Source organism: Primulina tabacum, chromosome 4, assembly GCF_025594145.1.
Source record: "Primulina tabacum isolate GXHZ01 chromosome 4, ASM2559414v2, whole genome shotgun sequence".
NCBI classification, from domain to species: domain Eukaryota; kingdom Viridiplantae; phylum Streptophyta; class Magnoliopsida; order Lamiales; family Gesneriaceae; genus Primulina; species Primulina tabacum.
Genome location: NC_134553.1, coordinates 8,849,190 through 8,918,240, shown reverse-complemented (window position 1 = coordinate 8,918,240; position 69,051 = coordinate 8,849,190). Strand labels below are relative to the sequence as shown.

The 69,051-nt window shown below is 33.5% G+C and overlaps 3 protein-coding genes, 1 long non-coding RNA gene and 1 pseudogene across 6 annotated transcripts in view; 3 read left to right on the top strand and 2 right to left on the bottom strand.

The window, feature by feature from the left end:
- LOC142543020 (3-ketoacyl-CoA synthase 10-like) overlaps window positions 1-912 on the bottom strand; it is a 1,743-nt pseudogene extending 831 nt beyond the window's left edge.
- Window positions 913-24,578: 23,666 nt separating this feature from the next.
- On the top strand, window positions 24,579-36,101 carry LOC142543019 (3beta-hydroxysteroid-dehydrogenase/decarboxylase-like). The gene is given in 14 exon segments (XM_075649978.1): window positions 24,579-24,944; window positions 26,210-26,299; window positions 26,424-26,557; window positions 26,835-27,005; window positions 27,262-27,340; window positions 27,343-27,386; window positions 27,544-27,623; window positions 28,143-28,341; window positions 28,851-28,956; window positions 29,494-29,668; window positions 34,645-34,801; window positions 35,081-35,147; window positions 35,360-35,395; window positions 35,398-36,101. Coding segments are annotated over 14 exon segments (1,701 nt in total). The 5' UTR covers window positions 24,579-24,688; the 3' UTR covers window positions 35,505-36,101.
- Window positions 36,102-47,640: 11,539 nt separating this feature from the next.
- LOC142543017 (uncharacterized) lies at window positions 47,641-52,316 on the top strand. 3 transcript variants are annotated; one of them, XM_075649977.1, is made up of 11 exons: window positions 47,647-48,494; window positions 48,769-48,861; window positions 49,065-49,166; window positions 49,407-49,505; window positions 49,623-49,648; window positions 49,780-49,908; window positions 50,074-50,196; window positions 50,504-50,632; window positions 51,071-51,288; window positions 51,565-51,718; window positions 51,829-52,315. In XM_075649977.1, exons 1-11 carry the CDS (start codon window positions 48,263-48,265, stop codon window positions 52,024-52,026), a joined length of 1,503 nt encoding a protein of 500 aa, XP_075506092.1. In that variant the 5' UTR covers window positions 47,647-48,262; the 3' UTR covers window positions 52,027-52,315. The 3 variants fall into 3 exon arrangements, with proteins under 3 accessions (XP_075506091.1, XP_075506092.1, XP_075506090.1); XM_075649976.1 differs by having other exon boundaries at window positions 47,641-48,494; window positions 49,407-49,648; window positions 51,565-51,721; window positions 51,832-52,316; XM_075649975.1 differs by having other exon boundaries at window positions 47,648-48,494; window positions 49,407-49,648; window positions 51,829-52,314.
- A 674-nt stretch (window positions 52,317-52,990) lies between these two features.
- Window positions 52,991-53,369, top strand: LOC142541528 (uncharacterized). The gene is made up of 2 exons (XR_012819368.1): window positions 52,991-53,183; window positions 53,332-53,369. It is a non-coding gene; the product is annotated as an uncharacterized LOC142541528 (long non-coding RNA).
- A 14,555-nt stretch (window positions 53,370-67,924) lies between these two features.
- Window positions 67,925-69,051, bottom strand: part of LOC142543016 (endoribonuclease Dicer homolog 3a) — a 24,701-nt gene continuing 23,574 nt past the window's right edge. The window contains 3 exon segments of the mRNA XM_075649974.1: window positions 67,925-68,240; window positions 68,330-68,441; window positions 68,682-68,892. Of these exon segments, the coding sequence (XP_075506089.1) occupies window positions 68,048-68,240; window positions 68,330-68,441; window positions 68,682-68,892 (516 nt within the window). The 3' untranslated portion in view covers window positions 67,925-68,047.

Sequence of the window (69,051 nt, the reverse complement as noted above, 5' to 3'; positions counted from 1 at the left end):
CGATGGTTTATAGGAATTCCAAGAATGAAATTTTAGATAATCTGCTGGCTTAGATATATATATATGGAACCGTATAAACAATTTTAATCATCCATATGTATATAATTATTCCATCAAACAATCTTAAATTTACTTTGTAACTCAATTTGTATTTTGCCATGATATATTAAACCAATTAGATTATCATAAGAAAACACAATTTTAATAAAATTCAGGCGTACAAGTATACAACAGTGAACAAATATAGAATTTTTCACAAGAATATCATACCCACAGCTGCGATCGTCAGAGCCCTTGTGCGTTCTCACAATATGCTCAAGCCTGTACTTTGAACGGCTGTAATCACGGAGGCGATTGGACAGCATCACGGCGGAGCAGCCCATCCGAAAATAACAGTTCGAAACAAGCATGGACCTCTCTTTCCCAGGATACCAATTATACCCTACCATCTCCGTGTTCACCACCGCCGCGTAACTGCGAGGGTTTGCTTGTAGCATATTTCGCTCCAAATCAAGGCCGATGATTCCCGCGCTGCACCCCATCCCCCCTAAATTGAAGTTCAAAATGTTTCCCGAAATCTGGTAGTGGTTGATTATCATGGCGGAAAGAGACGGCGTCGGATGGAAGAGGCCGCAGTTCACCACGAGGATTCCTACATCCTTGGGCCGGACGCGAGTTTCTCGAAGAGTTCGTCGAGCGCGCCGAAGATTACGGTTGATGCTTCTGCACGGCCTTCTTTCATGGTGGCAGCGGTATCCGACCAACCGATTGATTTGGGCACGTAGGAATCATCGCCGATGCCGGAGGATTCGCTTCTGGAATTCGATGCTTGCTTCGTCGAACTTGCCGGATTTTCGAGCCAGCTCGATGAATTTTTCTTTGGAAACCTGCCATTTTTCATCTTCCAAACTAAAAATTTCTAATAATTTAACCTTTTTATGTCATTTTGAAACATTGACATCTCGATCTTTTTATGTTGAATTACAACTGCGCAAGACTATAATTCGATCTATTCATGAATTTATTATAATAATAGATTTTTCGTATTAATAATTTAAAATATACATTTTAAAAAATATTAAATTTGAATTGGGCATAAATAAAAGAAAATTATTTTAAATCAAGATATATATTAAATTGCCTCCTTAATCCTAAGCCACTTAACCTATTCAATTCCACCCAAAAATATAAAAAGCACAAGTTGAAACAAGATGTAATAAAAATAGACATATTATTTTACTTGTTTAAAATTATTTGATGATATCAATCTCTAATATATTTGATTATTTTTTGAGCTCGAACTATTTAATTTGATATAAGATAAATTATATTTTTGGTTATATATATTTGTTAATTTGTTTTTAATTTTGATAATTTATGTTGTTAAATTTCGATTTTAATCGATTTTTTTGGGAAATTTTAGTATTTTTTGACGTGACATTGATACGGATTTGACGTTTTTTTTTTTTAATGTCAGAGCAACACTCTTAAAGTGAAAAAACAATGTTTGCTAAAAATTGAAAGATACATAATTAAAATTAAAATTTGATAATATAGATGATTAAAATTTTAAAAAACTTAACATATGACTTGTAACGATCAGTTTTTCGTTGGCCTTAAGGATTTGACTAGAGCAACAGAGGTGAGAAAATGTTCAAAATAAGAGGTGTAAATATTGAAAATTAATGTATGATGATGTATGTAATGATGTATTTATTTTTGGATTATTTCCAAAAAAATTCTATAAATAGTTCTCTCAATTTGTGAAGAAAAACACAATTGAGTGGAGAAAAGTTTATAAAGTATATAGTTTAATATATTTTGTGAGTTTGAGATTTTTACTTTTTACCGTAAATTTTTACTTTTAACACGTTATCAGCACGATACTAGAAGGTTCGGTCTCTATATTTTCCAAGCTCCAAATCACGAGAAAAAGATAACAATATTCAAAAGTAATAATATTTATTTTACTGTTTATTTATTTTTATTGTGTATATATTTAATATATAATATCATGTTATTATATAAAAGGAGTCTATGACACTTCATTATAATAATGCGACGTGATTATATTATTACACTGCTTATTTATTTTTATTGTGTTACTGTTTATTTATTGTATATATATATATTAGAATAATATGATGTTATTATATAAAAGAAGTCCATGATACCTCATTGTAATAATGTGATTTGATATATTTTTATTGTGCTATATATTAATTATATTGTATATATATATATATATATATATATATATATATATATATATTTGTATAATATCATAGTATTATATAAAAAGAGTCTCTGACACCTCATTATAATAATGTGATGTAAATTATTCAAACATGATTAACATTATATACGTCATATTATTACCATAAAATTTACATATACATACATTTATTTTTTTTAAGATTTTGTAACTGTCAAAACGATCATAAACGACTAGTTTTTACCATATAAATATGATTTTACAAACACATTTAATCACTCCAAATATACTCTTCCTCCCTAAAAATTTTCTTCATCAAAATTTTTGAAGAAGAAGATGATGGTTCTTTCAATGTTATTTTGTATAATTATTTTGGTTATTATACTCACTAGTATTATATTTATCGGAGAATATCTGCATCGCGTTTTTTTTTTATTTTTAAGAATGCTTGTACTTATAATTTATCAGTTACTTTGTATTGTCATATTAATAGATTTAGAACTTAACTAATAAAATGCATTGTTATTTTTATAGTACCACCACGTCAAATTTGGCAAAGCTCGAATCTGTTGCGCTCGACATTACGGGAAAAAACTATATGCCATGGACTCTCGATGTAGAAATGCATCTTGAGTCATTAGGTTTAAATGAGACCATTAAAGAAAATGGTATCTCATCATCACAAGGAAAAACAAAAGCTATCATATTTTTGCGTCGACATCTTGATGAATGATTAAAATGTAAATATCTCATTGAAAAAGATCTCCTAACTTTATGGAAAAGATTAAAGGAAAGATTTGAACATGTAAAAAAATTTATACTTCCAACCGCCTGTGATGAATGAAATACGTTAATATTCCAAAATTTTAAGAAAGTCAGTGATTACAATTCGACGATGTATCGAATAATCTCGCAATTAAAATTTTGTAGACATCAGGTTACGAAATCGAAAATGCTTGAAAAATATTTTCCACTTTTCACGCATCAAATATAACTCTACAACAACAATATAGAGTGCGTGGATTTGCGAAATATTGTGAACTTATCGCATGTCTTCTTTTGGCGGAAAAGAACAACGAGCTGCTAATGAAAAATCATCAATCCCGACCCACTATATCAACAAAATTTTCAAAAGTAAATGTTGTAAGTAAAAATGAATTTAAACCTAGAAACCAAAATCAAATTCAAAAACAAGGTTTTGGTCGAGGTCGAAATCAAGGTCGTGGACGTGGACGTGGAAGTAGTTGTGGTCGTGGTCGCGGCCGTGGTTTTGTAAACAATCGAGATAGTTACTTCTATAACTCATCTCAAAAGGACGTCATGAACCACCCACTAAAAAGGCATCATGAGAACATGAGTGTTAATGAAAATACTCAAAACGATCTGAAAGTTACTGTTTTAGATATGGCACTCCAGGACATTGATATAGTATTTGTCGAGCCCCCGAGCACCTTTGTAAACTCTATAAAAAATCGATAAAGGAGAAAGAAAACGAGACTAACTTCAGTGAATATAGTGACCGTTTGAGTGATTCAACTCATATTGATGCTGCATATTTTCTGAATGATTTCTCTGAAAATGATTAATATATTGGTGGAATAAAAATGTAAAATATTTTATTTTTCATGTGTTCATATGCTAATGGTTTATTGTATAATTACGATATGTGTTTTCTTACATATATATTGTCAGTAATTATTTTCATTGCATATTTTTTTTGAAGTTCAAATATGTAAAATGCTATGACCAAAGCTAAACAAAGAAATAATCACATGGAAGTTTACATACCTGATAGTGGTACAACGCACATTATTCTCCGAGATAAAAAATATTTCTTGAAACTAAAACCAACAAAAACAATGGTGAACACAATATCAGGTCCTGTAGATTTGATAAAAGGTTATGGTAAAACACATTTTTTGTTACCTAATGGTACCAAATTTATGATAAATGATGCTTTGTATTCACCACAATCGATAATAAATTTGTTGAGTTTTAATGACATATATTCTCATGGGTATGATACTAAGACAATAAATGAAAGAAATGAGAAATATATGTGTCTTACTAAATATAAAAGTCAGGAATAAGTTATGTAGTTGAAAAACTACCAATGCTCCCTACTGGATTGCATTATAGACATATAAGTCCAACTGAATCAAACACTGGTAGTTGATAGTTCTTCAATATTAATCAATTGGCATGATCGATTAGGACATTCTAGTTCAACAATGATGCGAAGAATTATAAAAAATACACATGGTCATCTGTTGAAAGACCAGAAGATCGTTCAAAATAATAAGTTTCAATGCAAAGCATGTTCTCTTGAAAAACTTATTATAAGATCATCGCCAGCTAAAATCCAAATTGAATCACCCATATTTCTTTAACGTATTCAGGGTGAAATTTGTGGGCCAATTCATCCACCATGTGGACAATTTAGATATTTTATGGTATTGATCGATGTCTCTAGCAGATGGTCACATGTATGTTTATTATCAACTCGGAATGTGGCATTCGCAAGATTACTTGCTCAAATAATAAAATTGCGGAATCAATTTCCTGATCATACAATCAAGAAAATTAGACTTGATAATGCTGATGAATTTACTTCTCAGACTTTCAAAGATTATTATATGTCAATGAGAATCACTGTTGAGCATCATGTTGCTCATGTACATATACAAAATGGATTAGCTGAATCATTTATTAAACGTCTACAACTGATTGCTAGACCAATGATTATGAAAACAAAACTCTCTGTTTCTATGTGGGGACATGCAATTTTACATGCTACTGCATTAATTCGCATCAGACCAAGTGCATATCATAAATACTCCCCATTGCAGCTTGCCTTTGATAAAAAATCAGATATTTCTCATCTGAGAATTTTTGGATGTATGGTATATGTGCCTATTGCACTGCCTCAACGAACAAAAATGGGACCTCAAAAAAATATCAGAATTTATATCGATTATGATAGCCCATCAATCATTCGATATCTTGAACTTCATACTGGCAACGTGTTTACAGTACGTTTTTCTGATTGTCATTTTAATGAAAAATCTTCCCAATATTAGGGGGAGAAAAGAAACATATCGAAAAGAAAATTACATGGTATACATCATCATTGTTACATCTGAATCCAAGAACTAAACAATGTGAAAAAGATGTACAGAAAATTGTGCAATTGAAATAATAGAAAATCAAATACCAGATGCATTTGCAGACACAAGATGAGTAACTAAATTATATATACATGCTGTAATTGCCGCTACTCAAATTGAAATTCCAAATAAACAAATTGAAGACACTCATGATGTCATAAAACGATTGAAGTGTGGAAGACCAATCGGTTCCAAGGATAAAAATCCTCGAAAAAGAAAAAGCATAGAGAAACACGATGATCACAAAATAGAGAGTGATATTCCAACAGAAATACATGATGATGAAAATGTTCTGTTAGAACCACAAACTGATGAGAATCGTGAAATCTCTATCAATTATATTAATACTGGAAAAATATGGAACCAAAAAGATATAAAAGAAATTGATGAGATATTTTTTAATAATGTGGCATTTGACGTCATAAATGACAATGAAGATAATGAATCAAAATCTTTTGGTGAATGTAAAAATCAACAGGACTGGATAAAATGGAAAGACTTCATATAGGTTGAATTCGATTAGCTAAATAAACGTAACGTTTTTGGACCTATAGTCCTTACACCTGAAGGTGTAAAACCTGTTGGGTACAAATGAATTTTTATTTGAAAGCGAAATGAGAAAAATGAAATAGTAAGATATAAAGCTCGACTTGTTGCACAAAGTTTTTCTCAAAAGCCTGGATTTGAATATAAAGAAACGTATTCTTCTGTTATGGATGCAATTACATTTAAGTATTTGATTAATTTGGTGGTATCTAAAAATTTAGAAATGCGTCTTGCGTTACATCATGCATCTTAAATCCTTCAAGGATTTTCATATATATATATAACGCCCCGAAAATTTAAAATTCACGCGAACCACATGCATGCGATTATTAAATTCCTTTGTATTTTATTTAAAATTTTTAATTGCATGGATTAATTATGTGGTGCATATTTGCATGTTTAAAATATATTTTTCTGCATGGTTGCATTAAAATGTATTTTTAAAGGTTATTCGAGTTGCGATCGAAGAACGGAGACCGAGGGTTGAAAAAAAACGTAAAATGGTTTTATTAAATAATTATTTTAATTATTTAAAATATGGTTGATGGTTTTTCATTATTTTTGGAAAATAAGGGATTTTGAGGTGATTTATACGCCGGGACGTAAATTTTATCGGTGTTGGTTTTTCAACTAAAATGCGAGCTTTTTGACAACCCGGCTAATAAATTCACAAATATATTTAAACAAAAATCTTGATAATATTTTATTAAATCCTAATTAAGACTAATGGTCTTAATTTAGAGGCTTAATAGGCCTAAAAGCCTTGTTGGTATTTAATTAGTATTTAAAGTGTTAATCTCCAAAACCCTACACCATACCTCACGCCTCCAACTTTAAAATTCAGAATAAACTCTCCCCAAAAACCCTCAACCAAACGGCTCACACACACACACTTTGGAAGAAATTCGAAGGGTGCAAGGTAGAACAAGCCAAAGGTTTCACTCCGTTCTTTGACGTCAACGTTTTTTCGTGCGTATATAACGCAAAGGCACGCCATACATCTCCTTTTCTCATCCATCATGTCATAATATAGTTTTAAAAGTGGTGTGTATGAAAACATGAAGTTCATATTGCTGTTTTCGTTTTTATATGCATGATTTATACACCATCGATTTTATGCCATGATTCACGTTTTTGTTTATACTAAGGGGCTGCCATGATGTTAAGACTGGACAAAGTGATGTCCTTACACGTTAAAAGAAGTCCCAGACACACATCGAACACCACACATCAAGGAACAAGAAGTTGGTTTTAATATTGCTGTCATGGGGTTTGAGGGTTCGGGTTTGTACTCCACGGCGGGCTTGGGGTTGGCTTCTGTCCAGGGGCTAGCCAGGGTCGTGGGGGAGTCAAGGGGAGAGTCCTAGCCATGCTAGGACTCGAGCTAAGGGGCTTGGGAGGAGTCTTTGACCGCAAGGACTCTTACCCGAGAAACTGTCAAGAGTTGCGCAGGGTTCGCGCAGCTTGCTGGGAGGGAAGGGCTCGGTCCAAGGCTCGGAGGCTAGGCTAGGGCGAGTCCTAAGGGTCTTAGGGAAGTGCACAATGTGTTTGTTCAGGGGATTGGCTCGTTGGTTAGGTCCTAGACACAAGAAACTAGAGTCCTTGCTGTTGGTAACTCTCGGCCAGCATAGGGGTGATTGGGGGGTTCACGTTTTTGGGTTTTGGGGTGGTTTCTAAGTGAACTTAGGGTCCAGTAGGGTACTCTAGTGTGATGGTAAGGTTTTGGATCCACATGGTTCGGGGGTGACTCGAGAAAATCGAAAGATGGCTCTGGGGTCGAAGTTTATGTGTCATAATAGGGTTTCTAAACTAGAATAAAGTGAAAAACGGCTCACGGGGGTCGAGTCGTGGTTCATAGGGGCTAAAATAATATAAAAACACTAAATTTTGAATTCAGGAATTTTATATTAAAGTTAGGGATTTTTCGGGATTAAAACACCGTCAAAACAATTAGTTAAAGATAAATAAAAAAGTTTAATATTTAAGCTAAATAAAATTATGGGAAGATTAATTAAGGCTTAAATAATTATTTGGGACATGTTAGAGTCAAGAAATCAAGAAAAAAAGTCAAAAACGTAAAATGTCAAGTCCAGGGGTAAAACGGTCATTGTACACCTAGAAATTAGTAAACGTAATGGCAGTGCTCTAAATGCTATTTTTATGATATTATGGTTATTTTTAAATGTTTATGAAATGTTCATAATTAAATTATGATTTTTAAATGTCCATGGATTTTTATGATTTAAAGTTGACATTTAAAATACATAATGCATGCTTGGTTTCAAAACAAAATTATATGTTATGCATGATTTTTAAAGTGATGAGAATGTTAAACGTTGAAGGAAATGAAGTAATTGTGGCTATTGAGATAACGGTATGAGGTAACGGTAAGAATAGAATATCGTGAGGGGAAAAGGCCCCAGAGGGAGCCCATTTATGGGAAAAGGCCCCAGAGAGAACCCCGAAGATCGTATTTCTATTCGAAAGAGGAAAGGCCAGGGCTCAGTTGACCGATGAGAGTGTTGTTGGTGTCCCCCGCGGCCCAGTGCTGCGGTTTCATGTAGATGGATCTATCGACTTTTTGAGGTTTGAGGAAAGTCACAATTAACGATCTGAATTCAACAAAGGAAAAAGAAAAAGAAAAGGAAAAATGTTTATGATCATGAAAAATGTTTTATGCTATGTTATGTTGAGGAAAAAGAAAGGAAAATGTTAATGTTTATGTTATGCATGTCATGAAAATGTTTATGCTTAAAGTTGATGCATCATTATGAAAATGTTTCTATTTAAAGTTCATGCATCATAAAAAGGTTTACGAAAAAGTTCATGTTTGAAGTTTATGCATCTTCCTGAAAACGATATTTTAAGTACAAATATTTTTCACTGTTGCTTGTGGTTTTATACGTATTACTCGTTATCAAGATTATGATGTGTTGAGTCTTTAGACTCACTAGGTTTGATGGATGCAGGTGAGTTGAGGGATGTCTTGATGGTTGACCTGACTGGGCTGAAGGTGCACACAACCCGAGGACTAGCGCTTCTACTTTTTCCGCATTTACGATTTATCATTCATGATTTACGTTAAAGATTGTAAGGCTATTTATTTATGTTTTGAGAGGTTTTTGAGAGATTATAGTATGGGCTGTATTTCTCAATTATAAAGTTGGTTGTTTTATTTTAAAATGAGGTCCAAAATATTTAATGTAATTTTTGGTGGTTCGGCCGATGCTAGGGAGGTTAAAAAAAATAATTTCTAGTACTTTTAAGCCATAAAAAGGGCAGACGTTTCAGTTGGTATCAGAGCAAAGGTCCTGTAAAGGGTTGTGCCACCATTAGCGCAGGAAAGATCAGTCGTCAAGCCTCAATTTGTAAGTTTTACATGCTTTATATGATTTATATATTGTTACCTGCATGACTACATGAATTATATGTTCACGTCACATGTTTGATAGTTCTATGAGGATATATGATTTATATGCTTTAGAATTTTATACGTGATATGATATGAAATAAGAAATTATTTGATTTCAACGCATGTTGGTTTTGTGGTGGAATTGGACTATGTTGAATTTTGGGTTTTAGTATTGACGTTCTACTTTTTCGGTCATAAGTTAATCATGAATATTATGAATGCTTTTGAGACTCGTAGGTTTTCTAAGAAAATATTTATGATTGTGGTTACTAGTGAATTAATTTTTGGGAATTAGACATAAGGAATAATGATTCGAGGACTGCGAATAACTTTGGGAGTATAAAAATGTATAAATTGGGATTTTAAGCTTTGATGAAAGGTAAGATTGGTTATAGGAATTGATTTTTGGGTAAATAAGTTTAAATTTTCGAAATTTATGTTATGGGAAACCTATAGAAGGAAATAAGAATGCCAAAAACTTATGGGTTAATCGTAGGATTTCTGAAATTAAGGACCAATTAGGATAATTTTTTAAGAAATTAAGAATTTATTTTGCAATTGTTAAGGAATTTGGGGACTAGTTTAACAATAAGCGAGAATTGAATGGGTTAAATGATAAGAATTTTCGATGATTTAGACTTTTAAGAATATTTGGAATCTTGGGATATTTTGGTTATAATGCGATAAGGAATGTTAATCAAGGATTTTTAAGGATGAATCAATACTAAGCTTGAAAAATCTAAGCGTTAGCGGATGCGTTTGGGATTTTAAGGTTGAAATATGATAAGTTGACGAACATTTTGGGTATTTAATGTGGAAATTAATATACGATAAATATGGTCATCCATCTTTTAATATTGAGAATTGTAAGAAAAATTGAAATTCGAGGTTATAATAGTAAAAGCACCTAGGTTATTTGGGTCTTTTTAAGTTGCGATTTGAAAATAAGGATTTAGAAGGAAAATTTTAATTGGGATCAAGGAGACGTAAGGACATTCTAGAACTTAAGTTTTATCAGAGTAGCGCAGCAGAAGCGAGGATTTTTGGGATACTAGAACTAAGTCTAAACTTTGGGTTATTTAAGGATAAGCGAATTTCAAGGACGAAATTCAATTTAGGGAGGGGGGGGGATTGTAACGCCCCGAAAATTTAAAAGTCAACGCGAACCACATTCACTGCGATTATTAAATTCCTTTGTATTTTATTTAAATGTTTTAATTGCATGGATTAATTATGTGGTGCATATTTGCATGTTTAAAATATACTTTTTTGCATTGTTGCATTAAAATGTATTTTTAAAGGTTATTCAAGTTGCGATCGAAGAACGGAGATCGAGGGCTGTTAAAAAAACGTAAAATGTTTTTATTAAATAATTATTTTTAATTATTTAAAATATGGTCGATAGTTTTTCATATTTTTGGAAAATAAGGGGTTTTGAGGTGATTTATAGCCGGTACGTAAATTTTATCGGTGTTGGTTTTTCAACTAAAATGCGAGCTTTTTGACAACCCGGCTAATAAATTCACAAATGTATATTAAACAAATATCTTGATAATATTTTATTAAATCCTAATTAAGACTAATGGAATTAATTTAGAGGCTTAATAGGCCTAAAAGCCTTGTTGGTATTTAATTAGTATTTAAAGTGTTAATCACCAAAACCTTACACCATACCTCACGCCTCCAACTTTAAAATCCAGAATAAACTCTCCCCAAAAACCCTCAACCACACGGCTCACACACACACACTTTGGAAGAAATTCGAAGGGTGCAAGGTAGCACAAGCCAAAGGTTTCACTCCGTTCTTCGACGTCAACGTTTTTTCGTGCGTATATAACGCAAAGGCACGCCATACATCTCCTTTTCTCATCCATCATGTCATAATATAGTTTTAAAAGTGGTGTGTATGAAAACATGAAGTTCATATTGCTGTTTTCGTTTTTATATGCATGATTTATACACCATCGATTTTATGCCATGATTCACGTTTTTGTTTATACTAAGGGGCTGCCATGATGTTAAGACTGGACAAAGTGATGTCCTTACACGTTAAAAGAAGTCCCAGACACACATCGAACACCACACATCAAGGAACAAGAAGTTGGTTTTAATATTGCTGTCATGGGGTTTGAGGGTTCGGGTTTGTACTCCACGGCGGGCTTGGGGTTGTCTTCTGTCCAGGGGCTAGCCAGGGTCGTGAGGGAGTCAAGGGGAGAGTCCTAGCCATGCTAGTACTCGAGCTAAGGGGCTTGGGAGGAGTCTTTGACCGCAAGGAATCTTACCCGAGAAACTGTCAAGAGTTGCGCAGGGTTCGCGCCTTGCTGGGATGGAAGGGCTGGGTCCAAGGCTCAGGGGCTTGGCTAGGGCGAGTCCTAAGGGTCTTAGGGAAGTGCACAATGTGTTGGTTTAGGGGTTGGGCTCGTTGGTTAGGTCCTAGACACAAGAAACTAGAGTCCTTGCTGTTGGTAACTCTCGGCCAGCATAGGGGTGATTGGGAGGTTCACATTTTTGGGTTTTGGAGTGGTTTCTAAGTGAACTTAGGGTCCAGTATGGTACTCTAGTGTGTTGGTCGGGTTTTGGATCCACATGGTTCGGGGGTGACTCGAGAAAATCGAAAGATGGCTTGGGGTCGAAGTTTATGTGTCATAATAGGGTTTCTAAACTAGAATAAATTGAAAAACGGCTCACGTGGGTCGAGTTGTGGTTCATAGGGGCTAAAATAATATAAAAAGACTAAATTTTGAATTCAGGAATTTTATATTAAAATTAGGGATTTTTCGGGATTAAAACACCGTCAAAATAATTAGTTAAAGATAAATGAAAAAAGTTTAATATTTAAGCTAAATAAAATTATGGGAAGATTAATTTAGGCTTAAATAATTATTTGGGACATGTTAGAGTCAAGAAATTAAGAAAAAAGTCAAAAACGTAAAATGTCAAGTCCAGGGGTAAAACGGTCATTGTACACCTCGAAATTAGTAAACGTCATGGCAGTGCTCTAAATGCTATATTTATGATATTATGGTTATTTTTAAATGTTTATGAACTGTTAATAATTAAATTATGATTTTTAAATCTCCATGGATTTTTATGATTTAAGATTGACATTTAAAATACATCATGCATGCGTGGTTTCAAGACAAAATTATATGTTGTGCATGATTTTTAAAGTGATGAGAATGTTAAACGTTGAAGGAAATGAAGTAATTGTGGCTATTGAGATAACGGTATGAGGTAACGGTATGTGGTAACGGTAAGAATAGAATATCGTGAGGGAAAAAGGCCCCAGAGGGAGCCCATTTATGGGAAAAGGCCCCAGAGAGAACCCCGACGATCGTATTTCTATTCTAAAGAGGAAAGGCCAGGGCTCAGTTGACCGATGAGAGTGTTGCTGGTGTCCCCTGCCGCCCAGTACTGCGATTTCATGTAGATGGATCCAACGACTTTTTGAGGTTTGAGGAAAGTCACAATTAACGATCTGAATTCAACAAATGAAAAGGAAAAGGAAAAATGCTTATGATCATGAAAAAAGTTTTATGCTATGTCATGTTGAGAAAAAAGAAAGGAAAATGTTAATGTTTATGTTATGCATGTCATGAAAATGTTTATGCTTAAAGTTGATGCATCATTATGAAAATGTTTCTATTTAAAGTTCATGCATCATAAAAAGGTTTACGAAAAAGTTCATGTTTGAAGTTTATGCATCTTCGTGAAAACGATATTTTAAGTACAAGTATTTTTCACTGTTGCTTGTGGTTTTATACGTATTACTCGTTATCAAGATTATGGTGTGTTGAGTCTTTAGACTCACTAGCTGTGATGGATGCAGGTGAGTTGAGGGATGTCTTGATGGTTGACCTGACTGGGCTGAAGGTGCACACAACCCGAAGACTAGCGCTTCTACTTTTTTTGCATTTACGATTTATGAGAAGATAATGGCCACGGACATGGCGGCTACTCGACGTCAAATTTTCTTTGGAATTTCTGAGGCAATTTTTGCATGCGCGCATTCCGTAAATGATTCACAGTAGATTATGATATAGTTTGGTATACATGATAGGATAAATATGTGATATATAATATAAGGATAAGTTAAGGATAATAAGATATATGATATTATATTTAATGTTTGGTATGATTTTAATAAGAATGATTAAATTTATATATTAGAATTTAATGACAAAATTAACCTTATCATAATAAATTTTATAATTTCAATGTTATTGCTTGAGTTCATATTTTTTATCTGTTCATGCGCTGATAGTGCTTGCATGATTTATTTATTTTTACCTAATTTTAGATATTATATAATATGATAATTGAGTCATTGATTTTGTGAGTCAAGTCAAATATCAATATTTAAGGTTAATCGAGTGATACTAATAATTTATATATATATATATATATATATATATATATATATTATATAATTATTGCAGAGATGCATGCATGCAAGATAGATGGTGAAACTAGAAGTTTGGGATTTTATATTTAATTACTTCAATAAATGATAAAATATTTTATGACAATGTTGGTAGGGTTTCAATATTTAGTTTGTTTATGTTGTATTAAAGATTGATAAGAAAGATGACACACATGGTGCTTATCATAGTTGAGAGATCATAAATCTCGAAAATTGAAGTATAATATGGATGGTCGCGTAATCAGAAATTTTTAATCTGGTGGAAACTTATTTTCGAACTTGAGCCACATAAGACATAACAAGCATGAAATTATTGATATCATTAGCTAAAGTTGATTAAGCGACTGCTAAAGGTCATTTTTGTTACTATATATAAATTCTTGTAGTCGTGTAAAGCGTAAACTCCCTTTTTCACTCAGGTTTCCACCCCGATTTGTTCTTGCAGAATAATGTTTCAGCTCTCTACACTAAAATTTCCTCCCTGGCCTGACCACCCACTTTATCACGTTAAAAACCATCTCCAAAATAACCTACAAGTTTGCCAAATGCAAGCGTGAAGCAAAAAATTAAACTTGAATCCATTTTTTTCTAAGTTCCAAATACCATTTGAAAGGAATATATCATTCCTTAATTATTCTACTATATTGATAATATCAATTTAGAGTTATGAGATTTGATTTAATTTATCTCTAGATGTTATGAGATTTGTTTTAATTTGGTATTTATCTCTAGATATGTTATCCATGATTAAAATAGTTTCATTCTTAATGAAACTTTTGTTTCCATATATTGTAGGACTTTTTTATGGAATGAATACATTCTGCTGCATGTTGTGAACATACACGCAAATTTATTGTTTTTTCCATTTATGTTAAATAAACCCCTACACCATTCATTAAAGATTTTTATTTTTATGTTTTCATTTTCATACAACAACAAAACATGTAGTGCACAATTTTTATTTTATTTTTTTTTATTTCAAACCAAATCAAGTAATCAACATGCTTAATAAATAAATAAATTAATCAAATATATGATAAAACCTCATATCAGAGGCATAGTAATGTGATCAATTCTTCAAACTTTCGATATTAAATTTGAATCCCACAATTTTCCTAATTAATATTACCATTTTTTAAATCTTTGAATCAATTGTTAAAAGAAGACAAGTGGTGTGTGTATTATTTTGATGAACATATTAATGCAAAGTATATTTTTGAATCGTATTTAATTATAAAGCATAAATAATTTACTAACTCAATTAATCTGAAACATGTTGATTTAAACCATTTTACAGAATAAATTATATATTATACGGGTACAATCGGCAAATATGCTAAAAATATTAATTGTGGGATGAAATTAAAATTCAGAACTTTGGTTCGAATGAAATAAATCTTAGCTTATCCTCTCTCTCTCTCTCTCTCTCTCTCTATATATATATATATATATATATATATATATATATATATTAAAAATAAAGAAATAGGTCGGGAAAAGTAGATTTAAAAAAATAAAGATGATGACGAAAACTCGTTTTCAATTTTTGCTTGGGAATTTAGTCAGTCTAACCTAGTAGTTGAAAAGCGCATTTTCGTCGTGCGTACTTTGGATAGTTTCCCTTAAAACAATGTGCGAGTAAAGGTGGGTAACGTTTTTGTTGTTGTTCAGATTTGCCATTTAACAAAGTCGTTGGTTATAACATACCCTAGCTAGTTTAGGAATATAATCAAATTAGGTTTTGTTCTATCTACATCGACGCGTTCAGGTCAAACCGACCATCCATATACTCATATAATTTTAACTTGCTGGTAATAAATTTTTATAATTTGAAGTAAATAAACAGAATTGTTAGGATCGAAGATAACATTTTAAAGCGGTGAATTAACTGTTATGCAAAGTATGTCAACTAATGCTAAATTTAAGCTGAATTAACAGCTCGAAACAATATTTCAGTCAGACTGAATAATTTGAGTTATTGTAAATGTGTTCTAAGTGCGGAAGATGTTCAGATTACTTAGTGTGTATGATATTAAAGAGGTAACGGCTCGATTTACTATAAATCACTTATCAACACAAATAATAGACTTAGCAGATCAAATAAATAGTAATAAATAAAGATGCAATAAGTTTTTTTTATGGAAGTTCGAAGGCCAAGCTTCTGCGTCTCTCCTTCTTCTATTTTCAGAAAAATTCTAATAGAAGATTTGATCAGTACAACAACATGTACAATCTCAATTCAGCTCGGTTCCACAATTCTAATAATATGAAACTCATAGCACTCTTTTCTTCAACTTAATCTGGTCTAATACAGGCTTCTGACAGTTACGATTGATTCTCACAACACAATAATATTTGTGTGTAAAAGGTAAGTGATAATACAAAGTGCACAATTTTGATCCTTAATTTATCTGATGGGGAATTGAGCGTGTGCAAAAACAGCTTAAGGATGAATCTTTTGAGGGATGTTGTGCGATTTGAATGCTTTATGAAGATTGACAAAGCAATATTAATTTTTTCGAGAGATCTTTAGTCTTGACGAATTATTTATTTATAGGCGTTGGTCCCCGACGATAATAAATATATCTGGTACTCATAGATGTACTAGGTAGCCGATATTTATTTGGATATAGCCACATGTCATTGTTGATTTGTCATATATAGTCGGCCTTTTTCAAATTATTTGGACACCAGCTGAAAGAGTAATCAACATATTCTGAAAACTTTATAAACTCATAGATAACAAAGAATGTTCACAAACTGGTCTTCAAATTGATCTATTCTGTTCGAACAGCTTAGTTCAAATCGTGCTGATAAATAAACTCTATCATATTGAAATTGTTTAATATGTCATTTCAGTTTAACAATATGCATTAATATGAACATGAGTTAGTTTAGTTTGTGACCACCAAAACTTATATATAAATTTTTGCTTTAACAAGTGCAATATATAATTTGACTAGTCACGTTTGTATCTTATCTTATAAGTATTTTAATCACATTAAGTAATTTATGCACTCATATGTGATATGCTATTATATTAGTTAAGATCATCACCATTTAGAATTACACTGTTCGATCATATGTAATATTAATTCCATGCAAATATAGCGTCAAAGTAAAAGTGAGTAAATATTAATTTTATAGCCAATGATCGGTTGGCCGCAAAGGTGAGGCACCAAGACTCATGAGGTCTTGAGTTCACATTTATGTGGGTAGCATAGGTAGTTTGGCTAGAAAATCCTTTACCCTCTTTGTATCAAAAGAAAAGTGAGCAAGTATTATCGAAATATGGATAATATTTCGAATATGGATAATATGTAATGCTGAAAAATGCTGGTATGAGTTCGAAAAATACTGATGTGAATGTTATTGTATCCGACTTCAGTATTCACACCAGCATTACAATGAAATAGGATCAAAAGTTTAAAAAAAATAGCAATTTAAATAACCAAGAATTAGAAGATCAAAACTAAAACTATGTCAACTCATTAGACCTCTTTGACAAATTTTCTCTATGCGTCGTATGGATGGGTTGTAACTGAGTTGGATATTAAAAAAAATGGAAAAATTATATTTTTTATCATGTATGTTTGCTTATTTTCATTTGCGTTAATCTATTGTATCACATTTCAGTCTTAGTCCGCTATATATTTGTTTTTTATTTTAAATTTTAGTTTTTTTTCGACATGACGCTACTGTGACGTTGACATGTATAGTGTCACATCAACACTCACGATGAAAAAGACTAAATTGTCAAAAATCGAAATATATATGACTAAAACTAAAATTTGATAAATAAATTACCAAAATGGAAAAGAGAAACATACAAGACCAAAAATGCAGCTTTCCTGAAAAAAATTAAACATTTCACATATTTTCAATTCAAATGTTGAAATGTTTGTTGTTGTGTGTGTGTGTGTATATATATATATATATATATATTTAAATAGAGGATATATATGCTTTGTTTTTAAATTTAAAAAAAATCCCACTTTTAAAAACAAAATAAACATTTTTTTCACTTGCTTTCAAAAACCCGTTTATATATATATTTTTAAACAGAGGATATATATGCTTTGTTTTTAAATTTTTAAAAAATCCCACTTTAAAAAAAATAAACATTTTTTTTCACTTGCTTTCAAAAACTCGTTTATACATCTTTCAATAAAACACTGCTTTATATATTACTCAATAAAAAAAGTTATAAACACTACTTTAGATTTAACGTTTCACCTCTGCCAAGATGATCATATATATTATCATAATATGATATCTTTTATATAATTTTCAACTATCCACGTAGTATTACAAAATCAATTACCAAATAAGTTTACACGATTTGACTAACTGTAAATGTTATGTATTTTGTTTTTTCTAAGAACAATGCCAAATATTAATGTATACATGTGCGTGCATAATAAATTCTACGTTTATCTACAGTTATTTTTTGGGTCAATCTCTTATATGATAAATGAGTGAGTGCTGGGACTCTTGTTTTAGACCGATATCCATTAAGATTCTAAAATTCGCTAGGTATCAGGCGAACGTCACATTAGGATATAGAGCTTTAGTGGAGAGTAGGTGTTGCTAGACAGATTAAACGATATCAATGTAATAAGATGAAGTTTAATATATTAAGGTAAGTCAGAAATTTATTTTTTGGTTAGAGTACTTTGGTTTATGACCTATAAAAAATTGATTTTCATTTTTTTAATTGAGCTTCTAATTTAATAAAATCACAAAAAATAACAAAAATCCCAAAGAAGTAATTTTCGACCGCCTAAAACTGCTCAGGCCGGCCGACTAGTACTTTTTCGTTGCGGCGGCTGTGCCTTGGCCATTTTTAGAACAATGTATCAATGTAAGCATTGTTTAATGGAATTCATGGACGTAAACTGAAAATAAAAAAATAGAAAACTGTGAATTTTAATATACGTCCATCAATTTACTAAAAGTTGATAGATGAAAAAGAAAAGAAAAGAAAAAACCTAAAACTTATAAAATTAAAAGAATTAGAATTTATTATTTGACAACTACAATGAACGTGTTTGCACCATCTCCCGCAAAAGGCACTAAATAGAATCACTTATTATACTATAAACCATAATATTTTAGCATTTGAAATCTCGAGTGTATAAAAATATTCTAAAATCATCAACTAACCAAAAATCCTACATCGACTTTTTAAATGATCAAGCTAACATAAAATTAAAGCATAAAAATCTATAATAAAATCATTGACAATAATCTTTTAAATCTTTTAACTATCAAGCTAGTGCGGAAACATAAAGGTCCTTGGGAGTGTACTGTAGCATTCGATTCACTCAATCGTCAGCGCCTCCCATAATATCATCAAATCATGCATCATACAAACTTATTGAGTTTAATAACTCAGCACGTTCTAAACATGAGTAGCAAATAATACATATATAATCACAAGCATTTAAAAATCATACTTTTATTTAAAATAGCTTTTGAGCATAAATAAACCATTTAAAATCATTTTCATCATATATCTTAAAATCGTAAAGTTTTCAATCTTTTATCATTTTGGGTGAAGTTTGATCTTCGAAAGTGACTAGCCTTTATCATTTGGTCAACTAATAATTCTTCAGCTCCACATGGTCCATGGGGGTGGACACTAGGCTACACCGTGAAAATACGATCGTTGGGCTCCCTCGGGGACCTTCTCCTATAGACGGGCTCCCTCTAGGGTCTTTTCCCAAAATGGGCTCCATCTAGGGCCTTCTCCCGTAAATGGGCTCTCTTTGGGGTTTTTTCCCTAACGACATCTCCACAAAATCATATATCATTTGTCACAATCAATTCACATCCCTCAAAATATTTTTTCTTTTATTTTAAAATCATAAAATATCATAACTTTCCAAAAATAACATTTTAAATAGTAAAAATTGCACAGCTTTACCGTAAACCATAAAATATCATATTTCCAACAAAATCATCATTTTAAATCATAAAATATTATTTAACACGCATTATGATCCTTCGGGACGCTGTCAAGCTTTTACGTATTTTCCAAGTGTAAAATGACTGTTTGCCCCTAGATGTAAAAATTCTCGATTTTATCTTTTTCTTACTTTTAATGACATGGGCTTATCACAAATAATTATTTATGCTTAAATATAATTTTCCATAATTTTATTCAACTTAATTTCAAGGCTTTTCAATTAATTCTTTAATTAACAATTCGTGAGGCGTGTAAATCCTGAATAAATTCGAAACTTAATATTTTCTTCCCAAATTTTAAACATAGACTTTTTATTATCCTAAACTACCCTTGTGAGCAATGAACCATACCCGTGGACCCATGGTTCCAATTTTTACTCATTAAATCTCGTTTTTTACCCTTACTTGAACAACCTGAGCCATCTCTCAATTTACTCGAGCCACGCCCGAGCCACCTCAAGCCAAACCCGAGCCAACCCACCTAGGCACCCTTCTGACCAACCATTACCCTTAGAACCTAAACCTAGCTCGCGCACAGGTCCAACAACCGAGCACCAGAATTCTGGGCGTGAGCTTGCTGTTCACTAAGTCTCTTAGCCAAGTAGGACTCTTCCAGCCGAGCCACCACCGAGCCCACCTTACCCTAACCCACCCTGGACCAAGTCCAAACCCAACCAAGCCCAGCCCGGACCCCTGACCAGCGCCGCGAGCCACCTGAAGCCAAGACAGCAGCCGCACGCTCACCATTGTTTTCTCAGTTTTCCACGAGCCACGTCGAGCCACCCTGCACCAACCCATGGCCCACCCCTTGACAGACCTACCCTGAGCCACCCAGTCCCAGCAGCGAGCCCCCTTGGCTGCTGCTGCACTGCACCACAAACTATCGGGCGACTTATCTGATCTGAAACTTTTTTAATATACTTATTGTCCTTCTAAGTGTTAAAATATTTGAAGATAGTTCGGATTTGATGATCTTCTCTGATCTGACTTTGTCTGTGAGAGTTTGATCTGTATTCTTTCTTCTGATTTTCTATGCAGACTTTGATTTGTATTTTTTTATCATCAGGTCTTGATGCTTCACGAGCTTTTGTTTTTTGAATGAGTGATATGATTTGATTATGCAATCTATTATCAGAGAATCACTCTTGTTTTAGTACATTGTCGAGTTCACTGATTCAGATATACTTTTTTGATCTACTAGGGTAGTGAGACATTGATCTTGTTCTCTAATATGATTTCTTGAATTGAATTGATGAATTGCTATGATATTCTTGTATATGCTTAGTGCTCTTGTTATATTACTTGAACTATGATTTGCTCTTGTAAATGTTGCCCTTCATTGACCGATTGTTTCTTTGATTACTTGATATCTGATATGCTCTTGTACATATTGCTCTTGATTGAGTGATTGCTTCTTTGATCACTCGATCTCTAGTATGCCCTTGTATTGCTTTAGTTTGACTGATTGCTTCTTTCATCACTCGATCTCTGGCATGCTATTTATACATACTGCTATTGTGTTCTTGCTCTGGATGTTATTTGACTGTTTCTAATTAAATATGTTATCTCAAAATGTCTTGAGTATTGTCAACTTAAAAACCGATCTTATATAACAATCTTACACTATTAAATGAAAATATATATGGAATGCAATTAACCAAATTCGGAGTGTTAAATAACAAATCCCATGTATCTATTTAATTTTTAATAATTGTTGGAATAATCATAACTTGGCTCCTCTTCCTTGGCCCTCACTCAACTTTTCTACAGTTAGAGGTAATCACGCGCAATATGTATTGTTTTTTCATTAAATTTGCTCCTCTTCCTTGGCCCTCACTCAACTTTTCTACAGTTAGAGGTAATCACGGCGCAGTATGTATTGTTTTTTCATTAAATTTGTACAGTTCGTTTTCCAATATTTTTGTCAGTTGAAGTTTTTTTATTAAAATTTAATGTATTGTTTTGGTCGATTTCATATGGTTATGCATTTTTCATTAAAAAAATAAACATGTGGAAACCAAGAAGTAATGAATTTAATTCAAACATAAAATTATTTATATTAATAAAATGTTAAAATTTTAATGTAAATTCTATGTAGTTCAGCGGATAGAATCATTGTTTTTGTGTTTTAGGTAATATGTTCAATTCTCATTGAGATCAGTTTTTTTATTCTTTTATTTTTCGATTTACTTTTAAATTTATATATCAAAATTACAGTGCAGTCTCTCGCTATTTCTTATAATTATATTTTGATCCTCATTTTATTATTCTTTTATTTTTCAATTTATTTTTTAATTTATATATCAAAATTACAGTGTAGTCCCTCGCTATTTCTTATAATTATATTTTGATCCTCATTTAAATATAAATCAAATGAATTATAAAAAATATTATACAAGCACGCAACGCGTGCGTCGGTGCACTAGTTATATATTAAATATATGAGTAGGTCTCTTATGAGACGGTCTCACGAATATTTATCTGTGAGACGGGTTCACCCTACCGATATTCATAATAAAAGTAATACTCTTAGCATAAAAAGTAATACTTTTTCATGAATGACTCAACTAAGATATCCGTATCACAAAATACGACATGTGAGATTGTCTCACAAAAGTTTTTGCCTAAATATATATACATTTAAAGCTTACGAACGTTTCGAGCTTTCGAATGTTCATTGTCAAATCTTACTATCCGAACAATAGTTAGAATAGCTATTGAATAGGTTCGAAGATTTCGAGTCGAACTTGAACTTTCATTCGAATCGAACTCGAGCACAAAAATTAAAAACTTTCGAGATTTGAATCGAGCTCGAACTCGAATACTCGAGCCTTAAATTTTTATTAATTTTGGACTCTATTCGATTCGTTTACACACCCTACGCTGAACTGAAGCAGTGCGGCTCTTGCCCGCTCTAATTCTACATATAGCATGCCGTTCTCGCTATAAATGTCTCTTCCTCTGTCGCCTCATTTTATGTGTTTCTTTGCTTACTCATTCAACCGTTCGACTTGCCAATTTATACATATGTCAACGGTGAAATCCAAAAATTTTTGCTGGTTTTTTACATTTAAATTTTGGGTAGAGGACCCGACACTCTTTGACATTTTTGAATACCCGAGATAGTGAGAGAGTTCTTTTTTATTTTTTGTTTTTTATTATTAAACATGCTAGCTATTTTTCAGATACCAGAATTCTGTCTGATGCCCATATAAATTTATACAAGTCATATGAAACACTAAGTGGGGTGTATTCAACAGTAGAGATTTAATGACTTTTAATGACTTTTTTTAAATGATAGATCTCCGTGGATTTGGTAGATTTTTATTGACTCTTGTAGAATCTCACAGATTTGTAGTCAGAAATCCATGGACTTTTGTAGACTTTTTGCAAGATTTTGATAGACTTTTTGTAAGATTTTGATAGATAACTGTTAGTATTTTGCCCATACACTGTTGGAATATGAGTGTCATCAATAGCCCCAAAAGAAGCAAATAACAAATAAGTCTTCGACACAAAATAAAATCAATGAATAGTGATATGGATCAAACTCCTACAAAAACTTTTATAAGAAGCTACAAGCATATACATTTTTTAACATATTTTGTTAAATTATCTCCAATTTGTTCATCTCAGTACAATATATGATGACTCACTGTTGATAATTTCTTAACTTCAACAGAATGAAATATAGAAATTGAAACATATTTTTTTTTTTTAAGAAACTGATAGACCGAAGCCTTCATGTACATTACTGATGAATTCTATATATATTGGACATTAAAAAGTTACTAAATTTGAATAAACTATAATTATTTAAGTATAATAATATTTTCCAATTCAATTGATTATATTATAAGGTTATCAATAAATTAGATTCATACCCTGCATAACTTCTTCAAATTTTTTCTCATTTTTTTGTTAATAAAAACAATAAAATTTAATATTACAAAATGGTGAGACATGAGATAATAAATAATAATGAGATAGTAGTAACAATGAATGCCCCGTCCTGTTTTCTGTGATATTTTTAGAGCTGGATTTTTTAGCTTGTCCTTGCGGAATTTTTTTATCTTGTTATTGTTTTCTTATGTTATAATTTATAAGTGTAGTGATAATCTCGAGGACAATTTGAATGAGGAATAGAGATATATGAGTGAGAAAGATATTTTATTTGATTAAAAGTCTACCAAAATCTCTAAGGTGAGTAGAAGACAATTTTTGAGTTTTTATAGTTGTACCTAGAGTCTTAAGGTTTGTACATAAAGAATTATATTAGAATCATTGTAAATCTATGGAAATATTGGATACCTATAGATTTTTATAGATTTTTAAAAAGTCAAATTTGAATACCACTATACTTTTTAAGACTCTATAAAAATCTAATTTGGATACCACAAAATTTTTATAGAGTTTATAAAAGTCTATGTTCAATACCTCTAAACTTTTAAACTCTACAAAAGTCAATAAAAGTAATTAAATTTTCAAGATTGAATATACCCCGTTAAGATTTTTTTATCATCTCAATATTCAAAATCCTGTCGAATTAATAAAACTGTTTCCAATTTTCAAATTTTATTTTAGGTAATTTATTGCACTCTATCTAATGAGTAAGGACATAGACAAAAACTTGTGTGAGACATATCTTTTATTTGGGTTATCCATGAAAAAGAATTATTTTTTAAGTATTACTTTTTATCTTCTCATAGATAAAGATTCGTGAAACCGTCTCACAAAATACCTAAACTATGGACATATATAATACAGTCTCAAATATTTATTTTCGACTGGATATGCATTTAAATTAATTAAGTTACATTTTAATATTTTTATAATGATTTTTATAATGATATGAATTAATAAACTGATAAGAATAGATCACCCACTGTCACTACAAGATCCAGGTTGAAGCTTTGTTAATCAGATTACTGCATTTATTGATTGATAGGGACTCAATGGGGATAGAGTTCAACCCAATGGGTGATGGGGAGGAGAGGTGGTGCGTGGTGACCGGCGGTAGAGGCTTTGCGGCGAGGCATCTGGTGGTGATGCTCATCAAATACGACATGTTTTCGGTGCGTATTGCTGATTTGGGGCCCACCATCATGCTGGATTCTGACGAGGAGAGTGGTGTTCTTGGAGAAGCTTTGAAGTCTGGCCGCGCCGTGTACGTGTCCGCAGATCTCCGTGATAAATCGCAAGTGCTCAAAGGTGCTCTTTCCAACATTATATTTTTGAAATTGATGGTTAATTTGTATGAAAAAAATGAAGTTACCTATTCTTGCATTCAATGGATGTATGCTGTCGAAGCAAGTTGTTAAGCGTGTAAACAGATCAAATGAGGAGTTACATCGTTCAAGCTCGGTTTTATTTATTTTATTTTTTTTCAATTTAATCATACTTCAGTAATGTTCAGAATTCATTATCTGGTTTGATTATATAAAATAACCGATATGGAAGGAGCTTTAGTTAAGCTCTGTTTTAAGGTAAATGATGTCTAAGTTTGATTTGATGAGTTAAGTCATTTTAGCTCAAGTTAGCTTTGTTCGATTGATGAACCGAAATTGATTGATGGACCGAAATTCGAACTCCGAGCTTCGTTTTTTTGGACAAATGCTTACTTGTTTAGGGTATCTGTTTGCAAAGGAATATCATCTTTTGCTTGTGAGTCTACTATGTTCGTTAGCATTTTGAAGATCGTTACACAAAATTGGTGTGGCTTATCTGACAGTGTTGTGGTTATGAATCAAAATGTTTTTAGAGAGAGTCTGGGATTGTTCATTAGACAGTTAAAAATAAGAATGAGAAATAACTTAGTAAGAGTGTGTAATTATGCAGTCCAATCTGATTTCTGCTGCATCTATTTATTGCACATTCGAGCATCTAGCCTCTGAAATGTGTCATTAGCAAACTCAAAAATTTTATAACTAATGTTGAGCTTTATGTCTTTTTAAAATTTTCTTGGTAGCAATAATGGATTTTCGGCTCCAAAGCATTATAAATTTTGTACTTAGAAGCGAATCCGTAAAAATATTTTTAAATTTGAAGTGCAAAAAAGTGTCATTTTAAAGGTTTTGTAGGTGCCTTTTACTTCTTTCATCTCAAGATTTCTTAGGGATATCAAATGATTGAAAAAGATAATTCTGAAATGTCTTTGTTTATGATAAACATTATTTTGTGTTTATTGATGAATAATTTAATGTACGAAATGATGTGTGTTTGGAGAAAAAATATGAAAAGAAAGAAGTTAAAAAACTAGCCTAAAGACAAAAAATAATGGGATATTTTTCACAAAAAGAAGAGAGCTGAATTTTCAACCCTGCACTGATGTATTGAAATGCTGATATCTGGGTTACTTAAAAATTTAAACTTCACGTTTCAGAATATACTTTTACTTGTCTTGTTTTTGTTTATTGAACTTCAGTACAGATTTCTGTAAGTGTTTGACCTTTTCTTAATTTTTATTGCCATTGCAGCTTGCCAAGGATCTGAGGTTGTCTTTCACATGGCTGCTCCCGATTCCTCTATCAATAACCATCAACTCCATCACTCTGTCAACGTACAAGGTTAGTTTTTATGTTTCCTTGATCTTAGAAAGATGCATGTACTTCTTTCTGAAATATATCATCCTTATTCTTTCTCACCAACCAATTTACCCCCGGTTTATACTAATAGATCGATGATATGTAGGAACCAATAACATTATTGATGCATGTATCGAGCTGAAAGTAAAACGGCTTGTTTATACAAGCTCACCAAGTGTTGTCTTTGATGGAGTCAACGGAATTATAAATGGAAATGAATCAATACCCTATCCTGCTAAGGTATTGAATGGAGAATATTGATATTTTTGTTGGTTCAATGCTGCATAGTGATTATCTGATGCAGTAAGAAGTAAGAACATTGTTACTATTTTTTTTTGTTTTTCATTCTGTACTGGTTATCACTTGTCATTTCAATGCTAAGAACCTTGATGTTTAATATCTTGACCTATTAGTGTGAATGCTCAATCCTGAAACGCCACCCATGCTTTTCATAAATCTTTTCTTTCAGCTATTCTTTAAAATCTAAATCACTAGAATTCATATGGTCATTTTTTAGCACAATGACTCGTACTCCAGCACCAAAGCCGAAGGAGAGGCCCTAGTTATCAAGTCAAATGGATCGAATGGACTTCTAACATGCTGCATCAGACCTAGCAGCATTTTTGGCCCTGGTGATAAATTGCTTGTTCCATCTTTAGTTGATGCTGCAAGGGCTGGGAAATCGAAGGTAATTGGGGAAATATCTAGTGTTATCCATCTGGAAACCATTAATTCATCAAGTTGTTATTTAAGAAAGAGTAACATTAACCTTTTATTTCAACACGTGTTGTGTGTTTGATTGGCATACATAATTTTGTAATTGATCCATGAAGCTATCAGTTCCTCCTTTTTTATTTGTTTTCATGTTGATATGAATTACATGCTGCCTTGTATACTGAATGATTCAAGCATTTTTATCTGATGTTCTGTAATGGAATGGCCAGTTTATCATTGGAGATGGGAACAATATGTATGATTTTACTTATGTTGAGAATGTGGCACATGCTCATATATGTGCTGAACGAGCTTGGCATCTGAACAGCCAGTATCAGAAAAAGCTGCTGGACAGGTACATTTTTTGTAGAAAGGTATCCTTGATTGTTCTATCACGCAAATTTGTTCTATTTTGATAGGTTGATTTTTCCCTTTAATACGAAGTTGACGTATTAAGCCTCATTTATCGACGAGGATGCATTGAGATGTTTCAATGGAAATCATTCTTGCAGGCATATTTCATTACCAATATGGAACCGATTAAATTTTGGGAGTTTATGTCTCTTCTTCTTGAAGGTCTTGGTTATGAGAGGTATTCTTTTGTTCTAAAGCTCGTGCGTCCATTTTTTTAGGACAATTCCCCAGCTCCCACCGTTCATTGGTGCCTAGCAATGAGTGCAGAATACAAATTTTTTTATGGCCGGTATATTTGCTCATGTGACCAGAAGAAAAGTTGAAATGGCTGTTTTGGCTTGATATCAGACCTTAGGGTGGAGGTTTAAAGTTTTATTTGTTTATGTTGACATGATTGGAAGTTTTTTTACGTTGTTGTCCTGTGTTGCCTCTTTTCTTGACTTGTGAATGATGTATTTAATGATCTCTTGTACCTTTCATATATGACTGCTTAGAAAAATGCTATGATAGTATGAAATCTAATAGCTTCCCCTTCTGCATGGCTAAGAGCTCTTTTTTTTTTGGAACAAGGCTAAGAGCTCTTTTAAGACTCCTACTTTGTTTTTTATGCTATATTTCTGTTAGGGATTGCTTTTTGTTTCATATATATAATTAACAATTTAAGTTATCTCTATTTCTGATCTTGTGTAGTATGCAGGCCAAAAATTAAGATTCCAGCTGCTGTTATGATGCCAATTGCAAACTTGGTAGAGTTGATTTATAAACTTCTAGCCCCCTATGGAATGAAGGTACCCCAGTTGACACCTTCAAGAATTAGACTTCTGTCTCGGAGCAGAACTTTTGATTGTTCTATGGCAAATGATCGTATTGGCTACATTCCCATTGTCACACTCCAGGTACAAGCATTCCTATAAAGAGTAAACTCTCTCTCGTTCTCATCATTGGGAAATACAATTGTTTAAGTTGGTTGCAAGCTGGAGCTCTACCATCTCATGATTTTGTTTTCTATCTGATACAATTAGGTTCTATTGAGTTTATAGGGCTTGATGATGCTGTGTGCATATGTATGCAGTAATATACCAATGTCATTAATCCCGTGGAACAATAATAACTTTTCTAGTCCTATTAAGTAACTTCATTCAATTGCTCAATGTTGATAAGTATCAACATTTTCAAGGCATTCATAAGATTAACTAGGCAAATACACTAGTTCGTGAACAAATGAATATGTTTAAAAATTAAAGTGAGACTGAACTCCTTTTTTTGTGACAAATTTTTTTACCTCTTTATCAACTGAATAATTCTGATTTTACCGGTGCGGTACTCGTGGTGTGTGGTCTCATCTATGTAGCAATATTTCACGCACATATTTGCATTTTGATTTGTTGGATGCTGTTATATACAGGAGGGCCTGAGAAGGACTATCGAATCATACCCACACTTGAGGGCTGATGCTCAAACTATAAGGATTGGGCCATCTAAAGCTGAATTGCTGCTCGGCTGTGGAAAAGGTACTGATGTTTTGCTTTCTGTGGGGAGATTTTTTTTATGCTTTATTTGGATTTAGATTTGCATGCAAGTGAGATTCAACTTATATGATGAAAAACTTGTCTATCAATCTCATTACTGAAACACAGGTTGTGTGTGCACTGATATGCATCTTCAAACTAGGATATCTGGAATCATGTTTTAGGTTGAATATGTTTTAAAAATGGAATAGTTAATTAGTTAATGTAAAGCCGTAGTAATTTTGGGGGATAGTGGCAAAAATCGTCACTGGGTAAGTGCTCTGAAACATGGGCAGGGATGCAGCTCATAAAAAATACAAAAACAAAATGTATTGGTCTTTTCACAGAATATCACTTTTTTTATTATTGATTTATTGGATGCTTCTTTATTGTTAGTAATCACACCCTTTTTGCAGCTTGATTTCAATCTTTGTTCCTCATGGAACTCAAAAGCTGCGATGCAAATAACAGTCTAGCTATATTATTTTACTTGGAGTTTGTAATCCATTTCACTATCTCTAATCGATAATGATGATGCAGTGGCTGATGTATTACTGTGGAGGAATGGAAAGGAAACATTTACTGTATTGTTGATCTTGGCTGCTTTTTACTTCAATTTCGTAGCAACTGGCTACACCGCCATTACTGCAGTTTCCAAGCTTCTGTTAGCAGCATCAGTTTTCTTTTTCATCCACAGCAAGCTACCCAAGAAAATGTACTCGTGCTTACCTTCTCTTTTTCCATATATATATATATATATATATAGAAACAACCGTTTATTGAATGAAGAATCTGAACTCACTGTACAAAGTGAACTAACTTGACTTATTTATACTATCTAGTTTAGAACTAAAAATGCTATATGAGAAAACACGTTTTTAACTCATTTAGGAGGAAGCCTTTCAATGCTCCCCCTCAAGCATGGAATATATCAAGTATTCCAAGCTTGCATAACAGATATCGGTGTTGACTCTTGCTCAACGCTTTTGTGAACAAGTCCGCTGGTTGTTGGTTCGTAGAAATGTGCGACGTCTCGATTAGCTTGTCTCGAATCTTCTCTCGAATAAGATGACAATCAATTTCTATATGCTTCGTTCTTTCGTGATATAACGGATTAGCTGCAATATGTAACGCTGCCACATTGTCACAGAATAACATCACTGGCAGCTTCAACTTCATTCCCATGTCCCTTAAAATCTCAACAACCCACACTACTTTACAAGTTGTGTTTGCCATTGCCTTGTACTCGGCCTCTGCCGAGGACCTTGAAACCGTGGATTGTTTCTTGGTTTTCCAAGATATTAGAGAGTCACCCAACTTTATACAATAACCGGTTACCGACCTTCTACTCATAGGACATGTGCCCCAATCAGAATCACAAAATGCTGTCAATGTGAGTGAACTTTGTGAAGAAAGCAAGATCCCTTGTCCTGGTGCAGCCTTCAAGTACCTCAAAACTCTTAGGGCAGCCTCCATGTGAGATGTTTTGGGACTATGCATGAATTGACTTAGTAACTGCACTGCAAAACATATGTCTGGGCGTGTGACTGTAAGATATATCAGCCTCCCAATTAACCTACGGTATAAACACGAGTTATCGAGCAGAGGGTCGAGTGAACTCTTTTGTCCAATGCTGTCATCATATTCTTTTGTAGTCAGCTTCAAATTTTGCTCCCTAGGTGTGTCAAAAATCTTAGCATTAGCAAGCCCTGCTTCCGAAATGAGTTCCAAAGTATATTTTCTTTGATTCAGACAAATTCCATCCTTCGACCGAGCAACTTCAATCCCCAGAAAATACTTCAAGGTTCCCAAGTCTTTTATCTTTATTTTCGAATGCAAGTACTCTTTTAGGTTCAAGATTGAAGGCTCATGATTCCCGGTGATAACTATGTCATCAACATATACCAACAAAATGGTTATAAAACTATGTTCCTGTTTCACAAACAAGGAATGATCGTGTTGTGATTGTTTAAAACCAGCGAACCTTATGTGTTGAGCAAACTTCATATTCCATTGTCTCGAAGCTTGCTTGAGGCCATACAAAGACTTTGTGAGCCGGCATACTGTCTCCCCCTCACTTCGAAGGCTAAGGCTATTAGTCTCTCCCCCCGCAGACTTCGAAGACCTTCAGGCAAGACCATATAAATCTCCTCGTCGAGATCCCCTTGAAGAAAGGTATTTGTAATGTTCATTTGATAAAGAGACCAGTTACAAATAGCAGCAATACTGAGCAAACAACGGACAGTGGTAATCTTAGCAACCGGAGAAGGTATCATGGTAATCAATCCCATGAAGTTGTGTATATCCCTTCGCAACAAGGCGTGCTTTAAACCAGTCAACACGGCCATCAACATGATATTTGATTTTATAAACCCATTTGTTGCCAATGGGAAGCTTGCCAGGAGGCAGCGAGACAAGATCCTATGTATGGTTGGTATCCAAAGCCGCTAATTCTTGGGCCATAGCCTCTCGCCAACGGGAGTCAAGCATGGCCTCTTGGTAGGTGTGAGGTTCCTTGACTGAGGAGAAGTGGGACAGAAAGGTACGATAGGAAGGAGAAATATTAGAGTAACTAACAGAATTTAAGATGGAATGGGGAGAAAGAAGCTTGTTTTGTGAGGAAGAGCAAACAAAATCACGAGTCCAAATGGGAGGACGAGATTCACGGGATGATCTTCGAGGGGCAACTTGGGAACTGGTGCGTTCAGGGATGAGGGAAGAGGGAGAAGATGAATCTCCATCAAAAGGAAAAATTGGCAAAGAAGCAAAAACAGGTGGAGTAGCTGAGGTATGAGAAAAAAGAAATAAAGATTCATGGAACCGAACATCCTGAGAAATAAAGAGTTTATGTGTGTCAAGGTCTTGAACTCGATAGCCTTTTTGAGTGGATGAATAGCCAAGAAAAACACATGCATTGGCTCGAGGAGCAAACTTGTCACCACGAGGCAACACCGAGGCATAACATAAACAACCGAACACCCGCAAATGGGAATAGGATGGGGTGCGATGAAATAAGACCTCATAAGGGGATTGATTGGCAAGAAGAGGGGTAGGGATACGGTTGATAAGGTACACTGCTGTGAGAACACAATCACCCCAATATTTGTGTGGGAGTGAAGCCTGAAATTTCAAGGCACGAGCCACTTCCAGAATATGCCTGTGTTTACGTTCCACAAGGCCATTCTGCTGTGGAGTTTATGGACATGAAGATTGGTGAATAATACCCAACGAATGGAGAAAGGGCAGTGCACTCAGCCTGGAAAAATTCAGTGGCATTGTCAGTGCGAATGAATTTGACAGTGGCAGAGAACTAATTTTGGATGAGAAGCAAAAAAACTTTGAAGGTAGGAAGCACATCAAGTTTTGAGTGTAAGAGGTATACCCAAGTGGCTCTTGAAAAATCGTCCACTATGGTAAGAAAGTAACGTTCTCCATTGTATGTTGGTGTGTTATATGGCCCCCATACATCCAAGTGAAGTAATTGGAAAATATGGCTGGACTCAAATGATATTTTTGAAGAAAATGGCAGTCGAGTGTGCTTAGATTTGGGACAAACATCACAATGAGGCATATTAAAATCATGAGTTAAAAAAGGAAGCATTTTCATTCGAGATATTGAAATGTGGCCAAGCCGTTGGTGCCAAATAGTTTCATTCTTTGTATGACAACCAAGATTATTTACAGCTGAAAACAAGGAAGTACATAAAGGCACAGAATTATTTAAAGAGCAGAACTATGCTGGACATCTGTGGAGTGAAGGCTTGAATTGTTTAGATGATATAGACCATTCGTCTCTTTACCAATCCCCATTATTTTCCCATTCGAGAGGTCCTGAAACACACAAAAATTGGGATAAAAGGTGACACAACAGTGGTGATGTTTTGTAAACTTGGAAACGGATAAAAGATTATGCTTGAATTCGGGAACAAAAAGCACATTGTCAAGGGCGATGGTATTGTTTATGTCAACTGGTCCTACATGAGTGACTTTGGTGGTACTATCATTTGGCAATTGAATGGATCACATGGCATCAGCATATGGCAAAGAATCACGCAACATGGTGTGATACTCAACCATATGATCATTGGCCACTGTATCAATTATGCAGCTAGAACCAGAAGAGGATGTAGTACCTGCCATGTTAGCTGAAGCGACACCTGAGTCAACTGCTGATTGGTCCTTCTCAAGCATCTTAAGGATGGCAGCATATTGTGCAGGAGTAAATGAATTTCCAGTGCTAAAAGGTATGTCAGCTTGATCACCATTGGCTTGTGGAGTCACTGAAGCATTTGCTCTCACCATCGGTTTACCTTTATCATTCCAATCCTTGGTGTTTTTCTGATTCATTCCTCTATTTGAGCCTTTATATAATCGATGTCCAGGAGGATATCCAACTAATTTGAAACAATTCTCTTTATTATGTGCAAGCAAATTGCAGTATTCACATCGAAGATTTCCACGCCTCTTATCTTGGGCAGAGAAAAAAACAGAGGAAGGCACTCCCGATTGAGATGGCACTGAACTCAGTAGACTTCTATGGGATTCTTCTTGAGAGACAATAGCAAATGCTTGAGTTACAGTTGGAAGTGGGCTCATCATTAACAGTTGACTACGAATGTGCACATAACTATCATTCAGTCCCATTAGAAACTGGAGGAGTTTGTGCTGTTGAAGATAGTCCACATATTTCTTTGCTGCTTCACAAGAACATGTAGGCAAGGCAACTACAGACCCGAATTCATCCCACAGCTGCCGAAGCTTTGAATAGTATACTGAGATGGAATTATTACCTTGTACCAACTGTCCGATTTCCCGATGCAAAGCAAAGATTCTTGAACCATTCACCTTATCGAAACGTTCTCGTAAATCCTCCCAAACGGTTGCTGCATCAGTGGAATACACAATGCCCCCAAATATTTCCTTCGACACACTGTTCATTAACCAAGACAGTACAATAGCATTGCACCGCTCCCACTGTAAAATATTATGTGCTCTAGGCATAGGACGAGGACAGCCCCCATCGATGAAGGCTAATTTGTTTTTGGCGCGTAAGGCGATAACCATCGCTCGGCTCCAGATTCCATAATTTTCAGTACCGAGGAGTTGCTCATTGATCAAATTGAGACCAGGAGCATCAGATGGATTCACATACAGAGGATTGTACGTATCAACCGGAGTGGTGCTCGATCCCCATGGCTAACCAGAAGAAGAAGCCATATCGATGGAAAAAAAATTGAGAATAAGAAAAGAATGAAAAACTTCAATCGATTTACCTCGATTAATCGAGGAATTCAGGAGAATGAAGCTTGAGCGGAAGATCTCAGAACTCGGTAATCGCAAGCTCTGATACCATATTGAGAAACAGAGCAAAGCTCTTTTCCAGAAATAGAAACAACCGTTTATTGAATGAAGAATCTGAACTCACTGTACAAAGTGAACTAACTTGACTTATTTATACTATCTAGTTTAGAACTAAAAATGCTATATGAGAAAACACGTTTTTAACTCATTTAGGAGGAAGCCTTTCAATAACTTGTGCTTACCTTTGCTGGCGGCATTACCCTTCATCCGTTTTTTTTATTCTTAAATGCGAATGTGCTGCTTTGAAATAATGTAATTCTTTGAAATTTTATAATATAAGTGGCATAAAAGTGGTGGTGAAATGCTCATTTCAACTTTGTAATGTTGTAGATTGGGATATGAAATAGAGAAAATTCCGGACTCGAAATTTCATGTTTCAGCAGCTGCATCTCGTCAAATGTCCTTGTCTGTGGCATCAAAGTGGAACTCTGCTATGAGTAATCTAAAATCACTTTGTAAAGGAAATGACTCTATGCTTTTCTTCAAGGTACAAGAAATGACTCTATGCTTTTCTACAGCTAAAAAAAGGTACTTGTGAAAACTTTTCATTCATCAACTGCTAACAACCTTTTCCTAAAATTATTAAGACTTCACTTTATTTTAATGTAATTTTGGGCTCACAGGTTGACAAAAGTTCCCATTTATTCTCTTTTTGTTCACTAATCCCCATTAAGGAGAAATTACCCAATATATTTGTATTTCACAGACATTGCTTCTTTCTTGCCTCTTAAAAGTTATGTTCATTTTTAATTTGCTCTTGAAGCAGGTAGTTCTATCTTTATTGCTTGTCAGCATGGTTGGAGCATTTTCACTGCATAATATTTTTGTGATAGGTATGTAAGAATCTTGTATGTTCTATGTATTTTGGGCATGTATTATCTGAGCATGTCTGTGAAGTTGACATTGAGATATTTTATTTCAACGGCAGCATATGTGCGCTAAATTATCATATGCGTGCTTGCTACATGTGTAGGAGTGACATACACTTCAAAGTTCTAATAGTCATGGCCTTTATGATTTCAATACATATATTTGAATGTGGCAGGACTTCCCATCATCTTCATTGCTTTTGTTGTGTATGATAAAAGGAGGAAGAAATAGATAATTTGGTCGTCAAAGCTCTCTCATTCGGGTGCAAATTTAAGTCAGACTTAACCAGAAAAGTTTCCAACTCAGAGAAACAGCAATAATTGGTAAAAGAGCCAAGTATCTCTCTACCCTCTTTACCTGCTGCAACTATTTTATTTATTTTCTTTTAAATTTTGTCTTCCATTGGTTATGTTCTACTGCCCACTTAGACTTAACTGAGAAAAAGAAAGATGAGCTCCAAAATATTTGAGGATACATTTTCGACATGATATCTGAGAAAAAGAAAGAGGAGGTCCTAAATATTTGCCCATAAATTTTCCTACATCAAACTTTTGACATGAAGGAGCACCGTGTGCATTCTATCCTTTGCAGTCCGACGCTAGTGTCATGGACCTTGAGTTTGGTTTCTCTTGTGTCTTTTTCTTTCTTCCTTTTTCTTCCCAATATTGTGTGATTTTTGCAATTAACCGAAGTGTTATTTTGGATTCGCAGCATTGAGATGTTGACTGAAAGTGAAAGTAGCGTTTTTAATGTTTTGTCACAGTGCCCTTTTTATTCTTTCCTCTCACTTACCCATCGAAATCTTTTTTTGCTCCCTCAGGATCTGTTTGGAACGATGTTTGTTTTGGATTTTATGCTTGTAAATCAGTGGCTCTGGTATTTTTATTAATTTTAAAAATATTTCGTTTTTTATTTTATTTTATATATCACTATATTTATTTAGGCTGTATTTTACGCATGTCACCACCAAATCATTTTCATATAATAGGAATTTGTTTTAGTGCGTATAATATCAAAGTGCGCGTGAAAGAATTTGATATCTGATCGTTTTTAAGAAAACTCGTGAATTTGAAATGACGTGAGTCGGCGGTTTGTCATTTCAAAACCTTCCATAATGCAAAAGGAAATACATTTAAAAAAATAAGGAACTTGAAATATTTATTTCAATACTTTTGCCAAAATATATTGTAACAAATTAAAAAATCCATTTGATGGTGATAAAAATAGTGATATATCTCTGGAGATCGGGATTGACGAGGGAGGTCAGCTCCAACCTAAGAATGGCCTTTAATCACAAGCAAGAACATGATAAAGGGGCTAGAGGGTTTTTCCAGTTAATCATGTCCGACGCTCAAGTTAAGAAATAGTGAAAATATAGATAATGTTGTAAATAAGCGATGTGGTTGAATGAATAAATAAAACAATCAAACCTCGTATTTATAGTAGAAGGGTTATCATGTGAGTATAGTTCTCTCTTAATTTGAATTCCTTCCTTGTAAAACTCTGGATCTTCATAATCTTAAATAAGATTTAACCATATATCTGTGATACACATTCCTTAGATATGAGGCTTGGGTGCCATGGTATGGGAGCCCCTAAGAGAAGAGTTCGGCTGATGTGAATGAACTCTCTTCTTGGACCGATCTGGGAGCTCAGCTTGGGAGTTCGGCCATTGATAAGAAAATGTCTAGGGCACAACCTTGTCGTTATGTCAGATTGGCTGGTTGGCCACCAGGTCGGCTTGATAATCCCAAACGGGCCTTAAAATAGATATCTGGGAGGTCAAAACATTCTCGAGATGAGCTCACATATGACCTCCCGGTCTAGGCCTGATTGTCGATGGACCCTTCCGGGTTCTTGGATCTAGGCAATCAGGAGTGTGTCGAGCTCTCTGGGTCGATCTCATTTGTGGAGTATCACAAGTTACTCCCTCGAGTCAAGCTGACATAGACCTGAAGCTTGTATGGGAGCTCGGCACATGACATGAGCTTGACATGAAATGTGAGTTTGACATGAGCCGGTTGCGTAAAAACCCTTTTAAGCATAGCACAACAAAGGCAAGGTGAACTCAACTTGCATTGAGAGCTCGACTTTCTATGAACGATCGGCCGCAACCAACAAGAATAAAGTTAGTACTAGCTTAGAAAGTTCCACCAAATAATAAAATGGTCTCATAAAAATCAAGTAAAGTGAGGTTGAAATAGCTTAGAGAGCTCTGCCAAAATTCAGAAGGTTGTGAGGTCGACCAAATGATCTTACTAATCTTGCAAATATTAATTTTCAAGAGGTCGTCCAGAGCTCGGCCAAAATTTAATAACTAATATTCAAAAGATATTGGTTTCAAAATGTCGTTCGAAGCTTGTGGAGCTCGGCTAAATCAAGGAGGTCAACCAAAGCTTGGCCAAAATGTAATAATCTATATACCTATAAAAGTGTGGATCACTCATTTGTTTTCCGATTGTGAAAAGACACAAATGTCTTCTTATTAATATGAATTCAAAAAATCATATAAGGATATATATGTAAAATTGTAACAAATGCTAATAAATTGTCATTACAACATACATTGATTGTAGTAATTTATATCATTTCAATAATAAAATGTAAATCCTATATTAATTTTATCAAATAATTGATCTTTATAAATAATTGATCTTTATACTACATTTAAATGTTTTATTCTTTTAATTTTATCTCTACATTTTTTTAATAATTTTATTATAATTTTGTAATTATGTTTTTAGTGCAATTTCTAATTAAGTAATAAATAAATTATAGTATTACAAGAAGATATATAAAAAAATTTAACTATATGTCCAATAGTAGAATAACATGATAAATATAAAATAATATGATAATGTGAAGTTTAATACTAACATATTTTATGGTTTTTTAAACAAAAAATTGAAAGTAAATAGGTTAATAAATTTATTAGAAGAATTTATATCAATAATTATGAATGTCAATATGTTAATAATCTCATAAAATATGAAGCTCTTAGAAAAAATACCTATAAAAGTAGTGGATCACTCATTTGTTTTCCGATTGTGAAAAGACACAAATGTCTTCTTATTAATATGAATTCAAAAAATCATATAAGGATATATATGTAAAATTGTAACAAATGCTAATAAATTGTTATTACAACATACATTGATTGTAGTAATTTATATCATTTCAATAATAAAATATAAATCCTATATTAATTTTATCAAATAATTGATCTTTATACTACATTTAAATGTTTTATTCTTTTAATTTTATCTCTATATTTTTTTAATAATTTTATTATAATTTTGTAATTACGTTTTTAGTGCAATTTCTAATTAAGTAATAAATAAATTATAGTATTACAAGAAGATATATAAAAAAATTTAACTATATATCCAATAATAGAATAACATGATAAATATAAAATAATATGATAATGTGAAGTTTAATACTAACATATTTTATGGTTTTTTAAACAAAAAATTGAAAGTAAATAGGTTAATAAATTTATTAGAAGAATTTATATCAATAATTATGAATGTCAATATGTTAATAATCTCATAAAATATGAAGCTCTAGAAAAATTTGGAGAGTTTGATTATAGTAAGAAAGTAAAGATTTTAGTAGCACTTTTAAAAAAGATTATACATACGAACAAATTTATAAATTCAGCACACACAAATTTGGTGATATTCGAAATATCTACTAAGATTGATTAAGATTTAGACATTAAATTAAATGTCTAAAGCTAAACCTGACAATGGTTCTCAAGAACAGTAGAACCAAAATCAGACTAAATCTTTTCTTAGTTTCAATTCCAAAATCAGTTATCATAATTTTGTAATTTAAAAATTCTTTAATATAAAATTGTAAAATAAGAAATTTTGAAAATAATATTACATAAAAATTGAATAGATATTCGATAATAAAAAATACATTAGAGAAATAATATTTTCTTCATACATAATTCTTACAAAAAATATTAAAAGAATAGTTTTTTTTTAATAAAATATATATTTTTATTAAAAATATTAAAAGAATATATATTTAACTATTATACTTATAAAAGTGTAAAAAAATAACAAAGTTTTTCATTGTAACTTTTCTACTATTCCCATAAATTGTGTGTTGTTAGATTAATTGTATGAAAAATTTTCTACACAATCATTAAATACATGAAGATCATAATAGTATTTTTATTTTTTAATAGAAATTTGTAACAAAATAAATTTTGAAAATAATGTTACATAAAAATTGAATTGATATTTGATAATAAAAATACATTAGAGAAATAACATTTTCTTGATACATAATTCTTAGAAAAAATATTAAAAGAATAGATTTTTTAATTTTAAAAAATAATTAAAAATATTAAAAGAATATATATTTAACTATTATACTTATAAAAGTGTAAAAAGAATAACAAAGTTTTTCATTGTAAATTTTCTACTACCCCCTTAAATTGTGTGTTGTTAGATTAATTGCATGGAAATTTTCTACACAATTTATAGGAAATCTATGCATTAAAAATGAATATATCTTTGATAAAAAAATATTTTTTTATCTATATACCTACAAAAGTGTAGATCATTAGCCATGTTTTCCAATTGTCAAAAAATAAAAATGACCTCCTCATCAATACAAATCCTAGATTCAATAAAGATATATTTGTAAATTTCTAATTGTTGCAAGTGTAAAAATGAAATATCAAAATTTTTTATTTATTACGCCTAATATATAATTAATTAGTAGCCTAATTATTCCACATAATATATAATTAATAGTCTAACAAATGCTAATAAATTATCACTACAATATACATTGATTGTAATAATTTATATCACTTCAAGAATAAAATGTAACTCCTATATTAATTTTCTCAAATATTTCATCTTTATACTAACTTTAAATATTTTATCCTTTTAATTTTCTTTCTACATGTTATTTTATGATTTTAATGCAATTTTGTTATTATATTTTAATGTAGTTTCTGATTAAATAATAAATCATAGTATCACAAGAAGATATAAGAAAAAATAGTTATATAAGCAATAATACAATAACATGATAAGTATATAATAATATAATAATATAAAATTTAATAATAATATATTTATAATTTTTTAATTAAGAATTGAAAGTAAATAATTTAATAAATTATTTAGTATAATTTATATCAATAATCATGAATGTTAATATATTAATAATATAATAAAATATGAATCTGATAGAAAAATTAAGAGAGCTAGCTATAATAAGAAATTTAAATATTTTATTAGCAATTTTTTAAAAATATATATATATCAGACAAGTGTTTTAGTGGAATCCTTCCTACCGAGGAAGAAGGGGTATGAGTGTTTTTCTCCGAACATCCATAAAATTCTCGTGTCTTTACTTTTCACAAGTTTTTACATTTCAAACTATATCTTGTTGTTTAGATTGCCAACCGGTTGAAAATATTAGAAATATTGAATCATCTTTCACACTTTTCACGTGGTTCATATTCTAACCGTTTGAGAAAATTTTTCAACCGCCTAAAAACGATTGAAGACAAATTTTAAAAGCAAATATTTTTAAAAGAGTTTATTCACCCCAATTAAATTCTTTTCTGATCCCAGTAATATACAATCACTAAACACATACAAATACATAATATATATATATATATATATTTATATATATATATATATATATATATTTATATATATATATATATTTGTAATTGATGGCTTAATGAAAAATATAAATTATATACTTTTAAAAAAATTATTTATTAACTAATGTATATGAAAATTAATTTATCTATGATATATAATTCTAAAGCAAAAGGTAAAAAAATTCTGTACGAGATTAAATAATATTTAAATTGAATATTATATGTTATATTTTATTATTTCATTAGTTTTGATAATATTTTGATGAGTTAGTCACAAATATTTTAAATTGATAATTATTTGTCCTTAGTGTGCTTCACTTATATAAATTATTATATATGTATTTATAAAATCCATAATTTGATTGATTTTTAGGTTATTATAACTTATACGTGGTGCTTATATATATATTTTTTCAAAATTTGTTTCAGTTAAATTCGTTCTATATATTATACTCATTGTAATTTATTATATAACATAAAATCAATTGCTTGAATTTTTAATTTGAGAAACAATTTTGAAAGTAAGGTATATACGTTCTTAATTAATTTATTCGTCTAATATGACAATAGACTAAACTAATATGTTAAGACTCATAAGAACACTTCTCAGAAAATGGAGAGGTTTCATTGTTCGTTTTACCGCGATAAATGAGCTTTCAAAATTGTATCCAAAGGAAGAAAATGAACTATTTATACTAAACTAAAAATAAGAAAAATGTGTTTTACTAAAAACGTGTTTTGTGAATCTTATTCTACCAACACAATATAAATTTAAAAAAAAATTATTCAAATTATTTTTTAAAAAAATCAAATTTAAATTTTAAATTTAATAAATAATTAATATTCACGTGCATCGCACGTGCTTCTTGCTAGTTAATCTTCAAAAGGCTAGGTTTTTAATAGGTCGGCCGGAGCTCGTGGAGTTCAGCCAGAGCTCGCGGAGCTCGGCCTTAATGTAATAACTAATCTTCAAAATATAAGTTTTCAAGATGTCAACTGGAGTTTGTGGATCTTTTCCAAATCAAGGAGGTCGACCGGATCTTGTGGAGCTAGGCAAAATGTAAAAACTAATATTTAAAAGACTAGGTTTCAAGAGATCAAGATGAACTCGTAGAGCTCGGACAAATCAAGGAGGTCAACAAAGCTCGCGGAGCTTGGCCAAAAGTAATAACTAATCTTTAAAAAAAATAGGTTTCAAGAGGTCTCTCGGAGCTCGTGGAGCTGGGTCAAATCAAGGATGTTGGCCAAAGCTTGGGTAGATCGGCCAAACAAAAGCAATCAACTTTGTAAAGTTTAAGAAGAGAGGTCGACCGAGCTCACCCATTACAAACTATCAACCTTGTAAAGTTCAATGTAAGAGAGGTCGGCCAAACACAAACAATCTACCATTGTAAAAGTTAATGCAAGTGAGGTCGACTGGGCTCGGGGAGCTCGGCCAAACATATGAACAATTAACCCTGTAAAGATTGATTAAAAAGAAGACAGTTAGGCTCTAGATTTCCTCCAAGTATTTAAACTATCAACCATCTAAAGGTGAATTTAAAGGACGTTGGCCGAGCTTGCGGAGCTCAGACAAACGTATAAAAATATTAACCTTGTTCATTAAGAAGAGGTCATTTGGGCTCAGGAAGCTCGGCCAAATAATTAAATTATTAACCTTGTAGAAGTTAATGTAAGTTAGGTCGGCCGGATTGGGGAGCTCTGCCAAACTTGTAACAATTAACCTTGTAAAAATTGATTAAAAAGATGTTGGTCGGGCTCAAGGAGATCAGCCAAATAGTTAAACTATTAATCTTGTAAAAGATCAATGTAAGCGAGTTCGATCGGGCTCGGGGAGCTCGGACAAACATGTAAACGGGCTCGGAAATCTTGGACAAACGTGTAATCAATTAACCTTGTAAAGGTTGATTGAAAAGAGATCGGTCAGGCTTAGGTATCTCAGCCAAATGGTTAAACTATTCATCTTGTAAATGTCAATGTAAGCTAAGTCGACCGGGGTCGGGGAGCTCGACAAAAAAGTTAAACTGTTAACCTTGTAAAGGCTAGTGTAACGTGAGCCGGGCTCGAGGAGCTCGGACAAATATGTAAACAATTAACCTTGTAAAGGTTGATTAAAAAGAGGTCAGCTTGGCTAGGGGAGCTCGGGCAAAAATTTACACTATTAACCTAGTAAAGGTAAATGTGAGTGAGGTCAGCCGGAATTGAGGAGCTCAGCCAAACAATTAAACTATTATTAACCTTGTAAAGGTCAATTCAAGCAAGATCGGCCGGACTCGAATAGCTCGAACAAATATGTAAATAATTAACCTTGTAAATGTTTATTAAAAAGAGGTCAGCCGGTCTCGGGGAGCTCAAAAAATAGTTAACTATTAACCTTGTAAAGGTCAATGTAAGAGAGGTCGGCCGGGCTTGAAGGACATCGACAAAAATATAGAAAATTAACTTTTAATATTAAGTGAAAAAAAGTCGGTCTGGATCAGGAGCTCGTCCAAACAATTAAACTCTTAACCTTTTAAAGGTCAAAGTAAGTGATCGAGCTCAAGGAACTCAGTCAAACATGTAAACTATTAACCTTGTAAAGGTTGATTAAAAAGAGGTTGGTCGGGCTCGGGAAGCTCGGCCAAGCAGTTAAACTATTAACCTTGTAAATGTCAATGTAAGTAAGATTGGCCGGGCTGGGGAGATTGTCCAAACCTGTAAACAAATAATTTTGTAAAGGTGGATTAAAAAGAGGTCGGCCGGGCTCGGTAAACTTGACCAAACAGTTAAAATATTAACCTTGTACATATAAATATAAGTGTATGGGGCGGCCAGGATCGGGGAGCTCGACCAAACATGTAAACAATTAACCTTGTAAATGTTGATTAAAAAGAGGTTGATCGGGCTCAGCCAAACAGTTAAACTATTAACCTTGTAAAGATTGATTAAAAAGAGGTCGAGCTCGGCCAAATAGTTAAATTATTTACCTTGTAAAGGTGAATGTAAGTCAAGTTGGTCGGAAGTGTGGGCTCTCCGTGAGGTTAGTCTGAATCCAAATATTGAAGCCAAGGTGATGGAAGTCCATTGATACAACTAAGATTGTATGAGACCGACTAGAAATACGAGATCACCCTAAAGCTGATGTATTTGATCAGTGGTTACCTGATATATAGCGTATGATCTCTAGCATATGAAATGGTCGTAAGATGACACTCGTAGAAGAGTTGTTCGATGGTTGGCCCTCACTGAAGAGCTGGGAGATGACCTCTCATCAAAGAGGTAGAGCATGATTCGAAACATATAGAGTTGGTGGGGGTCATGACCTAATGCTGAAGAATTGGTGGAGGGTGACCTATAGCTAAAGAGCAGAGCAAGATCTGTCGCGATGAGGATTATCTCTTACTGTGGGCTCTGTATGAACAGTTGAGGATGACCTTCTCTATCTGAAGAGCTCCTGCTAATGAGCTAAATGTGATCTCTTATAGAAGAGTTGGCGATTATCTCTGCATTACCAGCTGAGGATGACCTCCAACTAAAATGATGAGGATGATCTTCCATGGTAGAGATGTGGATGACCTCCAGACGCTACTCCACAATATTCTGTTTCTAACAGCCATTCTACATCTTTGCTCAAATATTCCCACAGACAGTGCTAATTGATGTTGACAAAAATAGTGATACCTTTCTGGAGGTCAGGATTGACGAGGGAGGTAAACTCTGACCTAAGAATAACTTGGAATCACAAGTAAGAACGTAAGAAGGGGTTAGAAGATTTTTCCGACGTATCCCTCCGATACACAAGTCAGAAAACAGGAAAAATATAGAGAATGTTGTAAGTAAAAAATATGAGTGAATGAATAAATAGCTTAGCCAAATCTCATATTTACAGGAGAAGAGTTACCATGTGAGTAGATTTATTTTCTAATTAGAATTCCTTCCTTTTAGGAATTTAGATCTTTAGAATCTTAGATAAGATTGAAACATGTTTTTGTAATACTTTTTTCTCACGTAGGAGGTTTGACGCCATGTGTGGGGCCCCCCTAACAGAAGAGTTCGGCCGATGGCAAATCGGCTAACAAGTTAGCCCGATGACCCAAAACGAGCCTTAAAATAGATATTTGGAGGTCGAACAAACATCATCGGGATGAGCTCACGGATAACCTTCCGGTCATGTACTGATTGTTGATGGACTGATGATATCGGGTGAACCAGGTGAGCAGGGTCGGGGCAATCCACTAGATTTGATAAGAGTTTTGTTTTAAGGGAAAAATGAGCAAGGGAAATGGCTTCGACTGTAAGCTACAAACTAGAAGATGAACTCTTGAATGGGCGTCGGAGGGGTGTCTGGCGTGGCCACTGCGATGCTTAAGTCAGCAGGTGAAAGATAATGGAGATAACTAGTGTAGCTTAGGAGAGAAATAAATGTTATTGGTGTAAATATATGTGGTTGAATATGTTTAATGCAAGAAGAATCTGTTATTTATAGGAAGGAAGATGATGACTTTTTCTTCTTTTCAGTGCTTAATTACCACTTGTAAACTTGGATTTTGACTTCTGTCATGCCGGCCTACTTTTCCATCATATCATATCAGTAGGATTCTGTCAGATACGCTTATCGAGGTAAGATTTTTCCTACTCAAACACTCGAGCGCGGTACTGTTATCGAGGCTTCTCGGGTAGTGAGTCATCCAGGAACTTGTATGAGAGCCCAAGCTTTTGATAACTTTGGGAGAAGATGCCTCGGTCATTCACCTGCCCGGCCTCTGACGTACTCTTTCTGCAGATTTACCTTGATTTTGGCTATCCATATAATATCTCGGGTCATTCATGACCTGGACCCCAGACTCTAATGAGGGTATCACCATGGACCTTCTAAGTTCTTGGATTTAGGCAATCGAGAGTGGGTTGAGCTCTCTGCGTCTATCTCACTTCATGGGATATCACTACTCATTTCAAATACGTCAATCAACGCACATTCTCATGTAGGCCGCCTAAATAATTTTGGGTGTAAGCTAACCATTCCCCACCATTATTGACACTTGCATCGGTTCAATGCCAGAACCTATTCCTTCAGAGCTGAATCCTAGATTTTGAATAGTGGGATTAATCAAAGTTTCTTTTATGTTTCTATAAAATATTAAGATGTGCAATTATTATGTAAGTACATTGAATAATGACAGTGGCAAATGGTTTTTCTAGTCGTCGGTCTCACGTCGCAATTTATAATTTAGCTATTATCTAAGTGATGTCGTGACCAAACATTAAATAGCCTATTAATTGAATATAATGCAAACCATTGACAATATTACACTGAAAAATAGTCGCTTTCTATTCTAAATAATGCTCCTTATAAATATAAGGTTGAATATTGTAAAAATATACGTAGGATTTTTTTATATGTATAAATAAAACATGAAGCAATGTATTTTAATTGACAAGGGATCTTCATAAACTCTCGTTATTTAAGACAAGCTATGCTGCATAATTGCTAAAATATTATTGAATAAACTTGGAGGCTCCATTGGACTCGTAATAGATATAGATCCAAAGAGAAAATTAAAAGGCTCTCTTAAAAGAAAGAATGCTTGTTGAAAGATCAACTATTTATTCTAAAAGTCTAAGGATTATGATTTTAGGTATGCTTGATGGTGATATATCATATCGAATCATACCAAAAAATATATACCATATATCATATCGAAAATTATACTGAATTTTTTTGTACGTATAATTAGCACACCGTTTATATCGAAATGTTGTGATATACCGAGATTTTGACACGATATTATTATATAATGTTTTAAACCGAAAAATACATTTTTTTGAAAAAAATTTAATTTTATTATTTTAAAATATTATATAGTTTTTAATTTTTATGTAATTTCGGTATCTGGTATATACCGAAAATTTTCAAATTTCATATAGTTATCGTACCGAAAATATCGGTAAATTTGATATTTGTCGGCACGGTAACATCGGCATACTGAAAATTCGTTATATTTTCCCACCCATAGTTACACTTTTGCTATAATTCATTGTTTATTTATTTTTTTATAATTTAACATGATGAATTCTGGATTTTTTGCAAGGTTATTTTCTAATAAGTGGTATCAAAATCACTTATGTTAAATCATTGAGATTTTTCCTAAAATTTATGCACATATCGTTTGAAATTTGGATTCGGAAAAGAAAATTTTTCTGGAAAACAATTTTCCTTGAATTTAAGTATGATAATTTCAAATTTTTGTATAGTTTTTATTTTAAAAAATTTCGAAAATTCGAAACTAAGGTTAAGGATTCAGACAGACCATACAGTACAGTCGCACTCTAAATGCGTCTCTGACAGTAACTGGAGCGCAAGGGCGCCCACTTTTGGGTAAAATGGGCGCACACGGGCATCATTAACGTCTTGGACAAAAGCGAGAACGCAAGGACACCCACTTTTGGGTGCAGCCGCACTCCAACAGTAAAAAAAAAATTTATTGAATAAACTTCGACGATGTATTCGACTCCAACACTACGTTAGACTTAATATGTTTATGATTTACCATTTTCTTTCGTATGGTTATTCTCCAATAATAGCTAAAATACTATTGAATAAACTCGGACGTTGCATTGCATTCCAAAATCTAATATCCATTTAAAATTGTAATTGAAATTCCCTTCCAAATTACGAAATATTTTGCAAGATCTAATGAAAAATGACCAAGATATCATTTGTCATGCATAAGTTGTTGTTATTATTATTATTTTACAAAATTCAAGAAATGTAATTTTTAATTATATAAATATTTGGTGAGGTCTAAGATTTGAGAAATATTGTATTTTCATAGTTTTGGACTAAAGAATGTCCATACAAGCAATTGTAATAATACGTAAGGGAAAAAATGTAACTTCATTGTGTAAGGAAACGGCCGTTTAGGAAACAGTTCCAAAGCAACGAGAAAACGCCAAGCAACCGGCTATGGCGATTAGTTTTTTGGCTCTGCAAATTTGGAAAGAAAAAAAGGAAAATGAAAAGAGGGACTTCAACGAATCACACCAATACCCACTTTCTTGAAACCCAACGAAAAGCAAAAGATTGCGAAAAAGCAGAGAATATAAACGACAATTTATAAAAGTTCTCACTTGGAATTTTATTCAGGCTTGCTCATGCTTCACATTGGCCCGCCAACTTTCAAGATTTTTTGCTGAAACTTGAAGACAGTAGTGCTTTTCTTTCGTTCACTCTCACCTTTTTCCTTCCTTTGTGATAAAGCTTGGGTTTTTGTAATTCTTCAAGACTACGTGTTCTCTCTGCTTCCATTGACCCACTATTTATGGTAGTGTAATAGGTTTTTAGGCATGTTGAAATGAGAGAGAGAACTGTATTATATCCTTATATGAATTATTAAAAAAATCCCAGTTTCTTTCCCTTCCAAAGCACTCTGTTTTCCAATTATCAGTTTATGAATGGCTGAAAAAGTGGGCGGTGGTGTTGGTGGGGGAGGAAGGGCGGAAGTGGTGAAAGGCAAGGGATGTTCAAGGTTGTTTGTGGAATTTTCTTCCTCATTCAGGGGCATCCAGTCTTTTTCATTGGAGCCCATGTCTCCAGGTTCAACTGTCTCTGTAATTTCTAAATATCCCGTGAAATCACACGGACCATTATCTGGTCTTGTCATTTGTGTTACGGGGCTCTCTAAAGGTATAAATTCGATCTCTGCTGGTTGTTCGTATTCACATCAAATGTATATTGTATTTGATTATTGATTATAACGTTTATTGAGAGTTGATAATCTTGTAAATACGCGTTACTACGGGGCAATATAACAATTCTACAATTCCATTTGATCTATTGAATCATTGTAGCTCAGTCGATATTCTGAAAGAATTTCATTTACCCGAGTTCACTTGTATATGTTTTGAGTTTGCTTATGTGGAATTTCTGTGATATTTGAGTTCGCTCCAATGGGTTGTAGAAACAAGGAAACAGGTCAAGGAAGCAACCGAGAGATTGGGAGGTCAATATAGTCCTCATCTCCATGCTCGGTGCACACATTTGGTGGTTCAAATATCCTTTCTTTTCCGAAGATTTCATTGGTTACCACCTTGCTTAGTTTCATTACGGACGGATGCCCGAATCTAGTCTTTTTTAAATAATAATAAAAAAAAAGAAATAAGACTTACTCGAATGTATTTTCTGCAGAGTATTATTGCTTAGTAGTGACAGATTGATATCTAAGCTCACTCTTGTTGCCCCTTAATGATTTATACAGTTTTTGTGGACATAAATTTGAGCATGCTCTCAGACATGGACCAGCAAATGGTCTGTTCCTGGTTTCAATCAAATGGTTTGTGGATAGCGTCAAGAGTAATGGTAATAATTATGATGTTTTTTTCTGTCTTTTTCTTGCAGAGTTTTATGAGTTTCTTGACCTAATTTTATTGCTTCCAAATGATTTCAAACTCTCAATTAGGTTCTGTGATCTTTGTCACTTGTAAGGTGTTAAAAGTGGCCCAATGAAACCTTGGCAGACCTATTACATAAGTTAAAACCAAGAAAAAACTCACAGAACGTTCTTGTTTTGAGTAACAGAGTGTAATTTGTTTATTTCAGTTAGGTTGGATGAATCATTCTACAGAATGGGTGTCCAAAATGATTACCAGACGCGAGTTGATAAGAATTTGATTGCTGAGAATGGTTGTCTCCCAGCAGGTTTGGTAAATCATTCCACTCAACTTGACAAGATTGAAGGTCCACTATTAAGATTTCCAAAACGAGATACTAAAAGTCTTTCATTTTGTTCTGGCCGATCCTTTTATATCGACGTAGATGTCCCAGCTGAACTTCATCAGAGGGTGGGTTTGGATTTTTTTCTGAGTCTCGGTTTATATTTGATTGTCTCCTTGAGTCTCCTGTTTACTGAATTGAAGTGGTCTTAATGTTCAATAGTTTGGAAGACAAATTTTTCTTATACATCTGTTCCTAGGTCGCTGAAGCTCTATCTGTAGAAGGTGCTACACTGAGCCAATGGTTTGTTGGCTACAATGCAAGTCTTGTCATATGTGAAGGGCCTTCAGTTACAAAATATCTGGGCCATTTGAGTTATCTTGTTACAGTAAGTGCTCCTAGCCTTTTATGTGATTATTTTAACTCCAAACTCATTGTTATTTACATAAATACTGCTCGTGGTTGCATCTCTCTCAGTATCTGTTTCTGTCTTTTTTTTATTTTTTAAGTTTTCTTTCTCCAAATCATTACCATCTTCTTTGCTGCAACCCAGCCACAATGGGTTCTGAAGTCTGCAAAAGAAAAATGTCAGCAGAGGCTTGTTCACTTATCATCCGATTTGGCTCAGTATTTGGAAGTTATGCTCGAGGCTTTCCGTGGTGGTGTTTCAAAGGAGGTAGACACCTTTTCAATACTTATCTTCTTAATATTATTGGAGGCAGTTGGGATTTTCCTGAAATACTTTGATGATCTGAAAGGTTACGTAGCTTCCATTAGTTTAATTTAGATATCACAAGCACAATGAGTACTTGATCGATATTATACGGTATATCGTTTCATCAAAAATAAATTACATGTAAATGGCTGACTCAGTATATCCTTGGCAATTTTTTTGTGTAATTTACTTCCTTCAAGAAACTCAAAGTTCTCTAGAAAGTACTTATTCAGCTAAGTTGGAGCCCTCAACTTAGAATTATTTCCAGGAAGTTAAGAGGGAATCTAGCCCCAGAAATGTTCCTAGTCCCATGATTAAACCTAGCCGTGAAGAAAGGCAAATGAAAGTGAACCTGGCTAAAGATGGGGTCAGGAAGCGCCGGAATCGGAAAATGAAGGTCAGTTTTGTTCATTTAGGCTTGATTTTAGTAATTTATTATTTACCTCTTGTTCATGACTTAGAATAACATAAATGCGTTCCATTCATGGCATGCATACATTTTTTGAGGTTAAACTGCAGGCGTTGCTACTCCCATTAGTCATTTATTTCATTTGTATTTGTTAGGGTGCCTAAAACACTTTGTTTTAGTCTTCTATGAAAGTTTTTTTTTTCCTGGTGATATCTTTGAAATTTTCATTACCCAGTTTGAAAAGATGCGCATTTTATCCATTGCCAGTTTTAGATATGACATGACATGTAAAAGGGTAACCAAGCAATAAAGCATCCATCAACATGGGGTTATACTTTAATATTAACGCATGACTTCCATGTTATGTTTTATATTGGTCCATCTCGTGATATAGTATCTGCATATTTAATTTGGTTATGTTTCCAGACATGTCAAGATCCACTAGGACCGATAACCCCCAGCAGGCTTTTAGATTCCATAAGCTGGTCAATATCCGAGCCAACCTCGACAGCTTCTAAACATACGGACTCTTCCAAGTTTTACAACAGCATTGCTGATCAAGGATCCTTTTTCTTTGACGCAAAGGAGGACGGAAAGGAATCTAAGACTTCATTAGTGAACTTATCCCGTGTGCTCACAGAAAGGTTGTACGTACTCTAGATTCTCTTTTCATCCATACCTGCATCATTTTTTTACTAGATGTTGAAGCTGTTGAATATTCCTTGACTTTCTTATGCTTTCTTGCCTGATCGGATGGAAATTCATAGCATCATGAAAATATCCGGATCCACTATTCAAAATTATTTTTCTTTTGGGGGCGGACCTCACTTTGATTTAGATCCATTTTTGTGCTATTCTTACAAAAGATATATGCTGATTCTTCTATTATACCATTTCTGCATTTGTGGTTTAAATCGCAGTGAGAAGTTCGAGTTAGTTTTCAAAAGCCATTTCCTCACTGTAATGTTTCCAGTTGATCGATTTTCCGAGTTGGGCCCTCGGTCAAAAACATTCTTCAGCAGTAATGGCTTCACATGTTTGCAGATCCTGGATCATATCCATTCATTTTACCAGGTAGTTATCTATACAGAACTATTTCATGTGTTGAGAGTCTAAAAATCATCCTTTTTTCCTCTCATTCGGTCAAAGTTCAAGATATAAAAAGATAATTTCCTCATTCTCAGGAGCATATGTCTGACGAGGAAATCGAACTTGCCATCCACACCGACTCTAGACATGCTGACAGGCTACGGTCTGCTTACTCTGGTTCCCTTGAGTTCAAAAGGATTGATTTTCTTGGCAACCGAAACAGATTTGAAATGTTGAAACATGTATCCGGTGATAACTGTAGTAATGTTTACGAGCTGTTGATCAGAGCATAACACCATTGTAGTTGAAATTTCACCATAGGCAACTGATCCGAGATAACACCAGTTCTCAGATCATCAGATGAGCCTTTTTCACAGTTCAAAAGTGCTAAAGGAATTGGCTTTAGATTTCGCAGAGCAGATTTCAAGGTTCTGGTTTTGTAATTACAATGGACCTCATGTAAACAGGCATAACTATACTACAGAAGCTGCAACTATATTTTCATGACATTGATTAATTTGTAATGAGAATTAACTATAGCAATTAATTATATGCATCGTATTATTTCTTTTTCCGAGTACTTTTCTGAATGTTCCAAGACAACTGTAGAATAAACATTGTATTCAAACAATGTTTGCAATCATAAAAAAATTATGTATATCGAAATATCTTCACAAAAGTCGAAAACCAACTCTCTTTATTGGAGGTCTGACTAACATGGTTTGCAAGTTACTGTATTATATGGAGAGTTTACTCAATGCGCAGTATTCAATATAAAAAAAATACATTTTTCACTCCAACTCATTCTTTCAATGACTATGGCCCAATACTGACGTCTGATTTGATGGTTAAGGATTCACACTAGTCACAATACTCTCAGAATTAAAGTCAAATCTCAGGTTTGCATGCACCAACCTTAAACACTTGGTAATAACTGAAGTAAGAAACCTAATTATATGATATTAATGCTTCATAAAAATAGATACAAGTTCAGTTATTTTCTCATGTACATTGCATACACTTTGGAATTTTTTCACGTATTTAGTGAATTATCTCCTTCTTCGATCTTATAATTACGTATAACTGAGAATGTATTGTGGAAGATATTTGAGGATGGGAGTGTATGTTGGCCAAAGGGTAACATGGTGGAACCAAGGTTAAAGGTTTTACTACAAAGAATGGCTAAAAGATTTAAAGGAACATATTTTAACACTTGTCTTGGCTAAGTCATTCACCCATAAAAGAACCATTTGCTGAAGAAACGGGTAGAGGCAAGATTGAGATCAAGAGAAATGAAAACTCAAGCAACAGACAGGTCACTTACTCAAAAAAGAAGAAATGGGATCATTAAGAAAGCTAAGGAGATCAATGTTCTCTGTGATTCTCAAGTTTCTGTTATCATCTTCTCCACATCTGGAAAGATGCATGAGTTTTGCAGCCCTTCCATCACGTAAGAACTATTGAAAAAGGAAAAAAAGATTTAATTTTGTTTCTTGCCATGTAAATTACATTTAACAGTTAATATTCTTTGTAAATATAACTAGGTTTATTTTGGTTGCTGATGTTTCAGTAATATATATCTTGATCTGTTTCTGAAGGTTATCAGACATTTTGGAGCAGTACCACAAGCTTTCTGTATCAATACAATTCATAATCTTAGTATCTGTACACTTGAGATCAGTAATAACACAACTCTGATATCAAATCTCAATCAATATCTTTCGAAAATCATAACAATTACATAACCAGTCCGTTTCTTAATCTGGCTTCAATTCTATGATGTCTAACATGTCAAGAACATCATATATGACGCGTATTCAATTCCAACAACATCATAATTTCAGAACATGTCTAAACGTAACAAAACTTACGTCCAGTTGTAGCTGTCGTTGCTAGGAACACGGTGCTGCCCTCGGATTAGAAATCTAACGGACGGATTTTTCGTAAATCTCGATCAAAATCAGAAGTTGCTTCTTCCGTTCCTTTCTTTCTTTTTTCTTCATTCTGATGGATTTCGTATGTTTACACATTCACGCATGTAAAGCAAATGGCTCATCCTACATGCAACACGTCTCGCGCATATGCGCGACCCTCCTCCGCGCATATGCGCGAGGCGATAAGCCCTGGCGCGTGTCTACACAGCATCTCGCGCATATGCGCGCCTCACCTCGGCGCATATGCGCGAGGTTCTCTGCACAAAGCATACTACAGCTCGCGCATATGCGCGCCATCACTCCGCGCATATGCGCGGGATCTTCTGCCCAACTCGCGCACAGCTCGCGCATCACGTCGCGCATGTGCGCGAGTGGCACTTCCCTCGCACCTAATTCGTGTCTTTTCTCGTCTGTCCCGGTCTGATCTGTTCCGTCTTTAATCACCTCTCACTTACCCATAATTCGTATTAATTATTGCCAACTCATTTCAGATTAATCTCAGATTACGGTAAATATACCCAAATCATTTCCTATTACGGTAATCAAATTCTCGGGCCTTACATTTCTCCCACTCTAAGATATGATTTCGTCCTCGAAATCACAAGCAATCAATTCAGATAAGGAAGGAATGTATAATAGAGGTTACTTCAGAAAATTCATTCTATCAAACCATTCTGATAAAATTACTTGCAAATACTAGCTATACAACATCCGTACATACCAATCAACAGCTCATACCACATCAATATCAACAGCTGTTATCAAATTCAATCTCAAATATCACCGTAATATCATTCCCATTCAGCGGAAATCTGCAGTACTCACTGTACAATGTCTTATCTGTGGCTATCTTAATACTCGTTTGATAGCTATTATCATACAGTAATTCATAAAATGACAAGACATCAGGTCACTAGTGCTAAAATCCAGCACTACAGTTCCTGGATATCCTCCAGTATCTAGATAGTTCATTCCAACTATCCGTCAATCTATAAACCATAGATAAAATCATGCTATACATTCTGCCAAAAGCACAAAATCAAGCAAAATCACAATCTGATATACTCTACTTCGGCATTCTAGTTATTCTGACCATTTTTCTGACATCGATATGTGTCATTTGGTCATGTTTGTACGTTATCTGGTACAAACTAATAAATCTAGATTGAACAATCTGTCAATCACAATCATATTACATCACAATCTGGAAAGTATTACAGTGATCTCATTACGAAATTCATCGAAATATACTCCCCATGTCTAGTCAGAAATATACAAATTCTGTAATAACTCTTCTGATTTCTATCTTTCTGTCTTCATTTATTGGCGATTCAGACATTTCAGGCTATGGGATGCTAAACACGAGGTACTTATTCCGTGCGTATCTATCCGTTTGTGAGTTCATCACTTGACCCTAGTGATATCCATGTTAGCCAAGATCGAGAAGATCAGATCACAAAAATTAATTTCTTGTGATTTCAATCAACTCTTCTTCAAAGGATCGATTGTTCTACGTATTTAACACTGAATTGATTAATTACAACACACAGAAATTAGAGATTATCTTTGAAGCGTGTTTACGATCTTTCTCTGCACTGGATCTACGCTCCAAACCTCCAAGCCTTCTCTGGTGTTCTCTCAAACTCTTAACGTAGGATTGTGTGTGGTCACAAGTTACAATATCACACATATATATATAAAATATTTGTGATATCTTGTAACAAAAAGATAATAAAAATATCTTTTAAAATATAAATTTAAATGGACAGAATATATTATACCATATCTAGAAGATTTGATATCTCAATCTTCCATGAAATATAATAGTCCAGATAAATTTATCCCACATATACCATAAATTATAACTCATATAATTTATCCGAGTTTATATTAGAGTCACCAAAGGGACCTGGTCGGATTCAATTAAATTAAGCTCCAATAAATTAATTTGATCCAATCAACTCATGATTAATCAAAATAATTTATTAATCTTATTCTACTCCACTAAAAGAATAAGATTGCACTCTCAAATTAATTGATATTACTGAAGCACAAAATCAATAATTATATCCTCTGATTTATCGACCCAACATATCACCCCTGTCGATCAATTAGAACATCTAAAACAGGGTATCCAGACCATATAACCCACATTAGATATTCATAGCTTCTCAACCCTCATCTTCTCTTTGACAGTCCCATGTGATCACATCACATAATTAATTCAACAAGAATGTTGAACTACTGAGCTCAGATTTTACTGTCTTCTAGAAGAACTTGTGAGTTTATGATCATACCTATTGACTAGGTGACAGATTTCATATTACGAATATATGTTCTTTGTTATTTCACTTTGATTCCCAAAACATCGAGATATTGACCAATAGTTTGGTCTCACTCATTGATGCATCAAAGAACTTCAAGTTAGTAATCAAAGTTCATTATCCGCTCAGGATTAAAGTGTTATGTACGACAATCAAGTGATTTTGAATTAGTATGGTCAAATCAAATTCAAATCTCACGTGGTCCAGTCCAATACAACAAAATGTATCCTTAATTTTATTACCAAACCAAAGATAGGCTTCAATAAAATTGAGACGATCTTATCAAAATAATTTGTCCTTATTTATTTACCGATCGTGGACAATAATACTTTGGATTGAATTACAAATTGAATCTTTCTGTGTTTAACGACTTAAACATTCAATTTATAATTATACAACAATCCAATGGACATATGCATTGCTCAAAAATAAATTTATTTAAACAAATAAATGAACATTATTTTAATTTCAAAATGTCATCAACATATAACAAAAGTACTCAATGGGCATCATACTATCGAACATTTCCTCCCACTTGCCCTAGAGTAAATGAGTCATGTCTAGTACACCCATATTTTGAATATGTTCATCAAAAGCTCTAGCAGGTAAGCTTTTGGTGAAAGGATCAGCAAGATTTTCAGCATATGTTATCTTGCACACTGTCACGTCTCCTCGTTGAACAATATCCCTCACTAGGTGATATTTTCGTTCAATGTGTTTTCCACGCTGATGGTTTCTTGGTTCTTTTGCATTTGCCACTGCACCACTGTTATCACAATATAAAGTAATGACATTTGATGCAGCAGGAACAACCTCAAGGCTTAGCAAAAACTTTTATAGCCAAACGGCTTCTTTTGCTGCTTCACAAGCCGCTACATACTCCGCTTCCATGGTGGAATCAGCAATACATGATTGCTTGATACTCCTCCAAACAACGGCACCACCACCCAATGTGAACACAGATCCTGATGTGGATTTACGAGAATCTCTATCAGCTTGAAAATCAGAATCAGTATAACCCACAGGTGCCAACTCTGAAGCCGAGTAAACCAACATATACCCTCTAGTTCTGCGAAGATACTTGAGAATATGCTTTACAGCAATCCAGTGCTCTGGTCTTGGGTTTGACTGATATCTACTAACAATCCCAACAGCATAACAAATATCTGGTCGAGTGCATAGCATAGCATACATAAGACTTCCTACAGCCGAAGCATAGGGAACTATTTTCATGTATTCCACTTCACTTGGATTCTTGGGATTGTGGTCCTTTGACAAGTGAATTCGATGTCTAAAAGGTGTTTGACCTTTCTTGGAATTTTGCATTGCATACCTCACCAATATTTTATCAATATATGAAGATTGAGATAAAGCAATCCGTTTGTTCTTCCTATCCCGAAGGATTTGGATACCTAGAACATAACTTGCTTCTCCCAAGTCTTTCATGTCAAACTGTTGAGACAACCAATTTTTAGCAGATGTCATCACCCCTACATTATTCCCAATAAGTAGGATGTCATCCACATTTAGCACAAGAAAAATCACCTTGTCATCCAAAATTTTCTTATAGACACAAGGCTCATCAAGATTTTGATTGAAACCATAATCTTTCACAGATTGATCAAAAACGATGTTCCAAGACCTTGACGCCTACTTAAGTCTATAAATAGACTTTTTCAGTTTGCATACTTTATGCTCTTGACCGTTGTGAATAAAACCGTCTGGTTGTACCATATAAATGGTTTCGTCAAGATTTCCATTAAGAAATGCTGTCTTGACATCCATTTGCCACACCTCATAATCAAAATGGGCTGCAATGGATAAGAGGATCCGAATAGACTTTATCATAGCCACAGGTGAAAAGGTTTCATCGTAATCGATTCCTTCTCGTTGGCTAAAACCTTTGGCTACCAATCTAGCCTTAAAGGTCTCTATTTTTCCGTCTATTCCTCTCTTTCTCTTGTAGACCCACTTACACCCTATAGGTCTCACACCTTCAGGAATGTCTACAAGAACCCAGACGGAGTTAGTGTACATGGATCTCATTTCTGATTCCATGGCACTCCTCCATTGGTCAGCGTCAACATTCTCCATAGCTTCTTTGTACGTGATGGGATCCTCCTCTTGTTCAATGGAAACCGCATCAAACGATTCTCCATAGAGCAAGTATATAGAAGGTGGTCGAATGACCCTCCCACTACGTCTAAGTTGTGGAGGTTCTTGGTTGATTGGAATTGATTGTCGTTGTCTTAAGTTCTCTTCTTGATCATTTCCTTCATTTTCCATTTGGATATGATGGGGTGACCGATCATTAGAACCAATGTTTTCTACCACTTCATTTGTTTGGAAACCAGTGGTTAATGATGGTAGAAATTTGAATTCAAACTGAGTAGGTTCAGTGCGGATCTCTGGAGTAGATGATTCAGTAATCTCTTCCAAAAGAACCTTACTCTTTGATTCACTCTCTTCTATGTGCTTGTCCTCTAAGAAGGTTGCATTTGTACTCACAAATACCTTCTTGTCTTGAGGACTATAGAAGTAATATCCTCTTGTTCCCTTAGGATATCCAACAAACATGCATAATTCTGATCTAGGTTCCATTTTATCCATCTTTCTCTTTAGCATATAAGCATGACATCCCCATATCCGAATATGTCTTAGATTAGGCACGCGCCCATTCCACAATTCAAGAGGTGTTTTAGAGACAGATTTAGAAGGAACCATGTTCAATAAGTATATTGCAGTTTGGATAGCATATCCCCAAAAGGATGTACTGAGCTTAGAGAAACTTAGCATAGACCTGACCATGTCCAACAAAGTCCTATTTCTCCTTTCAGAGACACCATTCTGCTGAGGTGTAGCTGGTGCGCTCAATTGGGATATTATCCCATTATCTGATAGGTATGTTCTAAAGTCATTGGATAGATACTCGCCACCTCTGTCTGATCGAAGTGTTTTTATGCTCTTACCTAATTGTTTTTCCACTTCATTTCTGAATTCCTTGAACTTTTCAAAAGATTCAGATTTGTGGGACATTAGGTAAACATAACCGTATCTAGAGTAATCATCAGTGAAGGTGATGAAATACTCAAATCCTCCTCTAGCTTGTACACTAATTGGTCCACATACGTCAGTGTGCACTAATTCCAAAACTTCACTTGGCTCTATGTCCTTTAGATTTAAAAGACCTCTTAGTCATCTTACCTTCCAAACAGGATTCACATACAGGCAAGGATTCCACCTTTAAATTACTTAAAGGACCATCCTTGACCAACCGTTGAATTCTATTAAGGTTGATATGACCAAATCTCAAGTGCCACAAATAAGTTTCATTAGTGGGAGAGAATTTAATTCGTTTGTTGGATTCAATGTGATGCAAAGAGTTGTCATCTTGTTTTAAGACATACAAATCGTTATTCAAATGTCCCTTGCAAATAAGGGCTTTATTCAAGGTAATATCAACCACCATTTGTGAAAAATGGACATAATATCCTTGTCTAAACAATAAAGCAACAGAAATCAAATTTCTAGTAATTTCCGGAACATAATAATAATGTCTTAAAACCAAATGTTTATTATTTGAAAAATAAAGATAAACAATTCCAACAGCTTTTGCAGACACCACAACCCATGTGCCAACTCTTAGAGTATATTCCCCTTCATTGAGGTTTCTGGTTACTTGGAACCCCAGCAAAGTATTGCATATATGATTAGTGGCTCCAGAATCTATAATCCAAGTATCAGTAGAATCAACCACTAAACAAGACTCAATAAAAGATAACTCACCACTACCCTGCTTCTTGGAAGCTAGATATCCTTGGCAGTTTCTCTTCCAATGACCCTTCTCTCCACAATGGAAACATTTTCCCTTAGGCTTGCCATCTACCTTGACTTTCTTCTCATTTTGTTGTGGACCCTTCTTGTTGGGCTTCTTCCTTTTATTCCCATTTTTACCTTTCGGCTTGGAATAAGACGGCCCAGCAGAAGCAACAACAAATGCATCACCAGTTTTAGTCTTAAGAACACTTTCAGCATTTTGGAGTTCCTTCATCAGCTCATTAAGGGACATGTTTAGCTTATTCATGTTATAGCTAACCTTAAACTGTGAGAACATCTCAGGGAGAGTCTCAAGTGCCATGTCAACCTGAGTCTCTGATTTGATTTCAGCCCATAACACCTCCGCCACGTTAAACTGAGCGATCAATGCAAGCATATGATCTCTCACGGGCGTCCCAGGTTTCATGCGCATGTTCATAATGGTTCTAATGGCTGCTTGTCGTGCCTGATGTCCTTGATGCTCAAACATTTCTTGGAGGCTTTCCATGATTTTTGTAGCAGTGTCCATATTCTGATGTTTCTGTTGCAGCACATTTGAGATGGATCCCAAAATGTAGCAACGGGCCATCTCATCAAAACTGATCCACTTATCATAAGCCTGCTTTTGAGCTACTGTGGACTCCGTCGTAGGCACCGATGGACAGGGTTCATTGAGCACAAACTTGTGTTTCTCCGCAGTTAAGACAATCAATAAATTACGTTTCCAATCAATGTAATTTTCTCCGACTAGTTGGTTGTTGGTTAATATCATAGACAGTGAATTTCCAGTCATTTTTCTGAAATTAAAATAAATTTAAATGAGCAATGCAATAAATAAAATTATGTGTTATGCATGAATGCATTTGTAGATCCCAAAAAACTACTACAACACAGCAATTTAACTAAAAATCCAAAATACATAAATTTTTCTTTAGGAAAAAACATGTTATTTACAGCTAGGCTGGGACCCTCCCACTAAATTCAATATATCTAGCAACTCATGCAATATCAATTTAGTATTGCTTGATTTTGGCCATCGAAAGATATTGTAACAACATTCTATAGGAAATTCTCACAATATCATTGACTTAAGTGTATACCCTTAAATTAATTATTTATCAAGTACCAAATTAATTATGTCACCTATAGGGTGGTCACAATTAATTTTACTATAAAATAATTATAATGAGTCCAATCAACTAACCGAAACAATGTAGCCCTCCTATAGGGAGACCAATAAAATTGGCACGAGGCATACATAATTCTTATTAATGGACTAATAAGGGAGACCGTGGGTTTATTTAAAATATACCCTCTCACACTTAATATTTAAATTTAATTTTGGGTTTTATCCGATTAATAAAATCATGACTATTTTAACTCTTAAAATAGTTCAATTATTAATCAAAATATTTATTCTCTAAAAAATAGAATAAATAAAATTTTATGCATGACAATAAAGTACCTAAAGCAGGTGTTTATGCAATCTACATGGCATGATACATGAATGACAAATATAAGCAATAATTAAACAAGAACAAATTTATGGCCAATCCTATACACACAAAAAACATTCCAGCAATCTGGTTTGGCCCACGACCCGAAAGCCCATGATCCGAAACCATGACCCGAACCCGCGACCCGTCTTCTGCATCTCACCCTACAGAAAAATCGCCACCTCCGCCGCCGCCGCTGGATTCGTCGGAACCTTGCGGAAGTGAAGATCTCCACCGCGCCGGTCACTGAAAAACCATCGAGACACCATATCCAATTCGAAATCGGAAAAACAGATGCTCGAATTTTCCAGATCCAGTGCCGAAAATTTGAATCGTTTCGCACCTCCTCCGCGCCGCTCCACCGTGAAGAACAACGCGTGAGAGGGACCGGAAATCACATTCGCATTCATTCCTCATCCTCGCGGCCGCGTGCTTCCGATTACGCGATCTGGATATGCTTTTTCATGGTGGTTTCCGAAATTTCCGAGCAAGTCCCTTGCGATTTGAAGAAGATGCACTCTGGTCCCTGGAGTCCTTTGGACGAAATTGCATTCTGGCCCTCGAGTTCTTTGAATAGAAGCAGAAAAGCCCAAATCCGAAAAATACAATAAAAATTGCACGAAAATAACAAGGGGAAACATGGAGTCGTAATCCACCCCCTTGGTTACAGACTCGAAAATACGAAATACAATTTCACCAGAAAAACTAAGGCCATAAACTGTTCAAAAATTAAATAAATCAATCCATTCAAACCACAATCACATAAATCTAACACCGCTTTAAACTAAAACATGCATAAATAATTAATTAATTCGAAATACGCAAAACAATATCAAAACCTGGCTCTGATACCATATGTTAGCCAAGATCGAGAAGATCATATCACAAAATTAATTTCTTGTGATTTCAATCAACTCTTCTTCACAGGATCGATTGTTCTACGTATTTAACACGAATTGATTAATTACAACTCACAGAAATTAGAGATTACCTTTGAAGCGTGTTAACGATCTTTCTCTGCACTGGATCTACGCTCCAAACCTCCAAGCCTTCTCTGGTGTTCTCTCAAACTCTTAACGTAGGATTGTGTGTGGTCACAAGTTACAATATCACACACATATATATAAAATATTTGTGATATCTTGTAACAAAAAGATAATAACAATATCTTTTAAAATATAAATTTAAATGGACAGAATATATTATACCATATCTAGAAGATTTGATATCTCAATCTTCCATGAAATATAATAGTCCAGATAAATTTATCCCACATATACCATAAATTATAACTCATATAATTTATCCGAGTTTATATTAGAGCCACCAAAGAGACCTGGTCGGATTCAATTAAATTAAGCTCCAATAAATTAATTTGATCCAATCAACTCATGATTAATCAAAATAATTTATTAATCTTATTCTACTCCACTAAAAGAATAAGATTGCACTCTCAAATTAATTGATATTACTGAAGCACAAAATCAATAATTATATCCTCTGATTTATCGACCCAACAATTCAAGATTTCTCCAAGTTTACACTTATTTTTTGGTGCAACTTTAATTAGTTGAAAACAAAAACAAGAGTTTTTGCTGAGAATATTCAAAGAAGAATTTTGTTCTCTATTTAGTCATATGTATGAAGCTAGTTTTCTATCTCTGGATCTGAGGCTAACCCTTGTCCCGTCCACCTTTTCTCCTCATTCCCAAGTGATTTAGTACTTTAACCATGATAAGAACACCAAAGAAACTGCATGAGATGTTACATCTATGAACAGATCTGGTAAAGAAATGGCTCTCTCTTTCTTCCCTTTGTTTGCAAAATTTATGAAAGAAACCTTTGAATATAATATATCTTTTCAGTTTGTTTGCTCATCCGAGAGACCTTGAATTGATGTACTTAAATAGATCCAGATGGGAAATACTTTTTGCACCAAAGAGTTTGTGATGATCTCCTTTTTTGACCTGTTAGCGCGAAGAAAATTAAAAAAGGCTTTAAATTAAATTAGGACTAATTAGTTTACCTTATAAAAACAAATTACTTCGTCGCATTTATTACATGTCTTTGGTTTGATGGATTGATTTGATGAATTTCCACGCAATAACTTTGACAAAAAAACAGCATTTGGACAATGAAATCAACAGAATCAAGAAAGAGAGTGACAACATCCAGGTTGAGCTAAGGTCTATTAACTGAACCGTTTCTTATTTTTCTATCGGGGGTCTTTAGTCCCTCCTTAGTGCAACACCCCCCTTAACGACCCCTTATCTTTCAGGGGCAAACCAAAATCTATCTGCGGTTGACCTTTATATTCGCCCCTACCGGTTCGCTCCCAAGTCATATACCCCTTGGAAAACCCTCTTTTTGTAATATTTTTCGGTCTTATTATCTCTTGTTTTCTCCAATTTTAGGCATTTGAAAGGAGATGACATCACTACTTTGAATTACAAAGAACTAATGGTCTTAGAGGAAGCTCTAACAAACGGGATATCAGCTCTCAAAACCAAACAGGTCCCCTCTTTCTCCTGTTTTCCTGTGTGTTTTCGCAAGGAAAAATGCTGGGTACGTAAACCGGTCACTCACTATTGAATGTGGTAAATTTCATTTAAAAAAACAAGCCAGATTCCGGGATCAATAACAGATCGAGACCCTTCGATAATTCTTGTCAGAAATCTTTTCGATGGGGCTTGCTAAATCATTAGATATCTACTGTCTCATAACCATACAATCTCATGCAATACTTGGCTTTTTTACAGATGGAACATGTGAGAATGATGAGGAAACATGTATGACCAAATACATACATCCATGTGATTTTCAATTATATATTGCATGAACTTGTTAAATACTTCTATGCATGTTGGCTGAACATTGTTGCAGAATGAGATGATAGAGGAAGAGAATCAGAACCTACAGTTCAAGTTGGTATATATTTACCGATAAACCGGTACCATGAGTTCAATCATCAAACAAAAAAGTTAAAAGCTAATTAATATATTATTTTGTAAAATTATATGTTTCACCCTTAAAACACATTGATTAAATTTCTGCCTCAGCTACATCTGGATCCAATGGATACCGGTGGTGATCATGTTATGGAAGGCCATGGCCAGGTATTCTATGATCATCAAGCTGGGGTTGTAAACTATGAAGCCTGCCACAGCCAGATGCCGCCCCCGGCCTTCGCCTTTCGATTGCAGCCCATGCAGCCTAATCTACAAGACCATTTCTGAAAATCCTACACTCTTAATTTCTGCTATTTGGTGGTTGAATGATTTGTGTTCCTGAAAAAAACCTTGTATTAGAGATAGTTCCGACATGATACACTTGTGCTTCATTAGTTACCATGTTTTTATCTATGTTTCTGTCAACCTATTTATGTTTTAATTAGAAGCTTGCCTCAAATCGTTGTGTCAACAAGATATCTTAGTTAAAATAGTGTCATCAATATTAATTGTCATTTCATCTATCTTGGTGAATAAAGCACATATACTGCACAAAAATATCGATTAATTTTTTAATATAATTGTTTAATTAGTTCTAAAGAGAGAATATTTACGTTTAAATTTATTAGTAATTGATTTTTTTTACTATTAAAACTTTGAAGTTTATAGTAGAAAAGTTTTTTAAAAAAATTAATAGATTTGACAAAATGATTTTCAAAATTTCTACATGTATTCCTTTACTTTTAATTAAGCTAGAGATTATTTTAAAAATGTATATTTTGAAGCTTAAAATTTATCTCGACAAAAGAAAATTTATATTTATACCTATATAAAAGAGCCAATCTTTTTAGAATTATGATTTGTCTTTTAAGCCATTCATTAATTTATAGATTTTAATTAATTATTAATATTAATCTATACCTGTAACCAAAACATTTGTCTTTTAAGTCCTCGTCAATACAAATCCAATAATTCAATAAAGATATATATATGAATTTCTAATTGTTGTAATAGTAAAAATGAAATATCAAATTTTTTAATTTATTCCACCTAATATATAATTAATTAGTAGCCTAATTATTCCACATAATATATAATTAGTAGTCTAAAAAATGCTAATGAATTATCAGTACAATATATATTGATTATAGTAACAAAGAGTTTAATAAATTATTTAGTAGAATTTATATCAATAATTATGAATGTTAATATATTAATAATATCATAAAATATGAATCTCATAGAAAAATTCAGAGAGTTAGCTATAATAAGAAATTTAAAGATTTTAATAGAATTTTTTTCAAAAAATTATATATTATACAAATTTATAAATTAAGTAAAGAAACTCGAAAATGTTTTTCAAAAACAGTGAAACCAAAATCAGAACTAAAATCTGGCTTCAGTTCTAAAATCAACTCTCATAATATATAAATTTAAGGCAAAATTTTAGAACAATTAGTTTCATCGTTATACATATTTTATGACCATTTTATTTGATATTTAAAAATGGATAATAGACGCAATTTTTTAAAAAATTATATCTTAGAAAAATTTATAAATTCAATACATAAAATTTGGTATTATGTGATCTTTTGATTTTTAATTTTATATAATATATATATATATATATATATATATATATATATACTATTTATGAAATTTTAAGAAAAAAATCAACAACAAAATAAGTGACAGAAATATTGCATATAATTTGTCTATGATACAACTGTAAACCTTAAAAAGCAAATGATTTCAAATGTTCAATACTACGATCTATTTGATATTAAAAAATGGATCATAGAAAACATATAATTTGAAATGTCCAATGGACATACATATACAATCACTAAGCACATAAAAATAAGAAGAGCTGGAAGTATTACAGGTTAACGTTACTCATCTCTTTCCGACCGTTGGAATGATAGCTTATATAAGTAGAGCTGGAAGTATGTAAGAAAAACATCAACGCGATACATAATCATCAAGCTTTCAGCAGTGTGATTATCTTCAAGCCTGCATACTTAAAGAGTTTGAACGCAATCAAAGATCATCTATTTATCGCTCATCAAGCACGCACTCAACAGAAAATTATCTGATCATTCAATGATCAAATTCGTGCTACTAAAACAAATTGTTTACTTACATCAATAATCTTTTGAGTTATTTGATTAATAGTAGTGTTTGGTGAATTGAGAGTTCTAAAAATCCAGAAGTGTAAAGTGATCACTAAAAGCTCCAAAACAGGCCCTGTGATAAGTCCTGATTGGAGTGGGTTGTTGCAAAAAGTTTTGTAAAGCTAAAGTCTTTTAGTAGAATCCTTCGTACAGAGGAAGGAGGGGTGACGTATGAGTGTTTTTCTCCGAACATCCATAAAATTCTCATGTCTTTACTTTTCACAAGTCCTTATATTTCGAACTATATCTTGTTGTTTAGATTGTCAACCAGTTGAAAATTTCATTAGAAATATTGAACTGTCTTCCGCACTTTTCACGTAGTTCATGAGAAAATTTTTCAACCGTCTACAAAAGATTGAAAACAAATTTTAAAAGCTAATATTTTTTAAAGAATTTATTCACCTCGTAATTGAAGGCTTAATGAAAAATATAAATTATGTACTTTTTAAAAATTTATTCCTTAACTAATGTATATGAAAATTAATTTATCTATGATATAAAATTCTAAAAACAAAAGGTAAAAAAGTTTTGTAGGAGGTTAAATAATATTTAAATTGAATATTAGAGGTTATATTTCATTATCAATATTATTATTTCATTAGTTTTGATAACATTTTGATGAGTTAGTCACAAATATTTTAAATTAATAATTATTTGTCATTATTGTGCTTCACTTATATAAATTATGATTTATGCATTTATAAAATCCATAATTGAGTTGATTTTTAGGTTATTATACCTTATACGTGGTGCTTAGATATATATTTTTTTCAAAATTTGTTTCAGTTCAATTCGTTCTATATATTATACTCATTATAATTTTTTATATAACATAAAATCAACATTTTGAATTTTAATTTGAGATACTAATGAAATTACAAAACCACATAAAAAGAAACAAATTTCATCATGTTCCAAAGGAGAAACCATAAAATTCAAGATAATGAAAAAATAGATGATTTCAGTAAAATGATGAGGAAACTTAGACAAAACAGCCACACAGAGATACCCAAAAACTAAAAATTAAACAAGAAAAAATTTGATAACACTTTTTCATATTATGAATATTCAATAAAAAATAGTTCTTCGATTTCACTCAATATAAGGGTTTTATGTCCACGTACTAGTTACTCATTACAATGTTTATTCACCACGTGCAACGCACTTGTTACTTGCTAGTAATTATAAAATATACTTTTAAAAAACTATTATTCTTATTCAAATATTTGTTTCCTCAAGTTGAAATGCAAGTAAGATCTGCTTACGCATACTTTGTTATTAAAGAGTTTTCTCTTTAGTAGAAATATAATGTTTTAGAATTAATATAAGACAAAAACTTGTGTGAGACGGTTTTACGGATCGTATTTTGTGAGACGAGTCTCTTATTTGGTAATCAATGAAAAAGTATTACTTTTTAAGCTAAAAATATTACTTTTTATTGTGAATATCAGTATGGCTGACCCGTCTCACAAATAAAGACTCGTGAGACCATCTCTCAAGAGACCTACTATTAATATAATATAGCGCCCAACAAATTTATAGAAAAATCATATATTCGAAATCTGCACTGTCATCAGGTTACCAATTTAAAAGAATGTGACACCATATATTGTTCTATATATCTATTCACTAATAATAATCTTCCCCAGTCTCTCCAGTTCATACATCATCAGAAGTGCAGCTGAGTCAAATGAACTCTTCTTATCAGCCCTCGCTTCCCCTGTGAGTTTAATGACGCCGAAATCTGGTATAGCAAGACTGATTTCTGACTCAAAACTATTGAAGCCTTTTATGTTGCCAAACTGAATGACAGTCCTGTAAACCGAAGATTAACTTTATTCATGAATGTTTAATATCGAATGACGCTAAATCAGGCATTTTTCAAACATCTAAGTTATGCTAACCTTGATTTTTGCTCCATGGTGTCAAAAGAAGGCAATGGCCATTGAAGTTTCTTGCAGAGGCCGTGAAGTGAGGTCCGGGGGCCTCCTTTCTTCATGTTAATTGGTGGCAGCACTGTTGAAAAAGAAAGTGTCGCAAAATATGAGATATATTTAACATGTGAAAATATTATATGATCAGCACCCAACAGTATGGAGAATATAAATTGAAACTATGCCTATATGTATTAGCTCATAGGAATTTCATTTGACGTACAAGTATATCTATTCAAATATAGGCACTGTCACAAAAAAATTTCAGGACAAGCGCTGATGAATGAACTGTTTTTTCATATGGTTTTTTGAAGACAAATACCGGGAATGTCAACATCTTTAGAATAACTGGCTTTTTCAGTGGATTCCCTGTTCAATGGATCACTTAGAATATTTGGCTGCAACTGAGTTATCTTGGGCTTTTTGCGTGCTACAGAATCAGAACCTTCACTGCATGTCGAGGATCTGATGTTAACATCAGAGCCCTGATCCAGCTGGTGATTTTTACGCTTGGAAAATGAAATTCCTCTGGCCTGCCATCAAATCAAAACATCTAAATCAAGCACCTCTCAGATAACATTTGATATTTTAACAGTTACTAATAATGTGCACTTAGTTCCTGTTGAACCAAGTGTTTGTCATCATATATAAGATATAAATGTTAACAAAGTTACAACCCAAATCTGTTATCC

What these genes read in the sequence shown, in the direction of transcription:
- LOC142543017 (XM_075649976.1), top strand. Translation starts at nt 48,263, where the DNA reads ATGGCTGAAAAAGTGGGCGGTGGTGTTGGTGGGGGAGGAAGGGCGGAA. An exon ending in GTGGTGGTGTTTCAAAGGAG is followed by an intron (nt 50,197 to 50,503) that starts GTAGACACCTTT and finishes AATTATTTCCAG; the next exon opens with GAAGTTAAGAGGGAATCTAG. An exon ending in TCCATTCATTTTACCAGGTA is followed by an intron (nt 51,722 to 51,831) that starts GTTATCTATACA and finishes CATTCTCAGGAG; the next exon opens with CATATGTCTGACGAGGAAAT.